The sequence below is a fragment of the Aotus nancymaae genome, unplaced genomic scaffold, assembly GCF_030222135.1.
Source record: "Aotus nancymaae isolate 86718 unplaced genomic scaffold, 86718_ANA_hifiasm-v0.15.2.pri h1tg000003l, whole genome shotgun sequence".
Lineage (NCBI taxonomy): Eukaryota > Metazoa > Chordata > Mammalia > Primates > Aotidae > Aotus > Aotus nancymaae.
In genome coordinates, this window is record NW_026988414.1 from 47,308,323 (window position 1) to 47,380,411 (window position 72,089).

The window sequence follows — 72,089 nt, forward strand, 5'->3', positions numbered from 1 at the left end:
GGGTTCAAGCAATTTTCATGCCTCAGTCTCCCAAGTAGCTGGGATTACAGGCATGCACCACCATGCCCAGCTAATTTTATATTTTTAGTAGAGATGGGGTTTCACCATGTTGACCAGGATGGTCTCGATCTCTTGAACTCATGATCCACCCACCTTGGCCTCCCAAAGTGCTGGGATTATAGGCGTGAGCCACTGCGCCTGGCCTCTACAGTGTTTTAAGTATTATATTCTATAATGGCTAGAAGGAAAATCATGTTTGTTCTGGATACAAGGTTATAATAGTGAATTTCTGCAAACAGGTAGTTACGGTAAAAGAAAAACGTGATTTTTCCAACATTTTAAAACAGGATATTTTGAGATACTAGCACTATAATTTGAAGATTGAATGACACTATAATATTGAATGACTTTGTAAAAAAAATACAATGCTATATTTGTTTAAAACTGCATTGTTACACATCACACATTTTAATTTATTTTGTCCTAGAATCAAGATTATGAGGTTGAAAGAAAACACTTTATTTTTATTTTACCAAAAAGAAACCTATAGCATAGAAAGGTTAAAGGACTTAATCTTATATTAGCAACATTCATAAATAAAAAAAAATGAATATAAAAATTCTGGCTCACTTACAGGGATGAAAATGGTACAATTGAGAAAATACAGAGGTGAGGTGGTGTTGCTTAGCTTTGATAAGCAAAGTGGATCCTAATGTAATGAGCAGCAAGTTTTGACTGATATTCAGGAATGCTTAAACCACAAACATCTATGGAGATGTTAAGAGAACGTAGTGTTCTTAGCTGCAAGATAAATGGGCAGACAACAGGATGCTGCTCATTCTGTACAGGTAAGAGAAATCAAGGACCGACAATCAGAAGAATAAGGCAGTAATCCCAAAACAAATACAATCCTTCCCCAGTTTCTATACTGGAGCCAGAACCCACTGAATGAAGGAAAGGATAATCTCACAGGAGCAACCACACTGCAACACAGTAGGTGTTGTTGATAATGGCCCATCATTTATTTTCCAAAAGAATCTGTGGCCATTTACTTAGTTAATATGAACTGAGTAAAGGGGAATATACGAACACTTTGAGTGTGTGTCTGCGTACCTTAATTCAAGAAAACTCAGAAAGACCAGGCTAGCTCCTAAGCACTCTGCAGACCTATGTTATAAGTGCATTTGTCAACTGCATCATGTTTCTACAACCTCTACCCAGATCAACCCAGTCTCTTACAGTTGTTGCTGCAGGCACTTCCCAATTAACTTCCTGCACTCAAATCTGCATTTCAGGATCTGTTTCCCAAGAAACCCAACCTAAGACAGATGTTAAATTTGGATATTATTTGAATAATTTCACTAAAATACAGAGTGGCTATCATTTGCATTTACCCTATTCGTGAGGTTAAAAGAATAAGATCTAGTATTGTTAAGGATGAGAAAACACAGCCATTCAGAAACTGTTCAGTGTTATTTTAACTGGTAATAAAATTTTAGGGGAGGCAATTAGAAAAAGAATATCTAAATATATTGGATATATGATGGATATATATCCAAAACTACTATTTGGAATCCTAGTATTGGATATATATATCCAATATATCCATTGATTCCAGCAATTCTTCATTTAGGAATATGTATAGAAAATTATGAATAATAGTGCAGATATATGCATAAGTTTTCATTTCATCATTGTTCATAACAGACTACAACTCAAAATGAAGTTTTATCTACATAGTTAATTAGGCAGCAAGTATTATACAGCTACATTTTGTATGTGCATATACAATATTTAAATGTTTAAATAACATAGACATCTTAAATGACTGATTATATATATTTGGATAATTTACATACCCATTGTAATACATAAAAACATTTTTATGCATTTCATTTATAGTATGATTTCAGGAGATTTACTTTTTTTTATAGTTTACACATTTCCTGTTTAGTAAAAAATTAAAATAAAGTCATTTTATTTAAAAAAGAAAATGACAAGTTTTGTTTAAAAAAGTAAATGACAGTATTTGGTTCTAGGCTTCTTAATATATGTGGTCAATTTAGAAGTTCATTCCCCAAAATTTTTATGTGATATTTCTTGGCCTTGATGGAGCATGTGAGAAAACCAAGGCATATACAAGTGGATTATCCTGACAGAGAACAAGAAATTGAAATCATTTTTTCTATTATCTTCTTATCCAGAATTTTATCTCCAGATTAAGTTTTATAAATCACAAATAACACACCAGTACCTAAAGGGAATTATTTCTGTCTTTCACAGTTTTTCTCTTTTTCCTATCCTCTCTTCTCCTCCTCATTTCTTTTCTTCAACTGGGCCTTTTACATATCACTATCAGATCAAGGTTTTAAACTGTTAAAATGAAAAATTAGCATAGCACAGTAGTTGGTGCATCATAAAGTTGTAATGCGTAGTATTTATGTGAATTATCAGCAATCATTGGCATTATTTAACCTGCCTGTTGGAAAACAGGGTGGGTTTTTTTCTTTAACATTTCCATGAACTGTCCAATAATTCCCCCTGAAATAGAAGGGCAATACAGGGCTTGGTGTTCTCAGGATAATGCTGTCTTAAATCTTCCTGGTACTAACACTGTAAGAACTTACTATAAAAGTCCCAGTCACTGCCCACAGCAGTTCAGCAAGAAAATTCCTTATTGCAAAGATACTTTGTGTATGTTGCTTGCCATGACAGATGGGAAAAAGAAAGAAAGGGAGTTTCAAGTACATCAAATTATGGCAGATACTGATGGAGTGGAATATACACACATAGTTGGGGTGATGAAGAAAAAAAATGCCTTAGAAGTTTTGAAAGAAATCTACCCTAAGTCTGAGAAGTAATGAGGGAACGGGAGCTCCCAGAGGTTACAAGGCACGAGAAGAGATGGATAGCCTGAAGAGAAAAGTACAGTGACATAAGAAATCAAAGAATATTTTACCCCCAGAAAGGAAATCAATGAAAATGATGAACAGCTATTCAAAGCAAATACATGGATTATTCCAGTTTCCACAAGAAGACAGGTGCTGCATATAACCCAACAGGATGGACAGAATGTTAGAAGGTGAGGGAGGAAGCCCAGAAGTGATCATCTAAGTATCATTCTAATTCTAGTCCAAAAAAATTTTGAATTATTATTTCAATGTTTGTCACATAATTTAAAATGATTTCCTGCAGTAAAACTCATTAGCATATTTATATATTCCAGTGCATTCATTTGTACTGTACAAATGATATATTCCAAAAATATTACAGACCAAATAATGTATTTGCACATTTTAAAGAATAACAAAACATGCCACCCATATACCTACCAAACAACTTCAGAATTAGAACACTAACCACATCTTCGAAGCCCCTGGGTCCCTGTCCTGATGTTAGTCTCCATTTATCCCAACAAGATCTTACAAATCTCCTGATTTCTCATTTAATAATGCAATTATTTAAACCTCTGTCAACTTAGAATATGTAAATAAACTGTGTGTCATTCCTATTTGCTCTATTTTTAATGTTTTTATACATGTATCAAACTGGGATCATTGAGACGTGTCAATTCATCTGTTGTGCACTGATCTGGGATGTGGTAGGAGACGAAAGTTTAAACTCAGACATGTCTTACTCCAAAGACTGTGCTGTGTCCCTTTGCCACACTGGTATTTTAGAAAGATCTGCAAAAGTAAGGAGAGTAATTGGCATTTTTGAAAGTGCTTTTGAATACTCACAACCACTCTAGCAGGAAGCTGCTGTGAGTTAAAGTGATGACGAAAAAGAGTCTGTAAGTTTTCCAAGTGTATGTCAATGCCAGGATTTTAATCACTAATTGTCTGGCTTTATATTCTGTGTATGCACTCCCTATATACCTGCAAAAAATTGGGCCAGGTAATGTATTGAGATATTCACCTTTCTTTTTTTTCGTTTCATAGAGCATTCACCTCACCACACACCCTCTTTATAGTTGAGTCCTTTTACTTTCCTTCTCTTATGGTGGCAGTTCTCAAAGTGAGGACACCACACCAGTTGCATCAGCTACAACTGACCACTTGTTAGAAATGTAAATTTTCCAACCCACATGCCCTGCACTTACAGAATCAAACTCTAGTGGTTGAGCCCAGCAATATGTGCTTTATCCAGCTCTCAGGTGATTCTGATACACACTAAAAATTATGAACCAGTAATTTAGAAAGGGGTTCATTACACGCTGGACCAAAGAGAAGTTGCCTGTGGACAAACTGCCTTCCTGGTTTTTCAATTCCAGAAGTCTGGACTCTGTTAGAATAGAAATGTAAAAGTTTAACTTTGCTTCCCAGGCTGCACAAAGATTACCAAATGTGGAAGAAAATTAGAAGAGCTTCTAGGCTTTAGAGCCATACAGGCTTGGCCAAGGATAGCTGTTATCCTGAAGTATCTCTCCAAATATAAAGATGACAATGTTGCAAGCAGAGGGTGGAGGAAGATTTTTAAAGACTGAAATTCAATGAAATTGAATGTGAAGGTGGAATTCAACTGGAATTAAATAAAGTAATATTGTGTGGGGAAAAGTTTGTATCCATTGTGAAATGAATTCTTAAAAGTACCCTGAAAGAAATAAAAGCTCAACTCATAATAATGAGAGCATTTTGAAATACCCTCTGCATCTTTCCTCTCACACTCAAATGCACTTTTGCAGTGGTAAGAAGGAACACAATGCTTCCTCCTTTCTTTGCTAAAAATACAAAAAAAAATCAAGTTACTTCTATTTGAGTTATGAATATGGACAACAACAGCTACAGAGAGCAAAGCAGAGGTTTAATCTTTTAGTTGCAAACATAATTTAGGAGGCATAAAATTCTTTAAAATATATTTCAAATTAAAAAGCTATATATTCATTACTGCTTTTTCAAACAATGTACAAAGATTTAGATTACATCTAACATATATTTGAGATTGGAAGGTACCCTGCAAGTGCAGAATTAAAGAACCTAATTCATCCATAATATTACCACCTATAAGATACACTTTGAACAAATATTTTCAAGGGCAAGTATCTTGGGTAAAGACTGTCTCTGAGGTTTGTCAATTATAATTTTGGTAAAAATAAGGCTTGCTGTTCATTCCGTTTAATTCCCCAAGTAATAATGATGATAGTAACAACAGCAATAATTATAATAGCTAACAATTTTTGAGTACTTTCTATGTGTTTCTAGGTGTTGCTTAAAATACTTCACATTTATTAGTTTGCTTAATCCTTACAACTAAATTAAAGGCTATTATATAGCAAAGTATGTTCTTTCTTACTGAAATCAAACACAAATGTTTCTGAGTTAAAACTATACCTAAATGATATTTAAGAATAATTGTTTTCATGTTTCTGAGTCAATTACTTACTTATTTCCTCAGCCTATAACCCATATAGATAAATGGAAACTAAAAATTCAAAAATAAATATGAAAATAAACCTCTCTGTGTATGTGTGTGTATATATATATGTAATATATGTATAATTACATATATATACACACACATATACATATATATGTAATATATGTATAATTACATATACACACACGTATATATACATATATATGTATATATGTATAATTACATATATATATACACACACACAGAGGTTTATTTTCTAAATAAAAATATATATATACACAAATTACATATATATACACACAGAGAGGTTTATTTTCTAATGATAATAAATATATATATATACACACAAATTATATATATACACACACAGGGAGGTTTAGTTTAGAAAGTTGTATATGTACACAATAATTTTCATATTTATATAGTATATATATGTGTGTATATATATATACACAAATATATGGAAAATAACTTCCATATTCATATGTGTGTGTGTATGTGTGTGTGTGTGTGTGTATATATATACACACACAACTTTAGAAATTACTATTATACTACTTTGAGTAAAGCTTAAAATATCCATAAAAGTATTCACACAGTAAGCCAAGATTAGAGTCAGGATAGAGCTGGCAGACAGGTAAAAATTCAGGCCCCACAAGTTGCAGTTATCAAATGACTTATCTGTAGCAAAGATCCTAACCCACTGATCCTGTCTATTTATAAACATAATAACTCTGTTTTCTTAAATATTGAGGAAACCAGTAAGATAAGTAATTTCCATTTGCATTTAATGAATGAACTTTACTTAAAAAGAATAAAATCTTTTACAATAGAAATACTTTTAGAAAATGAAGTGGATAGTAAATGAGATTGTAACTCATGATAATGAAGGATACTGATTTGGAATCAATCTTTATTTTTTACTAAGTTTGCTGTGATCATAATAACTGTTTATAAAACCAGAAGTCTGGGGGAGAAAGGGTGACTAGTGAGTTGCTATTTTATGGATATAGAATCATAGTTTGTTGAATGAAAAGAGTTCGGGAGATTGGTAAAACAACAATGTGGATCGATTTGACTCTATTGCACTATACATTGAAAAATGGTTAAAATGATATGTGTATTTTGTCACTATTTTAAAAACATTAGTAAAAGTCTGCCTTTTCCCTGTATAGCTCCTAGTAGTTACCTTTTCCTAATGTGCAATATAAGAAAAGTAAAAAAGAAGAGAAGTGGGAAAATTAACAATATATTTGTTGACTAGTTATTCACAACCAGCTATGGCAGGTGTTATTAGCCTCTCATGTTTGATACAAATTTAAAATCAATAAAATACAATATTCAATTTGGCCAACCTAATGTAACTAATAAGTATGAGAACTGATACACAAATACAGGTTTAGGGGAATCCAGGCACTTTTTCTTATGCTAGAGTACTCACCAAAGTATCACACTGAATGCAGTTTTGTCAGACCAAAAAAGGCTTATATTGAGTGAGTGCTCCAAAAGAAAAAATAAGTATCACCTAGTTGAAAATTCAATGAACTTCAAATATCATTGATCTTACTGACACTAATTATAAATATCATAAAGTTAAAATCTATCAAGAGCTTAGGTAATAAGCATCTTTCCTTAATTCTCAAGGTTAGCAATTTAATTCAGGTAATCCTAGAAAGAATATATTCCACAACAAGAGATAGGAGACACATGATCACAAATTCAAACCATCACTTTAGTGTTTGACAGTAACTGAGTTGATAGGTTCAAAAACAAAACTAAGTCTTCTCAGGGAAAACTGGTTTCATCTTAATATAAGTATATACAGCATTGTAAATAGTGCAGAAAACTGTGATAAATTTTACAATGAAATATAAATGGATGAAAAATATCTTGGAAAAGTTACATATATCCTAACACCAAGTTCCTTTTATAGCTGTGTCAAAGACCAGAAAGATCAATGATTAGAATGACTGCCATTGCTTAATGTTTTCTAAAAGTGAAAAACAAACGAACAAGCAAACAAAAATGAAATCCTAAACCACAAGGAACAGAATGACAACTTTGGGTTGAGGTAAAACTGCATTCAACAAGAAGCCAGTTTTTATCCTGTCTCAGAATGGAACTAAAGAGGTAGACATATGAATAACTTACTCCTGGAACTCTAGGGAGCTGTGACAAATGTTCCTAAAACAGAGACTCCCACCTGTGCTGTGCTTGAAGGACTATAGGCTGAGCTTTGAAAGCAGTAGTATTCAGCTGGGTGACATTGTCTCTGTAATGAGTGCCACTAGTCACTGGTTACCAATAACACTGTTTGCAAATTATTTTATCATTAAAAAGTGGTTAAAGCAGATGGAAAATTATTTGAATAATAATCCATGAGCATCTTACTTAAAGAGCAAAGGTGGATTTTCAGCTGGTGAGCTGAGTGTGGGATGTAGGCATGGTACATCGATAAGAGAGGAAAATGAATATGAACCTCAAAGATGAATATCCTCAAACTCTTATAGCCAAGATTTTCTAGGAAGACTAAACTAAAAATTGCCATACCTTACATTTTCTCACATTTGAGTGCAAAAAACTTGATAACAATAAAGTATTGCTCTATAAAAAAGCTTTTTGGATTAGGAATGTAGCTACTCTAGCCATGAAGTTATGAGTGATTTCTATTTGAAATGCAATGTGTGTGTGTATTTACATATTCTTTTTTCTATTGTTCTAGAGTTTTAATTTTAAGTACTATTAGAGTAGCTTCAAGCTCATCAGATTAATATATAAGCATCTGCATCAACAGTTTTTGTTTTTTATATACACTCTAAGTTCTGAGATACATGTGCAGAACACGCAGGTTTGTTATATAGGTATACATACACATGCCATGGTGGTTTGCTACACCCATCAACTAGTCATCTACATTAGGTAATTATTCTAATGCTATCCTTCCCCTAGCTCCCTACTGCCTGACAGGCCCCAATGTGTGATATTCCCCTCCCTGTGTCCATGTGTTCTCATTGTTCAGCTCCCACTTATGGGTGAGAACATGCGGTGTTTGGTTTTCTGTTCCTGTGTTAGTTTGCTGAGAATGATGGTTTCCAGCTTCATCAATGTCCCTGCAAAGGACATGAACTCATCCTTTTTATGGCTGCATGCAGGGTCTCATTTTGTCAACTAGCCTGGAATGCAGCGATATGATCATAACTCACTGCTCACTGCAGCCTCGACCTCCTGGGCTCAAACAATTCTCCCACTTCATTCTCCCAAGTAGCTAGGTCTACCGGTGTGAGTCACCATACCTGGCTAATTTTTAAAATTGTTCATTGAGATGGGATCTTACTATGTTTTCCAAGACAGTTTCAAACTCCTGACTTTAAACAAGCCTCCTGCCTTGGCCTCCCAAAATTCTGAAATTACAGGTGTGATCTACCATGCCCAGCCTGCACCAACAGTATTTTGACATACAGTTTTAATAATTATTTTTTAGATATATACATGTATACTTATCTGTTCTAAAGAAAAACAACTATACATTTAGGAATGGGATAGTATGTCTGCATGTATGTGTGTATGTAGAAAATTTAGATAAAATATAAATCTCCATATGTGGATATATAAAGTTTCTCATTATTAACTCTCTATATCTATATAGATATATCTCAAAAGTAATTACTAAAACTGTACATCAAAATACGATTTGTGCTGAATGGGCATGGTAGATCACACCTGTAATCTTACAGATTTGGGGGTCCAAGGCAGAAGAATTGCTTAAACCCAGGAGTCTGAGATCGACCTAGGCAACATAGCAAGACTCAGTATCAACAAAACATTTAAAACATTACCCAGGTGTGGTAGCTCACACCTGTAGTCCTAGTTACTTGGAATACCAAAGTGGGAGGATCACTTGAGCCCAGGAGGTGAAAGTTACAGTGAGCAGTGAGCTATGATTGTGCCTCTGCCCTCCAGCCTAGGTGACAAAGTGAGAATCTGTCTCTCTAAAAAACAAAGCAGAGAACTGTTGATACAGATAGTTACACATTAATATGATAAGATTGAAGCTACTTTAATAGTACTTAAAATTAAAACTCTAGACCAGTAGAAAAAATTCACCAACAATTGTAAATAAAATTGAATACCAATTCACAAAATGGCTTATAAATTTAACCTCACCCTCAAAGCCACAGTTCAAAATGTGTTACAGAGAAAAACCATCTATTTGGGAATGGGATAGTGTGTCTGCATATATGTATGTATGTATGTAAATTTAAAAAAAAAATCTCTACATGTGGATATATAGTTTCTCATTATTCATACATTAACAATAATAAATTAACAATAACAAATATTTGTCTCAGTTAAAGTTCTAGCAAAAAACATGACACTATCTACAAAGATATAGAATGGGATGTATTGAAAGGACTATTAATAAAGATGCTGGTTAAGGGGAAAAAAAACCAAAGTACTCCGAAGTGCCTAGTATTGAGCAACAGTGAGAAGTCACTGCTGCCCCTGGACCTGAAGGAGCTAGGAAGGAGCGGTGACCAAGACCCATCTGGAACTGTAGGTATAGGAGAGGGAACACCCTAAAACACTTGTAGATATTGGTAGAAAATATATTAATAGCAAAGACCATCAGTAGCAAACTGCAAGCTAGTAAAGAGGAAGCCAGTAGAAAACATGCCTTGAGTTTTCCTTCCTCCCTCCCTCCCTCCCTCCCACTTTCGGTTAGTGCTTCCTTCTGTCAATCTGAAAGCAGCTAGAGGACAGTGAAGTCTTCTTTAAGCCACCCATGGAGCTCAGTTCCTGGGGTACAGAGCAGGTTGGAGAAAGGCAGATTTTAAATCTTGAGCAGCAAAGGGCAAGTGTCCAGCACATTTGTATGGTGCTTTTAGATCCTCAATCCATTACACAAATCCATTTAACGCAAACAGCCTTGAAGGAAAAGTAGTAATAAAGAAATGTGAAGTTCAAGATTTTTAGTTTCTCAACATTGCCCATTTAACACTGTGATGGTTAATACTGAGTGTCCACTTGATTGAAGGATACATAGTATTAATCCTGGGTGTATCTGTGAGGGTGTTGACAAAGGAGATTAACATTTGAGTCAGTGAACTGGGGAAGGCAAACCCAACCTTACTCTGGTGGGCACCATCTAATCAGCTTTCAGCAAACATAAAGCAGGCAGAAAAACGTGAAAAGGTGAGACTGGCCTAGCCTCCCAGCCTACATCTTTCTCGATGCTGGATGCTTCCTGCCCTAGAACACTGGACTCCAGGTTATTCAGTTTTGGACTCGGACTGGCTTTCCTGATCCTCAGCTTGCAGAAAGCCTATTGTGGGACCTTGTGATTGTGTAAGTTAATACTTAATAAACTCCCCTTTATATACATGTTCTACTAGTTGTGTCCCTCTAGAGAACCCTGCCTAATACAAATGTGTAATAGAGTCAGGAATTAAATTGTTCTCTAATTCCAAACAACATTTTTCAGGCTATTTGGAGAAATCTGGGTATAATAAAGTCTAAGTAAATGGTATAGGAAGATGCTGCTTCAGAACTCTCTTTTCTTCCAAGCTGAGTCTTGAAAATACTAATGTAGAACTGGAGTGTGTAAATAAGACATGGGGTTTAAATAGAACTCATTTGGTTGTGGGTCCATCTTTCAAAGGCCTAGCAGAATCAAACAGATTCTAGGACTTCCTGTGTCACTCTTTTAAGAGAACTCTTAGTATAGAGCATGTTGGAGCACATAAAGAATATAGCAAGAAATCTAATAAAAGATCCTCCTAAAAGGAAATAACCAAAACTGTACTGGAAAAGTAAAACTCACATGTGGTTTAATGACAGGTCACAGAAGACACTTATAAAAGATTTCCAAATCAGAAAGCCTCTTTTTATGTACAATGAGAATTCTCGTTAGCCCCTGTTACAACCATGTGCCCTTACATGGTCGGAAAAGCTCTTTGATTCAAAAGAAATCCCACTGCCTAAGAAAGAAAATTATCCAGATAAATGTGACTCAAAATCATAGGTACCATTAAATTAGGCTACGTTGTATATGTTTTTACAATAGCATTAAGATAAAGGATAATCCCAGAAAGACAAGAGTTCAAATGAAAAACAAGCCCTTCAAAAACGTTGTGATTTGTTGTGATAGAGCAGGGTGTGTGTGATGAACAATGTTTCGAGGTATGTATTTGAAGCACAAAGTGTGAGGAGTTTGAGGCGTATTGACTGAGTTAGAGAGCTTGAATGATAAGCCAAGGATAGTTCATAAATAATAGGAAATGAGAATTATCCCTTCCTCATTTATTCTAGAACAGAATCCTAATAGTAAATCTCTTTGAGGACAGTTCTGCAGGCATTTTGCAACCTTAGAAACACTAAGTAGCATATACGTTGCATTAGCTGAGGTAGCGATTCGCTGTTTTTTAACTGTGCAAGCTGTATGACATGAAGGTGCTGTATCATTCATATGATTTGTAATAAATCTTTTGTATCTTTTTCTCACAATAATTTATCTGATATAGAAGCCAACACCTTCCATGTTACTATGCCTAGCTATTGAATTAATTCATGAGCTGGACTAAAATAATGGGCCATTTTTCACCACCAGGATTGTGAATATTTTAATGTCTGAATAAAGATAAGAATAAAGTTAAAGCAACTCAACTTTGTGGAGACGCCACCAGGAGGAAAACAGATGCTCACGTTAGCACTTTAATTCATTTTAATTTAACATCATTGAAATTACAGCGAAAAAATGAGTAGATTGTTGCAGGTACAAACAAATATTAATCTGAATACCCCATTATGGTTATTTCATGGAAAAATTGGAGAATTACCATCCTTTCACAATACTGGCCATCCTACAGAGAAAGTGATGTCTATTTAGTAAGATCTATGTGACTACATTATTGAAGCATGCCATCTGTACTGATAAACCAAGAATTCCATCAATTCAAGAATAAAAATACACCAGAGCAATTCCCTAGAATCGAGTTGATTTCTTTAGTGTATAAAACCAGGACTGGATACTTGAAGGAAAATGTAAATAATTCCAGATAAAACAGTGACTTTCTGAAGGTTCTGAGGCTCTGCCAACCAGAACAATTTGACAACCAAAAAGGGAAACTGGATAGTAGTTGACATAATTTTTCCCTATTTTCCAACAACTTTTTCAATTTTTTTTCCAAAATCAGAAAATGTAGTTTTCCCCTTGAAAAAAATATTCACAGAAGACTGAGAAAGATGTATGCATGAAAATGTGTGCAACATTTTAGTAAATGAATGCTTACCTCATTATGCCAATGAAATTAAAGGGAAATGGTATCCAACTCAGTTTAAACCCATTAGTAAACACTCCTCATTTCTGACAAACAGTATCAATAAATCTCCACCACCACTACCACTGGACACTTGATGATTAAGCTAATCTTCTAATTCAATGATTCTCAATGTTGGTTGCATATTAGAATTACCTGGGGGAAATTAAATCAGCTTTTATGTGGTTGAGAACTAATCATCAGCATTTTTTTAAAGCTTCCACATAACTCTAATATATAGTTAAGATTCAGACCAGTATTATCCTCGCAAAAGTTGAAGAAATATGAATGTGAAATCTTTATCTGGTATACCTTCATGACTTGAAAATCATTGCAGGTAACCAAATTTCTCCTACCACCTTTTATCATTAGAACAAATAATATTGTTCTTACACTTAAAGGTCTGTGGGGAGAATTCTTTAGCTAAAAGCAAACATTAAATGAAAAGTTTGCCATATTCAGATATCTTGGAGTTTTATTCCTGTGGGATCTTAAGCAAACTAATTTTTACAGCTTATTTACTCATTTGTAAAATGGGATGACTGTATCTACTTCTACGGTTATCATGAAACAAAATGAGTCAGCCCATGAGAAGGTACCTAGTAAAATGCTTGCATGTAATAGACATTCACAACATGGTAGCTATCAATAAATAATTGAAAACTGTAATTACAAATATCCTTTTGTAGTCATAATTGCAAAAAGTTAAGAGGCTTAATTGTTCATAATTTTAACTTAAGATGTATGAAACAAATATTTATTAAACACTTATCATGGTGAGACACTGTTCTGTAGGCTGAAAATATAGGAGCAAAAAGCAAACTAAAACTCCTGGCTCATTAAATTTTAACTTTCAAGAGACACTGACAACATATTATGTAAGATGGTGGTAAGGAACAATGAGGAAAAAAAAAACCTTGGAGGTGGGAAGACAACCACTTTTTTTCAGTGCCCATAAAGCTTTACTGGGATACAATCATGATCATTTGTTTACACATCGGCAGAGACATTCGTTTTGGATTAAGTAACAGGGGAATTTCCATTGAAATAGTCACTTTTGAGTAAAGATCAGAGAGCAGGGAGGGAGCTAACCATGGAGATATCTAAGATAAGGCATTTTAGGCCATAGTAAGAACGTGCCTGGGGTTTTCCTGTAGCAGCAAGGAAGCTATTGCGGCAGAATTAAATTCAAGTAAGGGCGAGAGTAATAGTAGATGAGATCTCAGAGGTAACATGGGCAGAAGCTAATGTGATCACATAGGGCCCTATGGGTACATTTTCAAGTACCATTTCAGATATATTTCTATTTCCTGCCCTCATGTTTCAATGCAGTAAACATAACATGTAATTCTTGTAGGCCAGATTCCAGAGTATATACTTGCCTCAGCCTGGTGTCAAGTACATTTGAGATGTTGCCTGCTCTATCAGTCTTTGTCCCTGGATGCCTACCAAGGACAGGACTCACAGCCTTCACAATGAAAACACAGCAGAAGGCAGAAATAAAGTTGGGTTGTTTTCTAAACCACCAAGATTCTGGGGCTACTTGTTACTGCTTAGAAAATATTCCGACTCATACATAGTTTGTAATAAGTAATTTTGTTTTCATTCTAAGCCAAATGGGAAACCAGCAGAGATTTTTAAGACAGGTTTGAGATGATTTGACTTAACTTTAGGCAATATCACTCTGTCTACTTTGTTCAGAATAGGCTGCAGGGATTGAGGCGAGGCTCTTGATGGAAAGATACTACTGAGAATGTGCATGCTTGGGCAAGGTCGGGTAGCTCAGACATCTCTTTAATCAAAAGGGAGGTGAAGGGAACCAATGTGTGTAGCCTCTGTACCTGCCTCGTTTCACCAGTTTACCATCTATTCTCTCTTTTGTCTATCACCCTTAACTAAGACACTTTCTTTACCCATTTTCCTTTTCCTCAACTGCTTCTGGTTTATTTCTTACACACACACAAACATTAATCATAAAAACCAAATATAAGTAATTGATTTAAAAACAAAATCACACATATTCAAGTACTACTATGTAATAGGTAATAGAGATTTGAACAAATACTAATCCTTTTTTTTTTTTTATCTTTCAAGTCTTTCAGTCTAGCTGTAGTCTCAGGACAAATACAACCAGAGAGCATATAATAGCAAAAGTGCCCATGGTATGTTTGTTAGAGCAGCTTAGGAAAGAGGTAAGTCAGATAATTAATATCAACTTCATGGAGTAGGTAATGTGTGAGCTTTGGGGATAATATGGAACTGTTATGGGTGAAGACTTAGCAAGGCATTTCAATAAAACTAAATGCATGGTATCAGTGAGGAAGTAATATTACATGGCAGTCATCTTCAGACAAAGTAGTTAGACTTACTCTGAAAAAACATAATATTTACTAAAAAGAAAGTAAAGAAAAGAAGTAATTTGGAGCAGTACTGAAGCAATAAACTATAAAGGTCCTTGGATCACAGAGTGGAAAATAAAGAACAGCTAAAGAGAACGTTTTAGTATTATTGTAGCTTCAACATAATCAAAGAGGGTTTAAAATTTATTATGCAAAGATGAAATAGGTGATTTAAAACATGGTTTTGATAACACACCTGATGTAAAAATATATACAATTTTGTCCTGACTTTAATAAACAAAACTAGTTTGACTTTTGTATTATACACTATTTTATCCTAAATCTAAATTCAGGAATTACAGTGAATGCCTAAGATAATAAGAGAAGATTAAGTTATTATATATTGTCTAGTTAGTGAGAAAAAATTAAAGTAAAAATGAACAATTGCATCAAGGGTTAATGAAAAAATTTACTTTAAAAAAATCTCAGAAAAAATGCTTAATAATATCGCATTATTCATTTTGCTAAAAATATTTCTGTGTAAGAAAAGAGCTTTTTGAGTATTTACTAACACTATTATCTTCAAGCAAATTTCTAAAGTATTAGAACAAATCTTATCATTTCCATTGGCATAATGTTCAGTTACAAGTCCAGTCTTCTGTCAAGGTCAAAGGGATTTCTAGAGAAAAAAATAGATTTTATCTAGTAAACAATTATTCAAAGGAAAATTAAGTTAGAGGATATTCTAGAAATGAACTTATATGACCTAGCAATGCACAAAAGGTTGTTGATAAAAAGGTTTCATGTGTCCTTTGGGATAAGTTACATTGCCATTCTGAAATATAAAATGTTATAATTGTGTTAGCATAATCAGCAATGATAAACAATATGGAACACTGTGATTCTTAGGCATTTGTATTTCAGCCTGGTAAAAGATACTGTCTGAATTTTTAAATTGTTTATGTTTGAGGGTATTTCATTCTTATGAAAAAGAATGAATTTCTTTTAAGCATAAAAAATCAAGTTACTAATAAAATTGCTAGTTGAAATACAAATAGTTTTGCACTAACTAAAGTGTTTTTTAAAGATAGGTGGTGATTTTAAGTTCACATGCAAATTTTTTATGATTGTTTTACAATATAAAGTAAATAATGTTGCTCCAAGAATGCCTAATTTGTATTTTTGAATGTTTTAGTTGGCAGTTATTTAGAAAAATGCTGGCATTTAATAACAGGAGAGAAAAATTTTAAAAATATTGCATGTACAAGCCTCTGTTTATTATTGAGTGATTGACAAGGGAACTGTGTAGATTGTTTTCGGTTTCTTTAAGGATGGATGATGGAGATAGACAGGAAGGGCACGTAAGATGGAGAGTATAAAACGTGGCCAATGTCAGAAGTTTAGGTCTCCATGACAATTCATTTGGCTCTCTGGATGGTATAGAGGTGACATGAAATAGCCCAAATCAAAGCTAATTGAGTACCTAGATTTGTGAGTGTTACTTTATCAATATTAAGACTTAGCACTTGGTCTACAATGTCAGAGTGTGTGTTACCATTGTATAGTTCATCCAACTCTCATATTCCACTCATATAATTTATTCCTCCAGATTGGTGATTTTATTTTCTAATATAAACCCTTAATTTAAATTAACCTGTCTTCTAGCATCATAGGCAATCAAGAGACTTTGTTATCCTTCTGAGTCAATGTATGCAACCCATAACAATCAAGACCCCTTAGATACTATGAAAGAGTAAGGGCATGTACTAATCCCCAACTTTCCATGGCACTTATTTAGGTTTTGTCCAGATGCAGTCAATTTTCTCTTTCCTCATGTATGATGAAGGGATCATTGCTCAAATTTCTCTCAATCTCCTATGGCAAACCATAGGTTTTATGCACAGAATATGCACATAACACTCAACACGCTTTGTCTTTTTAAATACACATAGTCTTGTTTTCTCCTGCTCTTTTACTAGATCAGATAAATTGAAGGATATATGTCTACTAAAATATTGTCAGTTGTAAAGCTTACATTGGATGAAGCTGGTTTTTAACCACGTTTGTGACGTAAGTTGTAAGTCAGCAGAGATTTTTCATAAAGAGCCATATGTGGCCCTTTAAATAAAGCTTAAATATTTTAAGCTTTCCAGGCTACGTAGGTCTCTTGAACATATTCTTTATTATCTTTAGTAACACTGTAGTATTTAAAAATATTCTTAGTATGCAAGCATTGTGAACACAGACCATGAGATGGATTTTGCCTCTGGGCAGTAGTTTGACAACTCCTATTATAAGTTATTGAAACTCATTTTCCGTAATTTTCTTCATCTATGAGAGTATGTGAGGATTGAATACAACATGAAAAAATACTAGATCTCATCAAGTGCTTAAAATGTTGGCTGTTATTGATGGCAACTTATTTATTAGGTTTCCCAGAAGTAATAAGAGCAGTCAGCAAACAATAATTGATTTGTTGCTATTTGATGCATTTAAATGCTGATAGACACATTAAAAACAGATATTATGAGAAGGGATAAGAGACACTATAAAAGTATCTTTTTCCATTAGTGAAATGCAAATCAAAACCACAATGAGATATCACTTTACATCCACTAGGCTTGCTTTAATCAAAAAGAGTAATGATTATAAGTGTTGACAAAGATGTGGATCAACTGCAATCCTCATAAACTGCTTATGGGAATGAAAAATTAAAAAACAGTTTGGTACTTTCTCAAAAGGTGAAACATTTAGTTACCATTTTATCCGGCACTTTCAATTCTAGTCACATACCCAAGAGACCTGAAAACTTATTTTCATACAATAACATGTACACATATGTTCATAGCAGCATTATTCATAATAACTAATATGTGGAAACAACCCAAATGTCCACTAAATAATGAAAGGGTATCTATAGAGTAGAATATTATCCAGCAATAAAGAGAAATAAAGTGCTGATACATACTGCAACACAAATGAAGCTTGAATACAAGAGTGGCTAAGTATAATAAACCAATCACAAAAAAACACGCGTTTTAGGATTCTATTTATAGTAAGTGTCCAAAATAGGCACATCTATAGAGACAGAAAATAGATGCTTAGAGCTAAAGGGATTGGGAAAAAACAGCACACTGACTGCTAAAAAGGCATAGGGTTTATTTTTCAGTTGATGAAAAGTTTCTAAAATTAATCACAGTGATTGTTGCACAACTTTTTAAGTATATTCAAACCACTGAATTCTATACTTTAAATGGATAAACAGCATGGTACGTGAATTATATCTCAATATACTTGTTATGAAAATAAATCAAAAAAATTATTAAACAGTCTATCTCCTTAATTCACTAAAATTTTTATGTAATCTCAACCTAAAATAGCTGAAATATTTTCCAAATAGACTTTTTAGTATTCAACTAATACTTATTTTTAGAAAAAAAAATTTAAATAGTTTAAGAAACATCTGTATCTAACCAAGATAAAGTAACAAAGACCCAAAATACTGTTTCATATCAAACAACTAAAAACTGAACAAATTATGAGTCAACACTTTTCAAGACATTGAATATTAGGAAATACAACACAATGATCTAGTCATCACTATGAGATGAGATAACAGACCAGGGGACCCCTCAGATTACCTCCGCTCACTGCCTAGTCAGAGTTTCCAGGCTGTGGCACTGGGAAAGTAAGCCAACTGCCCCCAGATAGTCTCCCTGAGTTGAACTGTTAGAATTGGAAGCCCAGAAAGACCAAAGTAAGAGTTCACAGGGCAGACTGTCAGAGAGGGAAAAGTTGCATAATGAGAGAGCTCCAAACATATGTAGAGGATCCTCTTGTGTCTTAAACTGGAATATTGTCCAGAATATGTATGTGATAATGGCATTAAAATGGCAAAAAGTAACCACCCAAATGCATTAGAGGGAATAGTATCTGGAGTCCACTAGCCAAAGTATGAAGTTTTAAAATACAGTCGTCACTTTATAGAGTACTTCTATGTTTTTCTTTCAGTGTTGTGGGACTAAATTTAAAAAAAAAAAAAAAAAAAAAAAAAAAACCTTAGAAAAACAATGTTCAGTTCAAGCCAAAGAAACCTAAAAAAACCACGCTCTTTCCAAGGAAGTAAACTGCATTTCACAAGAAAGCTCAGGAATATATGCAGGAACACAAAAATAAGGACCTAAATAAGTAAAATCACAATATCGGGCAACCAGTCACAAATTATGACACATGCAAAGTAGGAGGATAATAAGCTGCAGAATGAAGACAAAAATAAATCAATTTTAACCCAATATAGACTTGATACAGATAACATTAATAAACAGAATACTAAATGCATTTCACAATAATTTAATATGTTAAAGAAACTAGTGAAAAAGATCAGGAACAATAGGAAAAAATAAATTATAGAACTTAAAAATAGCAAATTTGCCAAGATGAAAAAAATACAATGCCTGAAATGAAAATTATACTAAATGGAATTAAAAGCAGATCAGATATTGCTAAAAAAAAAAAAAAAAAAAAGAAGAAGAAGAAGAAGAAGAAGTAATGGACTTCAAGACTTAACAATAAAAACCATTCAAAATGAAACCAAGAGAAAAAAAAATGGAATAACTGTGGAGCAAATTCAAGAGGTCTAAGACATATGTAAGAGCAATCTAAAAGGAGAAGAGAGAGAGCAGAAAACAAAAAAAGTTTGAAGAAATGATGACTGAATAGTGTAAAAATATGATGAAAATAGTAATCCACAGATACAAGAAGTTCAATGAACTCCAACATAAAAATGCATTTAATAAATGAAGAAGGCATATTATGAGTAATAGTAAGTGTTAAAAAGAAAATATATCCTAAAAATATCCAGATTAAGAACACACATTACATACATAGAAACAAAGAAAACATATTTCTCATTAGAGACAATGCAAGCTAGAAGACAGTGGTGAAAGTGTTTAAAGTACAGAAATGAAAATTCTCTGAACTGGAATTCTATATCTCAAAAAATGTATTTCAAATATGAAGGTGACATAAGGATGTCTGGGGGCACACAAAGGTGAAATAATTTATCAGTAGCTGAACTAACAACAGGAAATGCTAAAGTGATTATTTCAGGTAGAAGTTAATGATATCAGAAGAAAATCCAGTTCTAAACAAAATAATGAAGAGCTCTATAGAATATTTCTTTCATTGTTATTTAAATATCTTTGTTAAGGCAACTGACACTGAAGACAAAATAAGAATATTAATAAAAATGTATTATGAGATTCATAATGCAAATAAACGTGAAATTTTAAAAAGAACAGAGCCTCTCAAGGGATAAATGCAGTATACTACTATAAAGTTACTTTAACATATAAAAAGTGGCATAATATCATTTCAAGTTCGATTGATATATTAGATATGCATACTACAAAACCAACAACTGAATTAACAAAAGTCAGATATATAAATATTAAGGCAAAAAGAAAATAAAATGCAATGAGGGGAAGAAATACTCAACTCAGCAAAATAAGGCAGAACAAGAGAAAAAAATAACAGAAAAAGCATAAAATAAAAAAGAAGCACTAGATATAACCCAATCATATTAACAAATAAATAACAAGTGTAGATTGTTGGACTGGAAACACAAACCAAGACTCAACTATATGCCTTCTATTACAAGCTCACTTTAAAGGTATGAATAATCAAGAGAAAAAGAATGGGAACGATAAACTATGTTAACAATAATTTTTTTTGTTTAGAAATCTGGAGAGGCTACTAATATCAGACAAAGTAGATTTTAAAGCAAAAACACTTATTGTACAATTGAAGGTCATTTAACTATTGCTATGATTTAAATGTTTGTCTCTTCTAAAACTCACGTTGAAATTTAGTTGCCACTCTGACAGTGTTGGGAGGTGGGACCTTTAAGAAATGGCTTGGCCATGAGGGGTCTTCCCTCCTAGGCAGGATTACTATCATTATAAAAAGGGGCATTCAGCTCCCTTTTGTCTCTTGATCCTTCTGTCTTTTACCATGGGATGACAGAGCAATAAGGCCTTTACCAGTTGTTAGCATCTTAATGTGGGGCTATCTGATATCTGTAATTCTGAGATTAAATACATTTCTGCTCATTATAAATTACCCACTTTTTGGTATTAGAGTAGCACAAATGAACTAAGACAATCATGAAACGACAATTCCTTTGAAGAGCATAATCATCATGTTTATGCACATGATAACAGTTTAAAGATACATGAAACAAATGTTATAGAGCTATAAGAAAAAATAGATACAGTCTTGCATTTGGAAATTTCTTCATCTGCCATGGTCTGAATGTCTAGTGTCCTCCAAGTTTGTATGTGGAAATCTTGCCCAATAAGGTGACAGTATTAGGAGGTGGGGAATTTGGGAGCTGATTAGACCACAGGGATGGAGTCCTCAGAAATGAATGTCTGTGCTTTGATAAAAGAGACCTGAGAGAAACCCTTCATCTCTTCTACTGAGTGAGGACACAGTAAAAAAATGTCATCTATGAATTAGAAAATACACCCTTACCAGACTGAAATCTGCCATGATCTTGGACTTTCTAGTCACCAGAATTATGAAAAAATAAATTTCTGCTACTTATAAACTACTTAGGTAAGGGTTTTTTGGTATAGCAATCCAAACAGACTAAGACAGGATCCCTCTCTTAATAATCAAGAGAACAAATAAACAAAGTATTTTAAGTATATAGAAATCTCAAACATTATTATCAACTAAATTGGCCTGGTTCTTACTCATACGACACTCTACCCAGCAAAGTTGAGCACATTTTTTTCTAGGTACACAGTCAACATTTTCCAAGATACAAAACATTATGAACCACAAAACAAATCTCAGTAAGTTTTAATATGTTCAAGTTATATGATGTCTTATCAATTCTATTGTATCACTTTTCCTCACAAAAGTCATACATTGACTCTCTAAGCCCCATTGTGACTGTATTTGGAAATAAAGCATCTAAGGAAGTGGTAAAGATTGAATAAGGCCAAAAAAGTTAAGCCCTAATTTGGTAAGACTGGTATTTTTACAAGAAGAAGAGATATCAGAGAGCTCTACTCTCTCTCTTCACATACACAGAGAAAAGGTCGTGTTAGGATGCAGTAAGAAGATGGCCACAAATAAGCTAGGAAAGGAGCCTTCACCAGAAATCAATAAGACCAGCACCTTAATCTTGAACTTCGGGTTTCTATAACATAAGCAAGAAAGTTTTTGTTGTATAGCCACCCAGTCTCTGGTATTCTGCTATAGCGACACAAAGTATCCACTATAGAAAGGAATTAAATTAGAGGTCAATAACAAAAAGATCTCTGGGGGAAAAAACCCCCAAATACTTGGAAACTAAATAACACACTTCTCTGTAACCTATTGGTCAAAGAAAAAAATCAAAAGAGAAGGCATAAAAATATTTTGAACTAAATGAAAATAAAATTGAAGCACAACATATCATAATTTGTGAAATGCAACTGAAAAAACATAGACTAAAACGTATAAAACTTATAATAGAACATATAGATATATGATAGAAACATAAAATTCTAATAATGATCTATTAGAAAAAATAAAGGCCTGAAATCAATAAACACAGCCTACATAATAATAAAAAAAAAACTAAAAATGAAGAGCAAAGTAAATTTAAAGTAACTAGAAGAAAAATGATAAAGATCAGAATGTAAAACTCAATGAAATAGGTAACAAAAAAAGAAAGAAATCAAAAGTTGATTGTCAATATTAACGAATCAGTAAGACTCTAGCCAGAACTATAAAGAAATAAAGAGAAGGCAAAAATTATGAATACTATTAAAGAAAGCAGTGATATCACTTGAGTAACATATGTATTATAAGGATAATAAGGGAATCCTGTAAGCAACCTTATGCCAATAATTTTAACATAATAGGTAAAATTAACAAATTCACCAAAACACTAAAATAACCATCACTCAAGAAGAAATAGAATAATTGATTTTCCCTCTATTTAAAAATTTTGAATTTGTACTTAAAAATCTTCTCACAAAGAATATGCCTCTCACACATAAATTCATGAGATTCTACAAAACAGTTAAAGAAAATTCGTATCAATGTTTTACAGATTGATTCATAAAACTGAAGGAGATGGAATAATCCTAACTCATTCTATGAGACAAAACTTATCCTGATACCAAAATCAGAACAAGCCATTAAAAGTAAAGAAAATTACACAGTATTATTCATGAACTAAGATGCAAATATTCTAAATAAAATTCTAGCAAATAGAAACAATATGTAACTTACAAACTGTCACATTAAAATTAAAAAAATTATATTATAATCGCAATAGATGGAGCAAAATAAAATGACATTCAACAGTCATTTCAGAACAAATATTAAAATCACTCAGGAAATAAGAAATAAAAAAGAACTGCATCAACCTGATTTTTTTTTAAGGTATGAAAAATACTGATCTAATATTGTATTGAATATAGAACACTGAATTGCTTTCTCTTTAATATCAGGAATAATACAAAAATGCCTGCTCTCATCAATCCTATGCAAAATCATACTGAACATCATAATCAGTGAAATAAGGCAAAAAAGATAAATTTTAAAACATACAGATTGTAAAGGAATAATTGAAGTTATCATTATTTACAAAAAACATGATTGTCTATGCAGACAATTCTGTAGAATCTATTTAAAAAGCTACTGGAACTATTCAGAAAATGTTATAAAGTCAACTGTATTCCTGTACAATAGCAATGAACAAATAAAACTGATATTTTAAGAAATGCAATTGATGAGAATATACAAATATGTAATATTTAGAAACAAATTTACCAGATCTGAAAATTACAGAGCATTTATTAGAGAAATTCTAGAAGATCCAAATAAAAATAGAATATTATGCATCCATGGATTGGAAAATTTAGTGTTATTTAGATGTCAATTCTTCCTACACTGACCTATATAGTTTTAATATAATTTCAACTTACATACTGATAGTTTTTGTAGAAATCAACTAGTATTTTATAAAATTTATATGAAAATACAATCAATCTAAAATAGCCAAAACTACTTTTAAAACAGAATTAAGGTAGAGAACTAAATGTCCTGATTTCAAGATTTATTTTAAAGCTATAGGGGTCAAGATAATGTGGTCAGCATTAAGACAGACAAATAGATCAACAGAACATAATAGACTCTAGAAATAAGCCTACATGTATATAGTCAATTGATTTTTGCCAAAGTGCAAGGTGTACAGTGTTGAAATATTTGTCTTTTCAAAAAAATGCCACTTGAACAGCTGGTTATCAAGCTATAAAAGAATAACTTTGATCTATTATTCATAACATATGCAAAAATTACCTCAAAATGAGTAACAGTGTAAAATGTAAAATCTCAATTTTAAACAGTTCTAGAGAAAGAAAACAGAAGAAAATCTTTGTGATCTTGAGTTCGTCAAGGATTTCTTAATTATAACAATACCCAAAAAATAATCCATTCAAAATGACAAACTGAACCTCAGAAAATGCAGTAAGTTTGGCTCTTGAAAATACGTGATGTAACGAATGAAAAGACAAGACACTAACAGGGTGAAATATTTGTAAATCATGTACCTGACACAGGCCTATATCCAGAATACATACATAAATGTGTACCAGGATATAAACACATATCAAAAAATAATAATAAGAAGAAAACAAACTACTCAATTTTTTAAATTATCCACAGATATTTCTGTCCAGGAATCTTAATTTTGGAGCTAAATTTGGATATAAAACTTGTGAGTGTTAGAGCTATTTTTTACACTTGCCTTAAACATGCTACTATTCTTTTTCCCTGCCCACTCCACTACAAACCTTATGCCAGAATAAATGGAAATTAAAGCCAAATAGTAAAATATTATGACAAATTTCTTAATTTTATTGTGTATGTACATGTACTCACTGCTTATGATTTCCTTTTTACTGTATTATACTTGGATTTACTAGAATAAAACAAAATATTTTTGTGCCTGTTATTTGGAATATGAAAATCAGAAGTTTATAATTCTTAATGAATTTAAGAGTTCAGTAAATTTCAAGCGGAAAATTGACAGATTTTTAAAGAACATGCAAGGAATAATAACAGCTACAAGATTATTATCTTGCATAAGGTTAAAATTTTTTCCAGATTTTACTGAGTGTATACTGAAAAGTATAGGTTATTCACTGAAAAAAAGTATGTGCATGTATGGGTGTGTATAAATACACTTAGCCCATTACTTCTTTCTGATTTCTTGGATATTTTTTTTCTTTAGCAAAGTAGAAGAAAGAACATATTTAGAACAATTATATCTGGGTTTATTACTGAGATTTAAATGTTTTCACTCATGAATAAGTTTTTGGGTTTTTTGTTTTGTTTTTGTTTGTTTTGTTTGTTTTTGAGAGAGTCTCACTCTGTCACCCAGGCTGGAGTGGCAAGGCTCTATCTTGGCTCAATGCAAACTCTGCCACCTGGGTTCAAGGGATTCTTCTGCCTCAGATTCCTGAGTAGCTGGGATTACAGGTGCCCACCACCACAGCCACCTAATGTTTGTGCTTTTAGTAGAGGTGTGTTTCACCATGTTGGCCAGGCTGTTCTTGAACTCCTGACCTGAGGTGATCCACCCACCTCGGCCTCCCAAAGTGCCAAGATTACAGTCATGAGACACCATGACTGTACCGTTTCTTCAGCTGTAAAAGTCCAATCCATTTCTTCAGCTGTAAAAGTTTTATTCAAATGTAGCATGGGACAATTAATTCCTAAGGTGTTTAAAAATTAAATTAGGACATGTAAAGCCTCTAACGCAGGCCTGAGGCTCAATAAATGTCAATCATATATCTTTTTTGACTCCTTACTTTAAGTGGTTGAGGTCTATGCTGTATGTGTTTAGAAACAAATATAAAGTAAGTGAATGCACGTGATATTTATGAAATAAAGTGCTCTGTGAAAATGATCTTTTTGTTCCTTGTCAATTACTCTAAAATTATTAGTTGGCATAAAGACACTTAATATTCTTTCCACAGTATTTATCTCTTAAGATCATATATTAAAATGTAGACAAAGGGACCATTCTAAAAGATTTTCTGGTAGAAGTAAAAAAGAAAACAGTTTCTTTTACATCAACTATTTGGAAAAAATAGAAAATTTTATGTTCAAGGTAATTAACAAAGATCCAACTTGTTTCTAAGACAATGAATGGGGGCATTATTAATTAAAAATTACTTTCTAGTCTGCCAACAGACTTTTGTCCATGTCATTTTACTCATCCCATTGATCTCTCACCTCTATGCTGATTCAAGCAAATTAAAATAAAGTAACCAGGTTTTAGAGCAAGAGGGTAAATTAGGAGATTCTCTGTTCATATGCTTTCACAGTAACAATAGTTTGGCAGTCATCCATGGGAAAAAGTGCCTTTGTGGGAGCTTTGAAATTTAGATCAGAAGTTATGAACCCCTAGTACAGCCCAATACTAAGGAGGGCTGTTTTGAAAAAACAAGTCCACACCCAGTTGACAGGTTCACCACCTGTGGTCATGGTTACAAACCCGAAAACAGCCTCATCTCCTTGTAGATTTGGCTACAGCTTCAATTGTCCTCAGTTCCGCCACCAGAACCATCAGTCAAGGGACTAGGGAAGAGTCATGCCCACTCATGCCTTCAGCAACAGGCCCATTAACCTCAGTCCCAGAGATGGTCCTGCAAAGGCACCAGCCCTTCTCAGCTACAGTCTGATAGCAGTCCTATCTGCCCAGAAACCCACAGGAAAACACACAGATTCATGCCCCCAAGGCAAGGCTGCTGAGCTTTGGTCCCACAGCAGATCCTGAAACAGCTTGGTAACTCAGTTCTAGCCCGTTAGCTCTAGTCATAGATTAGCGCTGCTTTCACATGGACCTGCCAAGAGATACACTATTTCATGCTCCTCTTAGAGACAATGGCCTGGCTCTATTTCCTGTCAGCCACACTTTAGGGGCAATTCTGTCCCCCAGGACCTATGTGAGTATGTAAGCCTGTGCCCCTAGAGAGAAGCTTGCAGACCTCAGTCTCAATTGTGAATCCTGAAACACCCCTATGACTACTTTTACTCCCTCTCAGCTATGGTTTAAGGCCGGTCCTTCCTGTCCAGGAAGGCATTCAGTGACCCAGTAGGAGCTCACTCAGGGATCCAGAAGGAAGGACATCGGCCCATGCACCTATTGCAGAAAAACTGTGGATCCTAAAAAGGACCCATTTCCTAGTGCCAGCCTACTGACCAAAGACCTAGAGTCAGTCTAGTTTTCCCAGGAACCAGAGAGGATTCATGTCTGTTTCAGACTCTGGTAACAGTTTCACCAACTACAGCCCCCACTGTAGATTCTGCAGCACCCATATAACCCAGCATGAACCCTACTCAACCATGATTTTGGGGACAATCTCATTAGGCCAGAAACTCAAAGGAAAAAGTCTTTACTTGCCTAAATCAGTCTGTAAAAACAGGAATAAGTGTTTGCTTCTTCAAATGCACAAATACAAAATGCAAAGCTGTACTGATAATGAACAAGTAGGCAAATATGACAGCATCAAAGGAGACTAATCAAGTTCCTATAACCCTCCCCAGAGAAATGGAGATCTAGAAATTGTGTGACAAATAATTCACACTAATTACCTTAAGGAAGCTCAATACGATGCAGGAGAACCGAAATAAACAACAGTATCAGAGGAAAAAAACTGTATGAATAAAAAGTTTAATAAAGAAATATAAATCATAAAAAATAGAAACAAACACAAATCTTGGAGATGAAGAATACAATGATAGACTGGAAAATCTAATAGAGATTTTCAACAGTAGACTCAAAAAGGCAAAAAAAAAAAAAAAAAAAAAGAATCAAGGAACTTGCATAAAGTTTAGTTGAAATTAGGCTATTAGAAGAGCCAAACAAAGAGAATGTAAAATGCTGAAGAAAGCAAAAGGACTTATGGGCCATGATCAAGGAAATAAATATATCAATTATGACAGTCCAAAAGATGAAGAGACAGGAGCAGAAAAATGTATTTAAATAAATGATGGCTGAAAACCTGCGTAATCATAGGGAAAGAAAAATCACATTCAAATTCATAAAACTCAAATACCACCAAGAAAGATTAACCCAAAGAGGGATAGTCAGAGATACATTATAATCAAACTATAAAATTCAAATATAAGAGAGGATCAGGAAAGTAGCAAAAGAGACTCATCACGTACAAGCAAAAAGTCCTGAGGCTGTCAGTGGATTTCTCTACAGAAACTTTGAAGGTCACAAGTGAGTTATATGCTATGTTCCAAGTGTTGGTAGAAAAAAAAAAGTCAACCAATAATATTAAACATGTCAAAGTTGTCCTTCAGAAATAAAGGAGAGATACAAACATTCTCAGAAAAGTAAAAGCTGAAGTACTATTTTAAATATAGGATGTCCTATAAAAAATGCTGAAAATGAGTTTTTCACATTCAAATAAAGGGAATTAAGTAATAATACAAAAACATATGAAAGTATAAAACTCACTGGTAAGGTTAAACACATAGTAAATTTCAGAATATTGTAAGACTGTAATGGTGGTGTGTAAAGTAATCCCTTCTTATCTGTAGTTTTGCTATCCCTAGTTTTAATTACCCATGGTACAGTAAAAAAAAATATATATTTTAAGAGACATAGAGAGAAGCCATATTTATAGAGATTTTCTTCATGTAAATTGTTTTAACTGTCCTTTTCTATTATTATTTTTGTTAATCTTTTATTATACCTTATTTATAAATTAAACTTTATCATAGGTATGCATGTTTAATTTTAAAAGGTATCATCACAGTCACAGTGTCCTTGGGATGTCACTTGGGTTTTGCTCACGCCTGCTGGGCTTGTTCCACCTACTTGGCCTGGCAGGCTGCACTCCACTCTTGCTACTGGCCTGAATCCCACACCTGCCAAGAGTGAAATAGGCACAAATCAATGAGGGGTGTGTGAGCAATTGAGCATGAGGTCCAGACACTGCACACAGCCAGGCACGCAGCTGTGGCAGAGTAGGCAGCTCTAGGCATCAGCATTGGTGCCAGCTCCATGTTAGGCTGTGGCTGGACCAGGTGTACTGCAAGTCCCTTCTGCTGTGGCCACTGGGGAATGTGGTGGTGCCCAAAAGCTTGGAGATACCAGGATCCACAGAGCCCCAAAGAGGGTGTCACAGCCTTGGCTCAGGGATCCCATAGGTCTGGGCTCTCTGAAGGGCCACAGCTCTTTTCTCCTTCTTGTCACCCACAAGTTGGTGAGCAATGGGGCATGTTTCAGCACTGTTTGTATTTCAGCTCTTTCAGTCTTGCCATTTGGCAAGTTCCAACTTCTTGTCTCATGTCCAGGAAGAATGAAGTATGCGGACAACTGAAGGACGGGCAAGGTGGAAAGGAGCTTCACCGAGAGGCAGAACAGTTTTCAGGAGACTCAATGGGGGTAGTTCCTTTCCTCAGGCAGGTCATCCCTTTGAGTGTCCACCTCTCAGCAGAGAGGAGACAAACAGTGGGTAGTATCTTTCTACACACCGGTCTTCCTGATGAGTTGAGGAGATCCAAAGTGGGTAGCTCCTTCCTGTAGCTGGTAGTCCTGATATCTGTGAGAATCTGGCTGAGGCCAGAGTTTTACAGGCTCAAGAGGGAGGAGGTGTGTGCTCATTGGTCAATGAGCAGCCATGGTCACACCTAGGAGAAGCACCGTAAGTGCTAGCTCCTGGTCAGCAACTCCACCCGGAACTGGCAGCCTGGCCCCCAGGCTTCAGGCCATCCCTGACTTGAAGGTGGGGTTTTACTGGGGACCTGCCTCCTTCAGTGCAGGAATCTGTCTGTCTCCCGCCATCAACACGCTGTCCACAAGTCCAGGCCGTTGTGCTGAGGGACACCTGCAGGCCTGTGCTGAGCTTCCCTCAGCCCCACCCCAGCCTCCCTCCTGTGCTCTGGGCACCGAAACTCCAGAGGAAGCTAAGGTGGCAGGAGGAAGCATGTCAGTGTTGTCTCCAGCACTCACACACCTGGCTGGGTCACCATAGTGCCCAGGCTCAACCACGACTTTGCTCCAACCAGAGTAGGTGCCAGGAGTGGGGAGAGTGAGACAGTGGAAGCAGGCACTTCCAAGCCTGCAGGAGCAGGCCTTCCTGGGCTCCCAAGAGCAGAGGGATGCCCAGATCCAGAGTCGTGGCTGGGTGGCTACATCTGTACCTGGAGAGAGTGGGAGGGCTCCTGACCTTCCAACTCCATAGTGGGTGGGGCTCTCCCCAGTTCCTGGTTGTCGCTGGCTCTGTGGAACACGCAAACCCAGCCACGCCTACCCTGCTGCAGCCAGTGTCTTCACAGCAGCTGTTCCAGACAGGCCACATACTAAACACATTAAATAATCCTGTTTACCTCTCTTTTGGATGCTCCAGGGGCTCTCAGTAGCATCCCAAAGTTAGGGATCAGAAAAGACATTTTTGAAGCTGAAATCTGATTTACAGAAGCCTATCAAATATGTTAAAGGTTTAAAACAATTGATATTATGAAACACAATTCTAGCTTATCATAAGTCATTCACTTAACCAAAATGATGACTCAAAAATTTTTCAAAAAGCAAGAAACCTTTACCTATTAAGTGGGAAGACAACCTTCCCAACAATCTGTCTCTATATATATAGAGTTTGGTACTCTCTACAGCTTTAGGCATTGAATGGGGATGTTGAAATATGTCTCCCACAGGAAAGAAAAACTACTGGATGGTACTTTTTAACTGTGGTACAAAAGCAAAAATATTAAAAATAACTATAATAACATGAATTTTTAATGGACACACAATATAAAAAGATGTAAAAAGTGACATTAATAGCATATAATTTGTACAGGGGAGAAGTAAAATTATAGAGTTTAAATGGATAACTTGTTATCAGCTTAAAACAGAATATTATAACCATAACATGTTTTATTTATGCGTCATGGTAACTATACACACACACAAGAAACCTTCAGTAGATTAAAAAAAAAAGAGAAGCCTGTAATCCCAGCACTTTGGGAGGCCGAGGCGGGTGGATCACGAGGTCAAGAGATCGAGACCATCCTGGTCAACAAGGTGAAACCCCGTCTCTACTAAAAATACAAAAAATTAGCTGGGCATGGTGGCACGTGCCTGTAATCCCAGCTACTCAGGAGGCTGAGGCAGGAGAATTGCTTGAACCCGAGAGACGGAGGTTGCGGTGAGCCGAGATCGCGCCATTGCACTCCAGCCTGGGTAACGAGCGAAACTCCGTCTCAAAAAAAAAAAAAAAAAAAAAAAAAAGAGAAAAAGGTATTAAAGCATAACACTAGAATAAATACAACAAATTACAAAGGAATACAGCAAAGGATAAAGAATCAAAGGAACTACAAAGTAATCAGAAAAAATTAACAAAATAATAAAAAGTCTCTACCTATCAATAATTACTTTAAATGTAAATAAATTATCTAATCAAAAGACACAGAGTAACCATATAGATTAATAAACAAGATTCAAAATGGTGCTGCTACAAGAAACTTGGGTTCACCTTTAAGAGCATGTATACACTGTTAGTGAAGGGATGAGAAATATCCTCCATGTAAATATTAACCAAAAGAGAGTAAGAGTAGCAATATTTATATCAGCCAAAAAAGATTTTCTGGAAAATTCGTGAAAAAAAGAAACATAAGGTCAATCTATACAAAAATGTGTTCAGAGATTACAATTATATGTGTGTGTGTATGTATGTGTATGCACCCAATATCAGAGAGCATAAATATATAAGGCAAATATTAACTGAGGTGAAGAGATACATGGCAATAAAATATAGTAAGGGACCTCACTATTCTACTTTCAACAATGGATAGGTCACAAAGATAGAAAAAAATGCAAAAACAGCTGACTTAAATACCGCTATGGACCTAACAGGCATACAGAGAACATTTCATTCAAAAGCAGCAGAGGACATATTCTTCTCAAGCACGTACCAACATTTCTCCAGGAGAAATCATATGTTGGGCCAGGAAAGAAGTTTTATAAATTTAAGAAAACTGAAATCATATCAAGTATCTTTTCTGAGCACAATGGTATGAAATTATAAATCAGTAACAGAGAGTGCAGTGGGTCCAAGGTGGCCAACTAGAAGCAGTGGCCATCGGAGGCTCCCATCAAAAAGACCCAAAACAGCATGTGAATCCTGCACCAGCAACTGAGGTATCCAGGTTCTGTCATCAGGACTGACTAGGCAGCTGGTGTGACCTACAGAGACGAAGGAAGAGCAGTGTGGTGTGGCGGCCAACCTGAGAGCCACACAGGGCAGCCAAGTGAGAGGGGGCGTGAGCGTGCTACTCAGCCTGGGAAACCCTGCTTTTTCCATAAACCTGTGGAAGATCACACTCATGATCCCATGCCACCATAACCTTTGGTTCAAACCATGGAGCTGCACAGATTCTCAACAGCCACTCAGCTAGAACCAGCCTAACCCTGCAAAGTACTTGGGAGGAGGGGTGGCCATCACAACTACCACAGGTGCTTGCTGTCTAAGCCATCTGAGATCCTTGGGGAAGGGGCAGCAGCCAACACCGTGGCTGCAGGGTCTCTCTGCAGGAACTCCAACTCTAGCCAGGGAATGAACTCTGATCTCCCTGGGCCTGAGCCTCTAGGGGCAGGGTTGGGCATAGTTTCTATGGACCAGCAGACTTAGTCTTTTCTCCTGCTAGCTCTGAGGAATCCCAGCAGCTCAGACAAGTGGGTTTCCCCTCAGTGCAGGACACACCCTCCACCAAGGAACAGCCAAAGTGCCTCATTAAATGGGTTGTGCTTTTTGTGCCACCCAGCTGGGTGAGATGTCCCAAACAGGGGTTGTCAGACATCCTATACAGAAGTGTTCCTACTGGCATCAGGTCACTGTCCCTCAAGGTCAGAGACCCCAGAGGAAGGAAGAGGAACCCATCTTTGCTGTTCTCCAGCCTCCTTAAGTGATATCTCTAGGTGCAGGAGCAAATCAAGATGAATAGGGCCTGAAAACCACAGCAGTCCTACAGAAGAGGGACCTGACGATTGAAAGAATAACAAAAAAACAAGAAAGCAAAAACAACAGCACTAAAAACAAAGTCCCCACAAAACCTTATCCAAGGGTCAGCAGTCTCAAAGATAAAAACTAGACAAACTCATGAAGATGAGAAAGAATCAACAACAACAACAAAAACAAAAACAAAACACACACACACACACACAAAAACACTGAAAACCCCAAATGCCAGAATGCCTCTTCTCCAAATGATTTTAACGCCTCTCCAGCAATGGCACAGAACAGGATGGAGGATGAGATGGACAAATTGACAGAAGTAGGCTTCAGAAAGTGGGTAATATCAAACTTTACTGAGGTAAAGGAGCATGTTCTAATCCAATTCAAAAAAGCCAAGAATATTGATGAAAAATTAGAGGAGCTGCTAACTAGAATAACCAGTTTAAAGAGGAACATACATGACCTAATGGAGCTGAAAAATGCAGCACGAGAACTTCGTGAAGCATACACAAGTATCAATAGCAGAATCAAAAGATGAAAAAAGAGTATTAGAGATGCAAGACTATCTTGCTGAAATAAGGCCGGCGGGCAAGATTAGAGAAAAAAGAATGGAAAGGAATGTACGAAACCTCTGAGAATATAGGACTATGTCAAAGTCCAAACTACAACTGATTGGAGTACCTGAAAAAGATATGGATAATGGAACCAAGTTGGAAAACACACTTCAGGATAATATCCAGGAGAATGTCCACAACCTAGCAAAACAGGTCAAAATGCAAATTTAGGAGATACAGAAAATACCACAAAGATACTTCATGAGAAGATCAACACCAAGACACATAATCATCAAATTCTACAAGATCAACACGAACGAAAAATATTAAGCACAGCCAGAAAGAAAGGTCAGGTTACCTACAAAGGGAAGCTTATCATACTAACAGTGGATCTTTCTTCAAAACCCTACAAGCCAGAAGAGAATGGGGGCCAATATTTAACATCTTAAAGAAAAGAATTTTCAACCCAGAATTTCTATCTGGCCAAACTAAGCTTTGTAAGTGAAGGAGAAATTAAATCAATTTCAGACATGCAAATGCTGAGGGAATTTGTCACTACCAGGCATGCCTTGCAAAAGCTTCTAAAGGAAACATTAAATATTGAAAGAAAAACCAGTACAAGTCACTGCAAAACAAATGAAACTGTAAAGGTCAATGACACTATGAAGAAATGGTATCAACTAGTGTGCAAAATAACCAGCTAGCATCATGATGACACATCTTATTCACCCATTAAGATATTAAAAATGGGCTAAATACCCCAATTAAAATACACAGACTGGCAAAATGAATGAAGAGTCAAGACTTAACACTGTGGTCTATTCAAGAGACCCATCTCATGTACAAAGATACACACAGGCTCAAAATAAAGGGATGGAGGAAAATTTACCAAGCAAATGAAGGCAGAAGACTCCCACACAATAGTAGCAGGAGACTTTAATACCCCACTGTCAATATTAGATACATCAATAAGATGGAAAATTAACAAGTTAATTCAGGACTTCAACTCAGCCTGGATCATGTGGACCTAATAGATATCTACAGAACTCTTTACCCCAAAACAACAGAATATACATTATTCTCAATGTCATGTGACATTTACTCTAAAATTGACCACATAACTGGAAGTAAAACACTTCTCAGCAAATGCAAAGTAACTGAAATCACAACCCACAACCATCTCCTAGACCACACTGCAATCAAATTAGAACTCAAGATTAAGAAACTCATTCAAAACCACACAACCACATGGAAATTGAACAACCTGCTCCTGAATGACTCCTGGGTAATAATGAAGTTATGGAAGAAATCAAGAAGTTATTTGAAACCAATTAGAAGAAAGAGACAATGTATCAGGATTTCTGGGACATAGCTAAAGCAGTGTTAAGAGGGAAATTTATACCACTAAATGCCCACATCAGAAAACTAGAAAGATCTCAAATTGACACCTTAACGTCGTAATTAGAAGAACTACAGAAGCAAGAACAAATAAATACAAAAGCTAGCAGAAGACAAGAAATAACTAAGATCAGAGCAGAATTGAAGAAGACAGACATAAAAATCCCTTCCAAAAATTAATAAATCCAGGAGCTATCTTTAAAAAATAGTAATAATAAAATAGATCACTATCTAGACTAATAAAGAAGAAAAGAGAGAAGAATTGGCCAGGCACCATGGCTCACGCCTGTAATCCCAGCACTTAGGGAGTCAGACGTGGGTGGATCACAAAGTCAGGAGTTCAAGTCCAGCCTGGCCAAGATGGCAAAACCCCATCTCTACTAAAAATACAAAAACTAGCTGGGTGAAGGAGCAGGTGTCTGTAATCTCAGCTACTTGAGAGGCTGAGGCAGGAGAATGGCTTGAACCTGGGGGGCAGAGGTTGCAGTGAGCTGAGATTACACCACTGCACTCCAGCCTGGGTGACAGAGTGAGACTCAGTATCAGAAATGGATAAATTCCTGGACACATGCCCCCTGCCAAAATTAAACCAGAAAGAAGCGGAATCCCTGAATAGACTAACAACAAGTTCTGAAATTGAGGCAGTAATAAGTAGCCTACCAAACAACAACAACAAAAAGCCCAAGACCACATGGATTGATGGCCAAATTATACCAGAGCTACAAACAGTAACTGGTACCATTCCTGCTGAAACTATTCCAAACAATTGAAAAGTAGGGACTCCTCTCTAACTCATTTTATGGGGTAGCATCAACCTGATACCAAAACCTGGCAGAGATACACCAGAAAAAGAAAACTTCAGGCCAATATCACTGATTAATTTTGATGCAAAAATCCTTAATACTGGCAAACCAAATCCAGCAGCATATCAAAAAGCTACATATTACAATCAAGTCGGCTTCATCCCTGGGATACAAGGCTAGTTCAACATATGCAAATCAGTAACTGTAATTCATTACATAATCAGAACCAAGGACAAAAACCACATGATTATCTCAACAGATGCATAAAAGGTCTTCAATAAAATTCAATATCCCTTCATGTTAAAAATTCTCAATTAACTAGGTGTTGATGGAACATAGCTAAAAATAATGAGTTATTTATTACAAACACAAAGCCAATATTATGCTGAATGGGAAAAAGCTGGAAGCATTCCCCTTGAAAACTGGCACAAGATAAGGATGTCCTCTGTCATCACGCCTATTCAACACAGTGTTGGAAGTTCTGAACAGGGCAATTAGGCAAGAGAAAGAAATAAGAGATATCCAAATAAGTAGAAAGAAAGTCAAATTATCTCTACTTGCAGATAACATGATTGTGTATTAGAAAACCCATTGTCTCAGCCCAAAAACTCCTTAAGCTGATAAGCAACTTCAGCACTCTCAATATAAAACCAATGCGCAAAAATCTCAAGCATTCCTTTACACCCACAATAGACAAGCAGACAGCTAAATCATGAATGAACTTGCATTCTCAATTTCTACAAAGAATAAAATGCCTAGGAGTACAGATAACAAGAGATGTGAAGGACGTCTTGAAAGAGAACTACAAACCACTGCTCAGGGAAATAAGAGGACACAAACAAATGGAAAAAACATTTAAGGCTCAAAAAGAGGAAGAATAAATGTCATGAAAATGGCTATACTGTCTAAAGTAATTTACAGATTCAATACTATTTCCATCAAACTATCATTTACATTCTTAACGTAATTAGAAAAAACTATTTGAAAATTCACATGGAAAGCAAAGAGAGCCTGCATAGCCAAGCTAATCATAAGCAAAAAGAACAAAGCTGGAGGCATCACAGTACCTGACTTCTAACTATACTACAAAGCTACAGTAACCAAAACAGCATAGTATTTGTTTGAAAACAGACATATAGACCAGTGGAACATAATACAGACTTCAGAAATAACACCACACACCTGCAACTATCTGATCTTCAAGAAACCTGACAAAACCAATGGAGAAAGAATTTTCTATTTAATAAACGGCAATAGGAAAACTGGCTAGCCATATGCAGAAGACTGAAACTGGACCCCTTCCTTACACCTTATACAAAAATTAACTCAAAAGGGATTAAAGATGTAAATGTAAAACCCCAAACCATAAAAACCCTAGAAAAAAACCTAGGCAATGTCATTCAGAACATAGGTATGGACAAAGATTTTATGATGAAATCACCAAAAACAATTGCAACAAAAACTGAAATTGACAACTGGCATCTAATTAAACTAAAGAGCTTCCACACAGCAAAACAAACTATCATCAGAGCGAACCAGCAACCTACAGAATGGGAGAAAAAATTTGTAATCTATCCATCTGACAAAGGCCTAATATCCAGAATTTACAAGCAACTTAAATTTATTTATTTATTTTTTTTGAGGTGTAATGCAACTTCATCACTTTATTCAAATCTTCAAAATAGTCTTTAGTCTACATTTTTAGTATAAAAATTCCACAAGTTAAGTGCACCACAGTGTAGAGAGAGACATACAATGTTGAACTTCCATAACAGTCAATGGTACAGTCAAACATCACATGTAAAAAACACACAATTTAGATGAACTGAAATTGTAAGATAAAGTAAAATAGAATCCAATTTCAGAAAATAAAAATCAAAATATTAAAGGATCCTGAAATATTCTTAACCCTAATGAGATTTCACTGGACTCAAGTCATTCTGTAGTGAGGCATTCACAATATGACCCTATTAACCCAGTCTAGGAATTTTGGGGAGCCAAATCAGTGGCTGCATCAGACACTCTGACAAAAAATGGTAACCAATTTTTGATCTGAAAACTCCTCTTAATTTGGCTCTAAACACATCAATCAGGCTTTTGAAATGCATCCTCCTCCTTGTCCCTCGTATTTTAAACCAACTGTTGTTCACAGTAGAGTTTGCACGATAACTTTATTCAAATATAGCTCAGTTTTTCTGGCACCAAAACAAATTTGGGTTAGGTTCGTGTATGCAGAGACAACCTATGAGGAGGGCCCAATAGGCACCCTCCACTTTTGCCTTAGGAGATATGAAAGCAGAAGTAATGGGATCTGTGCTTGGGGCACAGAGGGGGTTTCAGAAGATCCTTGTGAAAGACTAGTTAAAAAGATGACAAGGGGGGAGAAGTGCAAGGAAAGAAGGAAATTAGTCTGACTGGCTTTCTGTCCTGCACCATTGATTCAATGGAGACCGGCGGGAGGAAATGGAAGACTAAGGTTGGAGATGGGATGGGTGGGGCACGGGATGGAAAAGAAAAGGCAGACAACTAATGTGTTCCATTTAATAACGAGTAATATAAATCAAAGACTTAAAGGATATTAAAGACCAATCAGAATAATTTGGCAACTTTAATTCTTAGGAAGATCAAAGTTCCCTCCAAACCTAATTTGATGTTTTATTACTAAAAGCAAAGACAAGTATGGTATAGTATTACTCCAGAGAAATTAAAGGAAGATCCTTAGTCTAGTTAAAGGTTTGCCAGTTTTGTTCATCTTTTTGAAAAAAAAAAAATTCTTAGTTTTCTCGCCCTTTTCTATTGTACTTCTCATCTCTGTTTCACTTATTTCTGAAATTTATTTTTTTAAAACCCACAAACAACTCTACCAGAAAGGGGGTAAAGGATACGAAAAGACACTTCTCAAAAGCAGACATTTATGCAGCTAAAAACATATGAAAAAAGCTCAACATCACTGATCATTAGAGAACTGAAAATCAAAACCACAATGAGATACCATCTCATGTCAGTCAGAATGGCGTTCATTAAAAAGTCAAGAAACAACAGGTGCTGGTGAGGCTGTGGAGAAATGGGAACACTTTTGTATGGCTGGTGGAAGTGTAAATTAGTTCAACCATTGTTGAAGACAATGTGGTGATCCTTAAGGATCTGGAACCAGAAATACCATTTGACCCAGCAATCCCATTACTGGGTATGTACCCAAAGGAATGTAAATTATTCTATTATAAAGATACATGCACACATATGTTTATGCAGCACTATTCACAATAGCAAAGACATGGAAGCAACCCAAATGCCCATCAGTGATAGACTGGATAAAGAAAATGTGGTTCATATGCACCATGGAATACTATGCAGGCACAAAAAGAAATGAGACCTTGTTCTTTGCAGTGACATGGATGAAGCTGGAAGCCATCATCTTCAGCAAACTAACACAGGAACAGAAAACCAAACACAACATGTTCACACTCATAAATGGGAGTTTAACAATGAGAACACATGGACACAGGGAGGGGAACAGTACATACTGGGGCCAGATGGGCTGTGGGGCTAGGGGAGGGAGAGCATGATGAGGACAAATAGCTAATGCAGGGCTTAATACCTAGGTGATGGGTTGATAGGTGCAGCAAACCACTCTGGGCATGTATCCAAGAACTTACAGTTAATAAAAAAGTCAATAACAAGAAGAAAACTGAAGGATTTAAAAATATGTGGAAATAAAACATTAAAGCTTCTGAACAACTAATGGGTTAAAGAAAAAGTCAACAGGGAAATAAAAAAGCATCTTAAACAAAAATGGAAAAGCAATGTATCAAAACTTATGGGATGCATTAAAAACAGTGTTAAGAGAGAAGCTTATAATAATAAAAGCATACATTAAAAAAAGAAAGATCTCAAACAAACCAAATTGACACCTCAAGGAACTAGAAAAAAAAATAACTAAGACTAAAGTCAGTACAAGGAAGAAAATAACAATCAGAGCAGAAATAAGTGAAACAGAGGTGAGAAGTACAATAGAAAAGGGCAAGAAAACTAAGAATTGTTTTTTTCAAAAAGATGAATGAAACTGGCAAACCTTTAGCTAGACAAGAAATGAAATAAATAAAATCATAAGTAGAAAGAGAAACATTACAACTGATACTATAGAAATACAGAATCATGAGATTACTATGAACAATTATATGCTAATAAATAGAGTAACTTAGAAAAAAATGTATAACTTCATAGAAACTTAGTTTACCAAGATTAAATCATGAAAAAATAGAAAACCTCAACAGGCCAAAAACAAGTAAGGAGATTGGCTCAGTAACTTACAATCCTCAGACACAGAAAAGTTCAAGATTCACAAGCCATCAGGCTTCACAAGTAAACTCTACCAAGCATTTAAAAAAGAAATAATGCCAATCCTTCTAAAGCTTTTCCAAAAATATTAAAGAGGAGGGAAATCTTCCAAACTACAAGGCCAGTGTTATGCTGATATCAAAGCTGGATTAAAATGATATAGAAAAGAAAATTACAGGCTACATTCCTGATGAATATAGATACAAATATGTTTAACAAAACACTGTCAAACAAAATTCAACAGCATGTTAAAGGGATCATACACCATGATCAACTGAGGTTTTTTGTTTGTTTTACTGGAAGACAGGATTAGTTCCTCTAAGATAAGGAACAAGACAAAGATACCTACCCTTGCCACTTCCACCCAACATATGGCTAGAAGTCTTATTCAGAAATTGAGTAAGAGAAGAAATAAAGGACATTCAAATCAGAAAGTTGTTAAATTGTCTCTGTTGGTAGATGACATGATCTTATATACAGAAAATCCTAGTCTCTGCCAGAAAACCGTTAGAATAAATATATTCAGTAAATTTTCAAAATGCAAAATATACACAAAACTCAGTAGCACTTCTAACACTAATAAATGTTTCAAAAATAAGAGAACAATCTCATTTGCAATAGCATAAAAATATTTAGGAATAAATTTAACTAATGTGGTAAAAAATCTGTATAATGAAAAATTGGAAACAATGATAAAAAAAATAAAGAAGAAACAAGTAAATGCAAAGATATTCCACGCTTATGGGTAGGAAGAATTGATATTATAAAATGGCCACACTATCTAAAGTAATCTGTAATTCCAAAAAATTATTATCAAATTTTCAATGGCAATTTTCGCAGAAACAGAAAAGAAGATCCTAAAATGTACATGGAACCACAAAAGACATTGAATAGCTAAAGCAATTTTGAGAAAAAGAGGAAAGCTGAAGGCATCACTCTTCCTGATTTCAAACTATAGTACAGAGTTACTGTAAACATATAAGCATGATACTGGCATAACAGACCAATAGACCAGTGGAAGAAAGTAGAGAGCCAAGAAATAAACCCAACTATATTCAGTCAACACATCTTTGATGAGAGCGCCAAGAATAAATAAAGAGAAGAGGACAGTCTCTTCCATCAATGATATTGGGACAAATGAATATTCACAGGCAAAGGAATAAAATTTGACCTTTATTGTATACAATATATTTTTAAATAAGCTCAAAATGGACTAAAGACTTAAATGTAAGATCTGAAACTATAAAACTCCTAGAAGAAAAGATAGGGCAAATAATCTAATTGACATGTCTTAGGAATATTTATTTGGATATGATATAACACAAGCAGCAAACGCAAAAATAGGCAAGTGGCATTACCTTAAACTAAAACGCTTCTACACAGCTAAGGGAAAAATTAACAGAGGTAACAGGCTATATAATGGGATAACATATTTGTACACCATATATCTGATAAAAGAGTAATATCCAAAGTACACACAAAACCCATACAACTTGAAGGCAAAAAAGCTAATAAACTAATTTTTCAAAAATGAGCAAGACTTGAATAGACATTTTTCCAGAGAAGATGCAAAAATGGCCGACAGGTTTATGAATATGTGCTCAACATCACTAATAAGACAAAAACACATCAAAATCATAATGAGATATCACCTCATATTTGTTGGCATGGCTATTATCAAAAAGATAAGAGATATACGTCGATGGGTATGTGGAGAAGAGGGAATCCCTGCACACTCTTGGTGGGTGTGAGAGGTATGAATTATAAAGAGCATAAAGTATGAAGGTTCCTCAAAAAATTAAAAATAGAACACCATATGATCCAGCATTTCCACTTCTATATGCATATACAAAGGAAATAATATCAGTATTTTGAAGCAGTATTGGCATTCCCCTATTCACTGCAGCATTATGTACAATAATCAATATATAGAAATAATCTAAGTCCATCAACAGCCAAATTAATAAAATGTGATGTGTGTATATATGTGAATACACAATTGAATGTTATTAAGCCATAAAAAGAAGAAAGTCCTGCCATCTGTGACAACATAGATGAACCTAGAAGACATTATGTTTCGTGAAGTAAGCCAGACACAGAAAGACGAATAGTATAAAATCTCACTAATACATGGAATCTAAAAAAGTAAAAATCATAGAAGCAGAAAGTAGAACAGTGGCTTCCAGAGGCCTGAAGTAGGAGAAATGAAGAGATATCGGTCAAAGGTACACAAAAACTTTCACTTATAAGATGACTACATTCTGAGAATCTAATATATGATGACTATAGCTAAGAATACTGTTATGAATACTTCTAGGAAGACTACAAGTTTCCTTCTTAGACTTACAGACATACACAAAATGGGCAACTATGTGAGGTGATGAATATGTCAATTAATTTGATTATAATTTACAATGTATACATATATGAAGTCACATTGCACACGTCTAATATATTCTATTTGTCAATTAAACCTCAATAAAGCTGGAGATTTTAAAAAAAGGGATAAGTTTTTGAGTAGAAAGTTTTGAGAAGAAAGGTCAAGGTAATAAAGATAAAGAAATTTAATGAGAAATCAGTGTTTCTCAGTTCTCAGGGCCATATCTGAGATGTATAACAAATTCCTAAATAATATTTATATAAGATAACCCTACACCTCATATTGTGAAACTTAAGCATTTGTATTTTTTTGAGTAATTATAAAAATCATTCAAAACTGTGTAAAACCAGGTAACATTTTAGATGTGCATCCAGGGTAAAGGTGCTTTTTTAAAACACCTCTGGAAGGTGGTAATATCACCCTTTCTCCTCTGTTTAGTAGTAAGTATGGATTAGTAGGCTACAGAGTACAACCTAATTCCAGCTAACACTGAAGCATTGTAAGCAAGTTACAGTTACCGACAGGATAGCAATTACAGCCCACACAATTCATTATCCCTTTAACAGAGTTCTTTTGTTTTGTTGCATATAAGGAAAAAGAAACCATGAATTGATATCCAATCTTGTATTACTAAAGTTGTAAATTCAATAGAGTTTTGTACCAAACTACCATTTGGTGCTACTAGTGTTTATTTGTTTGCTGCTCTTGTTTTGACTAAGGGAATAAGGAGTCTTCCAGAGAAACAGCTTGCCTGCTTCCTTCTAAAGCTTACATTATTCTTTGAAACTACAGACTTATTTTTGTTTGGTCATGTTTTTAAAACCATGTCAATTCTGACTTTAAATTTGTAACTAAACATGAATTTCAGGTTTTTTTCTTTCTTTTTATTCTTGGTGAAATAAAATATTCCCTCTCCAAGAAAATATAAGACGCTTTCCCAATATCTAATTTTTAAATCATTTAAATAAATCAATACCATATGGATTTTCTTTCCCTTACAATATATGTTTTAAGAAATCTCCAAAAGAAAATGTCTCACGTTTTTACCTAAAACAAAATCTGTCAAGAAATGTTCTCATCTGCTCAATACACTGCACTTAACTTCACTCTCCAGGTGTCCAATAGCACTTTTTGCCTGGCTATAAATCATCTGTTAAGGATGGTTGCCGATCTACTACAGATTAGAGAAGTTTGGCAGCTGTGAGAATAAAGAGGCTGTAACTACCAATTACTTTTTTTGAATAAAGTTTCTGAAATACTAAAGAGAGGATACTGGGATAAAAATCAATGGTCCAAACATTATGTTTTGATGTTTTAAAAGAATAGAGAAAGTGCTTTAATATATCATGCTTCTCTTAGGTGTTCATCATAAAATTAAACACAATGCAAACCCAGAGAGATAGGACTGTAACTGGCCTTTTAGGCTGAGTTTTTAGATAGAGTAGCAATAGTGAATCTTGATAAAATTCACCTAACTTATATTACTTTCGTAGATTTATAGAAAAAGATAAAATGGATTGTGTTGATGGCAACTTTCTGGTTGTGCAAGAAGAAAAGTCATCTTACCTCACTGCTTCAATTTATGAATATGCATTTAAAAATCACAGACTGTAATTATGTACTGCAGTTACATTTCTTCCTTATTTCTGTTTTATTCACTACATTTTCCATTATAAGACGGATAGGAAAGCATCTCTCCATAGCAGAAAAAGCCAGTGTTTGCAATCAGTTAGGGGAATGATAAAAATTTTGAAGGGAATCAGCAGCTCTGGGTTCGCATTCTAACCCTCCCAGTCATGATCTTTAAGACCATGTTATTCTACAATTTATTAAGAGCATTAAATGGAGCCTAACAATATTTAAGATTTAAATCAAACAATTCATAATAACCTTTTGTAACTTTTATTTTAGGCTTGGGGGTATATGTGAAGGTTTATTACATAGGTAAACATATGTCATGGATGTTTGCTGTACAGATTTAATCAACAGGTACTAAGCCCAGTACCCAATAGGTATCTTTTCTGCTCCACTCTCTCCTCCCACCCTCCCCCTTCAAGTAGACCCCAGTGTCATTGTTTCCTTGTGTTCATAAGTTCTTATCATTTAGCTCCTACTTATAAGTGAGTACATGTAGTATTTGGTTTTCTGTTCCTGCATTAGTTTGCAAAAGATAATAGCCTCTAGCTCCATCCATGTTCCCACAGCATACAGGATCTCATCCTTTTTTATGGCTGCAGAGTTTTCCATGGTGTATATGTACCACATTTTCTTTATCCAATCTGTCATTGATGGGCATTTAGGTTAATTCCATGTCTACTTTTGTGAATAATTCTGCAATTAACATTCACAGGCATACGTCTTTATGGTAGAATGATTTCTATTCCTCTGGCTATAGACCCAGTAATGGGATTGCTGGGTTGAATGTAGTTCTTTTAGCTCTTTGAGGAATCACCATTCCACAATAGTTGAACTAATTTATGCTCCCACCAACAGGGTATAAGCATTCCAACTTTTCTACAACCTCACCAACATCTGTTATTTTTGGACTTTTTAATAACAGCCATTCTAACTGGTGTGAGATGGTATCTCATGGCAGTTTTGATTTGAATTTCTCTAATAATCAGTGACATTGAGTTTTTTTTGTCAGCTGCACGTATGTCTTCTTTTGAGAAGTATGTCTGTTCATGTCCTTTGCCCACTTTTTAATAGAGTTGTTCTTCTCTTGTAAATTTAAGTTTCATATAGATGCTGGACCTTTGTCAGATGCATAGTTTGCAAAAGTTTTCTCTCATTCTGTAGGTTGTCTGTTCACTTCTTTTGCTGTCCAGAAGCTCCTAAGTTTAATTTGATCTCACTTGTCAATTTTTGCTGTTGCTGTGATTGCTTTTGTTGTCTTAGCCATGAAATCTTTGCCCATTTCTATTAATATGTCCAGGATGGTATTGGCTTGGTTGTCTTCCAGGGGCTTTATAGTTTGGAGTTTTACATTTAAGTCTTTAATCCATCTTTAATTGTTTTTGTGTACGGTATAAGGAAGGAGTCCAGCTTCAATATCCTGCATGTGGCTAGTTAGTAGTCCCAGAACCATTTATTGAATAGGGAATCTTTTCTCCATTGCTTGTTTTCGTCAGCTTTATTGAAGATCAGATGGTCACAGATATGTGGCCTTATTTCTGGGTAATTCTGTTCCATTGATCTATGTGCCTGTTTTTGTATCAGGGCCATGATGTTTTTAGTTATTGTAGCCTTGTAGTATAGTTTGAAGTCAGGTAATGCGATGCCTCAAGCATTGTTATTTTTGCTTAGGATCGCTTTGGCTTTTCAGGCTCTTTTTTGGTTCTAAGTGAATTTTAAAATAGTTTTTTCTAGTTCTGTGAAGAATGTCAATGGTGGTTTTATAGGAACAGCACTAAATCTGTAAATTGCTTTGAGCAGCATACCCATTTTAATAATACTAATTCTGCCTACTTATGAGCATGAGATGTTTTTCCATTTGTGTCTTCTCTGATTTCTTCAAACACTGCTCAAAGAAATCACAGAAGATACATGATAATCCTTAGCATGACTGCTGGCATATAGTAACCATTCGTTATTAAATAGTCACTATTTCTTATTGTTATTAGTAATTTGTAGCTGTTGAAATTTTTATTATTTCACTTACAAAACTACTCTCTAGTGAAGAAAAGTATGTAGAGGACATGTAATATTGCACTAAAAATATCTGTATAGTGTGACAGAATATTACGGTAGGAAAAATTGCAATTGAGAGCATCTGGTGCAATTCTATTATTTTATAGGTTAGGCAGCTGAGAATCAGAATGATACAGTGTGTTGCCTAATATCCTCATACATGGTACAAAACAGGGACAATCTAAATGCAATGCTGGTGTGCATATTTGCATGCATTTCTCTTGCACATTATTCCACCTAAGGCTGCAGAATGCTAGGAGTCAGAAAACTTTTCTGGCTCACCTGATAGAAAACACATGGTTTTATAAACGTGCTAGATCAAAAGTGTTCCAACAGTGTATTTTCTTAAATACTCCCATATATGTCCATAATAACATCAACAACAACATTATTATGCTTCCACCTTAATTCTGAAATTTCTATAGTTCAGAATTAAGCTGTACTTTGCCTGAGCATATCATCCGCTGCCATAGATACATTTTACAGGAGACAGGCAGGAGAAGCAGAGCAATTACAGTCTTAGGTCAAATCACAGAATTTCTGAAGTCTTTCAGGCCCTATTTCTGCCTTGTATAACTATATTTTCAACCTTACAACAGCCTGGGGCAAAATATAAACATGAAAATAAGAATTATCAATAGTATTATAAATAGACCCCAAATATCATCAATGCTTAAACTTACTTTAAATAATTAAGGAATCCTTAAATATTAAATCCTTAATAGTTAAATACTTTAAGGAATCCTTAAGTCTTTTCATCTACAAATTAGTCTTCTAGGGCACTTTTTTTCTTTTTAAGAGATGGTGTCTTACTTTGTCACCCAGACTGGAGTGCAATGACACCATCATAGCTCACTGATGCCTGGAATTCCTGGGCTCAAGTGATCCTCCTGCCTCAGCCTCCCCAGTAGCTGGAATTACAGGAATAAGCCACTACACCTCACCTTAGGGCACTTCTTGAAATTTATTTTCCTTCTGTCTTCGTCCAGCTGCTAACTCTTCCTAGAAGTTTCAGTGCTGAGCAGAAATGAGCATTGCATTTGCTGCTCACCAGTAGTTCCTGATGTCTGAACTGAAGTTGCCAGGGTCTCTTGTGAGTAGAAGTAACTACCTGGAGAAGCAGGGTAGCTATTACCTTGTAACTTCCAAGTTCTTATGCCAAACAGCACATTAGTTCAGCCATAAGAAATTACCAATATCTGACCATTTATGGCCGATTGTATATGATTCAACCTAACAGATTTAATGAGTACTGTGAAAATTTTACACTGGGATTCAGAAATGAATCAATGGAGGCTGGGGCAGATTATAACCTGAAAGATGTCTTGAGATCAGAACCATCTCTCATCTCAACGTTGATCCATTGTCTACATGCTGCCCGAGAAAAGTCCCATCCCATAGGAAGAATTTGCTTCATTTGCTTCCTCATGTGAACCACTGCTATCTAACATCACTGGACATATGTAAATGTAGATTTAATTATAGTTTAGAAATAAAATTTGTCCCTTACTACACAGTGTCCAACATGATGGGTTCTTGCATAAAATGACAGCAGTTGAGCCACTCTTGACACATATTAATCAGAAATCAAAGTAAAATATCTTTATCAATATTATCAAGGCTATCATCATCAAATGAATATTAACATCATTTGACATTTTTGAAGAACTGTTTAAATACGTCTTAGATAATTTAATCTGAATGCTTTTTCTTATAGATGGAACTCTAACTCATTTCTCTCTACTTTGACTCCTCTATGTCCTTCTGCATTTTTTTTCTTTCCTTCCTTAGTATCACTGACACTTCTTAATTTAGTAAACCAGTGAATTTAATTAATAAGATTCTCACTCCTTCTTCCAGGCCATTAGCAAAGGCATTAAATAAAAACAGTCCCAACACTTATCCCGGTATTTTCCCACTGGCTACCCTTTTCCAACTGTACACACTGCTGTACCTTATCACCATTAATTTAAAATTCTTTAGTCAAAATCCAGTCACAGCTGAGACCATTTGTGGGCATTTATTTTAAGGAGACAGTACACACATTAGCAAACTCATCATTTTGATCTCTCATCTCTAGGATAGAATATAAAACTGGAGGAAATGTATCTTATATATAGCATCTATATGTAGTCTAATTTAATTTTCTTATTAATAAAAATCTAAAGAAATTGTGATGGAGAAAAAGTCTGACTTCTGGCTGTCCTCTTCTTGTTGATAAATTTTAGTCCTAAACCCTTCTTACTTGCTTTTTCGTCTCCTCAATACTTTCATACTGGCATGCCCTTATACCCTTATGCCTTCCCTTAAAAATTCAACTCTAAGAAAAGATTTTCAAAACTCATTCATATTTATAAATTCAACAAATATTTGACTACTATTATATGCCTAGCACTGTTCTAGGCATTGGACATACAAAAGTGAACAAGAGAGTCAAACAAAAGGGAACAAAAGTGTCAAAATACCTCTGCCAAAAGAAATTGTCTTCTAGAAACAAAATAAGCTAGTAAGTAACCAAATATGTAGTATTTCAGAAAGTAATATGTCACACACTGGAAACTCAAGCAAGTTAAGAAGTACATGGAGTGCCAGGTTGGGAAGGAGACTGTTATCAAATATTTTGGGGAAAAAAGGTCTTCACTGCTAAGATGACTCTTGAACAGTGCCAATGGAGGTGAGGGGATAAACCCTGTGGCTTTTGGTGAAAGAGCACTTTAGATTGAGGAAAAAAGTCAGTGCCAATGCCTTGAGTCAGAACATGGTTGAGTTCAAGGAAGAGCAAACTGACCGATGGAGTAGGGGAACAGAGAATCAGCAGATGAATGGCAAGAGGAGAAATCAGACGGTTTTACAGGAAACCTAGGTTATGCAAGACATTCTAAGCCACCATAAGGATTGAGGGTTTTACCCAGATTGAGAAGGAAATCTATTTTGAGTAAAGGAAAAACACAATGTGACTTGAAATGTAAATGAAGGATATATTTCTCTTAACTGTAAAGAATATGCTTCTTTATCTGTGTTTCTGAGACTGTAATGTATAGAAGAATCACCTGGAAATCATATTAATATTCAGATTCTGATTTAGTGGGTCTGAAGTGGAGCCTAAAATTCTACATTTCTGAAAAGCTCAAGTCATGCTGATATGTTTGGTCGGTGGACCATACCATGAGTAGTGAAGCCCTGCATGAATGGTTCTCAATGGGTGTCCCCCAGAGCATTGACATTTAAATCACCCAATAACTTTTTAAGTGCCAACTCTGTGGCCCACTTACTGAGTCACAAGCTCCATGGTTAGAGCCCAACAATCTGTTTTAACGAACTTCTGGGTAATTCAGATTCATGCTGAAGTTTGAGAACCAGAAATCTATGTACTGAGAATACTCTCTATAATGGCAAGGGTGGAAGTAAGAAGAACGGTCTGGAACTGCTGGGATGGGATGAAACAAATAATGGTTTTAGCCAGGATGTTCTTGGTGGATGTAATGAGAGGTGGTTGAACTGTGGATATATTTTGAAGACAGAGATAAAGGAGATGCAGAGTGTATGTGACTGAGAGAAATCAAGAGAGATTCTGGGGCCTTTGTTTCAGTAACTTGAAGAGTGGAGTTGCCATTTGCTAACTGCAAAGAGGAATATTGTAGGACGAATGGAGTGAACACAGGAGAGAGTGAGCATTATTATTCAATCCTCTTAAGTTTGAGAAGAATATGAGATGCATCCAAGATGAAATGATGAATAAATATTAGAAACATGATTCTGGAGATCTTGGGAGAAGTGTATACAAGAGATATAAAATTGATTATTGTATTTTAGAGTTTACGGCTTTGCAGTCATGGCAATGAATAAGAGCACCAAGGCTGCCAATGCAGACATAAAAAGGGCCCCAGTACTATGAGTGCTGGATCGTCTCCCTTTTAGAGGTCTAACGGACATGGAATAACCAGTAAAAGAGCCTTAGAAGGAGCAACCCACAAGGAAGAAGGAGAAACCAAGAAAGACAAATGAAGATGAAAATGCCTAAGCTAGAAGCCATTCTATTCTAAGAAGGACAAAATATTTTTAACTAAGGCAATATCTCTCAAAAGGTGCATTTCAAGTGGAAATGGAATGGGCTCATGCCAGTGGACAGAGGTCCTGAAGTGATACCACATATAGCACTGTACAACACTATACTCTGGAATCTCCTTTGATGACTTTTAACTTGTTACAGTTAAACATAATAAAAATTATGAGACCCATATATTTCTCCCCATTAATAAATAAGATCATCCATTCAGAGGAAGTATCAGTCCCATGTTTTCTTCTCTGAATATAAAAATTAAGAAAAATTCGAGGATGTGCCAGCCACAATGGACTTATAATCAATATCTACATCTTATCTAGTTTCACCATATACAAGCTACTCACTCCATACATGCTCTTCATATGTCAACTGTGTATGCTCTCTGCAGTACTAGACACTCAATAAATACATTTGCAAAATGCTGAATCAATGAACTAAAATGCAAGCTCCTAAAATTTCTATTTCTTTCCACAGGAATATATTTTATGTTAGTTGTCTTTCATTTTATAAAAATGTATCAATTATATTGAAAAATGCTGAAGATGGCTGATGATTAGCAGCTCGGGCACGTACCTCCCAGTGAAAGCGCAAAGAACGAGAGGACGCCACACTTTCAGACGAATATTAGTTGCTCACGGACCACGAGATTCCCAGTGGAGGAGCTCCACGGGTCGCCAGGGCGACTCTTGTGGCCGGCGTGGCGGTTTTGCTGGTGCCTTAGCACGCCAGTTCTTGGTGCAGAGTCCGGATATTCCCGGGCAGAAAAGCACCATCAATCTTAACACCGCTCTTTTGGCCGGCTCAGTGGATTGCTCAGATTTCGGCGCAGGGAATCAACAAGTTGGACGTCAGAGACCCAGTTAGAAAGTCGGTAATTATAAAGACGACAGACGGACAAATATATAATGAAGGGAAGAAACCAGCGTAAAAAGGTAGAGAATACTCAAAATCAGAATGCCTCTCCCTCTACAGGGGATTGCAATTCCTCATCAGTAACGGAACAAGGCTTAATAGATTACACCGGTATTCCAATAACAGAAGCAGGTTTCCAAACGTGGGTGATAAGAAACTTCTGTGAATTAAAAGAACTTATTCTAACCCAATGCAAAGAAACTAAGAACCTTGAAAAAAGGTTTAACGAAATGTTAATGAGAATGGACAATTTAGAGAAGAATATAAGTGAATTGATGGAGCTGAAAAACACAACACGAGAACTTCGCGAAGCATGCACAAGTTTAAACAGTCGAATTGATCAAGCGGAAGGAAGGATATCAGAAGTCGAGGACCAGCTCAGTGAAATGAAACGAGAAGACAAGAATGCAGAAAAAAGGATGAAAAGGAATGAGCAAAGTCTCCAGGAAATATGGGACTATGTGAAAAGACCTAATTTACGTTTGATAGGTGTACCTGAATGTGATGAAGAGAATGAATCCAAGTTGGAAAATACTCTTCAGGATATCATTCAGGAAAATTTTCCCAACCTGGCAAGGCAGGGTAATATTCAACTCCAGGTAATACAGAGAACACCACAAAGATATTCTTCAAGAAGACCAACCCCAAGGCACATAATCGCCAGATTTATTAGGGTTGAAATGAAGGAGAAAATACTAAGGGCAGCTAGAGAGAAAGTTCAGGTTACCCATAAAGGGAAACCTATCAGACTTACAGCAGATCTCTCAGCAGAAACCCTACAAGCCAGAAAAGAGTGGGGACCAATATTTAACATCCTTAAAGAAAAGAACTTTCAACCCAGAATTTCCTATCCAGCCAAACTAAGCTTTATGTGCGAAGGAAAAATTAAATCTTTTGCGAACAAACAAGTACTTAGAGAGTTCACCACCACCAGGCCTGCTTTACAAGAGCTTCTGAAAGAAGCACTATACATATAAAGGAACAACCAATATCAGCCTTTCCAAAAATATATCAAAAAACAAAGAACTTTAACACAATAAAAAATTCACATCAACTAATGGGCAAAACAGCCAGCTAGCATCAAATGCTGGTATTAAACTTACATATATTTTAATTGGATAAAAAGCCAAAACCCATCGGTATGCTGCATCCGGGCCCATCTTACATGAAACAATACACAAAGACTCAGAGAGAAGGAGGAAGATTTACCAATTGAACAGAGAGTAAAAATAAACTAATAAACAAAAAGCAGCAGATGCAATTCTCACTCTGATAAAGTAGACTTTAAAGCAACAAAGATCAAAAGAGGCGAGGAATGACATTACATAATGGCAAAAGGATCAATGCAACAAGAAGAGCTAACGATTCTATAGATCAACGAGATAGAAAATTAACAAGGATATTCAGAACTTGAACTCAGACCCGGAACAAGTAAACTTAATAAATATTTATAGTACTCTCCACTTCAAATACACAAAACATACATTACCACCTCACACCTATTCCAAAGGTGACTATATAATTGGAAGTAAATCACTCCTCAGTAATCGCATAGCATTTCATAGGTTTAAATTAAATATTGGTTGGCTGTTTGTTTGTTATCTTCTTCCCTTACTCCTTCCTGATTACATCATTAAGTATAATTATCAGTATAAAAGAGGTTTTCAATACCCATTACTAAATTGCATTCTAGCCTGGGCAAGAAAGCAATACTCCCATTCTCTCTCCCTCTTTCTTTTCCTTCTCCCTCCTCCCCATTCTCTCTCTCTCTTTCTCTTCCTTTTTTCTCCTTCCTATTCTCTCTCTCTCTTTCTCTAAAAAAAAAAAAAAAAAAAAAGAATCGAAAAAAAAAAAAAAAAAAGAAAAATGCTTTAAAGTAATAAAGTGTTTTCACACATATTGTCACACTGAACCCTCAAACATCCCGGTGATAAATGCCAGGCAGGTAACATTATCACTACCTTGTAGCTGAGAAAAATAAGTTTCAAGGTCAGACAGGTAGTTAATGAAAAAACTAAGGCTGAAATCTAGGGTCCCTGGGATCTTGGACCCATCACACTCCATAGTTTCAAATATGCTCCCCTCCCCACCAAAGGGAAAATCCAAAGCTCGACTCTGTATGAATTTCTCCTCACCAATTACCAAACATTATTTGTAATCTGTTTTCATTTTATAACATGATTTTATTTTACCAAATGAATGTGAGATTATTTATATTATTTGAAGCTACAAACCAATTTACTTTAAAAAGTAAAATACTGTGCTTTTAATATACATGGACATCATAATAATTATATCAGTATGGGGAAACAGTTCTAGACAATTTGCCACCTCTCATGGGTGTTGTAAAAATTAATTAGAATTAATTAAGTGAATTATTTGAAGACAAAAAACATTATAAAAGTGCTAAGTATTATTATTTTCCTTCAAAATGAGTTTTGAGTTAAAATAGCAATCATTTTATAGTAATATATTCCTGGAAACAATTTACTCTATAGACGCTTACATTTCTGGTTTGTACTCAGAAGACTGTAAACAGTGATATCTGGTTATAACCAACTGCAATGAATGGAAACAAACTTGGTAGGACATTAATAAAAGTATTAAAGATGACAGTTTTATTTAATTGAAAGATAGATTTACATACTATGATTTCCATTATTCTTTTCCTCTACCTTTAACATGAAAAATTTAATTCATATAATTCTTAGTATTAATTTTTTCATAACATAGTAAAAATGTCATTTCATAAAATATCTGTAAGAGAAACAAAAAATATATTTACCACATTAGGCATCATTTAAAATGTTGAAAAGTCTCTTGAATGTGGATTTATTAAAGTAACTTTCATTTCAAAATGTCAAAACTAATAAAAAAACATGTAGAATGACTGAATATTCCACCTAGAGGTCAGGAAAGTTTCTTTTATATAACATATTTCTTAATGTGTGTCAGTACCATTTTAGGCAACTTCATGTAAATATTTTCACACATCTTCCTTCCTTTGGCTAAATTTGTTTTCAATTCTACTTATCTTACTTATCTGTGAGAATTCATTTTAAACATGTATTTGAAGAAAAATACATCAATGTTAGTGACTATAAGATACTAACAACAAATTTTGAGATAAATTTTTATGAATATCGTGCTCTAAGAGAATATTCAATTACTTTAAATATAAATTCAAAAAGTTAATCCCATACATTACTGACACGGAAGGCATAATAAATTTTATGGGGTATAGCAAATTAAAATAACAAGAATCAAGCACTTTTCACGGGTTAAGAATTGCACACTTCTCTGATATCCAGATCCTCTCTTTAATTCAACAACTCATCATGTATAAAAAATTAATCAATGCTAACTTAATTTTTTAAAAATATTTTGAATAAATGATCTAATAACTGATGCCTGCCTTCTCTGATTATTTCTAAAATCAAAGCAGAGCAGTTTTACTGAATATTAAATGTTTTCTCAACTTTCCTTATTTAAAAAAAATTCACCTGGGTGCAGTGGCCCATGCCTGTAATCCCAACACTTTGGGAGGCCAAGGCAGGCAGATCACGAGGTCAAGACATAGAGATCATCTTGGTCAACATGGTGAAAACTCATCTCTACTAAAAATACAAACATTAGCCAGGCATGGTGGCATATGCCTGTAGTCCTAGCTACTTGGGAGGCTGAAGCAGGAGAATCGCTTGAACCCAGGAGGCAGAGGTTGCAGTGAGCTGAGATGGTGCCACTGCACTCCAGGCTGGCAACAGAGCAAGACTCTGTCACACACAAAAAAATGCTATAATAAGATATTTCGGGAAAAGGCAGCATCTGTGTTTTTCTATAGAGATCAAAATCATTTCCTAACTTGAAACAATTATCTGGTATTCCTCATGCATTTTTTGTTATCAATTCATTCCTCACCTTTCATAGTATTTGTCAAAGTCCACCATTACTCAAGTGTTTTTTCTGGAACAAAGCAAAGCTCAAAAACAACAATCTTACTCACATGTATTAGTTTCTGTTGATTGGCATTACAAAAAGTGGTTAGGAAAATAGAACATGAAGGTTTACATGTAAATCTCTCTATGTGATGTAATTAGTTGATGTGGAAAGAGACCGTTCCTCTACCAATGTTTTGTTTTCTAATCTTCCATATGTAGGAAGGATGACGCAATGGAAATATTACCAGACTATAGAATCATTCAACCCCATAATCAAAATTGAGCTCTGACTCTTATTGCTTTTGTAACTTTAAAGATTAACTCCCACAGCTTCAATTTCTAGGTCTCTAAAGGACAAAAAGAAAACTTACAAGGATGATTTGACAGATTCTATGTGCTTAGTTTCTACTGAAGTATAGTACAGAGTAGGGGCTTAGCACACATTAGCTAGTACTGTTATTTATCCTCTTGAAATGAAAAAGGAAACTAACTCAAGGTTCAGTTCGCTTGACAGCACACAAACCTTCGGAAGCATGCCATTTATCAGTAGGTATCACTGATTATTAAGTTCAATATAAACACACAGGTTTGAGACGAAACTGAATTGTTAAGAAGGATCAGGGAATTACTGTAAATGAACTGAGCAAATGTTTAACAGGAAACACATTTACCATTTCCTATAATGGTGTCAGGTTACTTCAAACAGATCACAGGATTATTTAAGTTCTGAGTGAATCATTACTCAACACCTCTTTTCTTGATTAATGTATTCATATGCTAAATATAGTATTTGTTGGCATGAACCCATAGAGATGATTAAAAACATCTTCAGCAGCTAACTTTCTTAAATTCTTCTATTTCTCTGTGAGAGACTGTAGTTTCAGCACCACGGACCTCTTGCCACAGGTAATATTGGAAACATATAATATATAGGTAATATTATTTTACTTCTTTTAGCTTTCTCAAAAACGGGATTTAAAGTAGCAAAATGTAGTGTACATTTTCAACATCCTGCACCACTTAGTACAGTTAATGAAGTAATTGGATCCTTACCAGTTAAACATTAAGTCATCTACAGTCTCATCCATTTTCTGGGAGCTTCATATCACACAGTGACTTCAATATTTATGTCTTTTCTGAGGCTTTTATTCTTTATTTCTTATGCTCTAAACCTCTATTTCTAGCTCCTATTGGAAAAACTGACCTGGATGAATCCCAAATATTTTGAAGCCAACAGTTCAAAAGTGAACTCATATTCTTACTGTAACAATTTTTCTTCCAGACTTCCATTTGGCAAGTTATAATACCACCATTTAACCAATCACTCAAGCCAGGCCTGATATATGTGACTCCTTCTTTTTCAACTAATAGTCACTAAATCAGATCAATTCTAAGCCCTAACCCAGGCATCTCCTGAATCTATCCCATTTTGTGGCCTTAATTCTGACCCTCATCATTGCTTGCCTACACTATTTCAAGTTCCTCTAACCTAATCTATCTTTATTCTCATTGTTCTTCCAAATTGGGTATGGTAAATCTCTTTCTTGTGGCTTTGAATATGTGTTTAGAATAGTTTCCCGATGTGAATTTTGAGTTCTATTTCTAGATGTTATTAGTAGGTTTAACATGAAAGGCAGGATTTTTGGCCAGATAAATTTGGGGAAACCCCCAGTAGTAAAAAAGGAGATTATTTGCTTTTACGCTTGACATGGCATTTAACAGGTTATGTGAAATTCTAGAATTCAAATACAGGAGTTTACAAGATAATTTTTAAGCAAACAGGTTGTGTGCAAATTTGAAGATGTCAGGACAGCTCAAAGAATATTACATAAAACGTACCTTTAAAAATTTGAAAAATACAGCCTTAGACGAGACTAATTACATGTAATAGCACTAGCATGATGTTTTTATTTCTTACTTTCCTCTCTTCACCATACCGTTATTTCTAAATTGGTTTCTATATTCTTAGGCTGAAAGTAAGTAAATACATAAGAGTTTTTCTGCATAGGTTCTAAGAAAAATATCTTCCATAGAAGAGTATAACTGTGTTCACAGAAATCTTAGAAATACCTAAATGGCTGGGGAAAAAGAGGTAAAGTAAGAATACTGGCATTAAAAAGAATTTACACCAGTTTTTTACAAAAAAAAAAATTTTGTAAAATTAAAAAACAAACAACTTTTACACTGATATAGACAGGAGACAGGGAAATACTGGGTACAAGAGGGCCATTCCCCAGCAAAGGGCCCAACCTCAAGTCTGGAAACCCATGGCTCTAAATGGGGACAGGCATTCCTGTTTTCATGCCCAAATGTTGCCTTTTGGCCCACCACATCCCCCATCCTGTACCCATATAAACCCCAAACCCTAGCCTCCATAAGCAGAAGAGCAGAGGAACAGAAGATCAGCATGGCAGAGGAGAGAAGAGGAGCACCTGAACATTGAGAGGAGTCTGGCTGGGGATGGTCAGAGAGAAGATTGGCTGCAGGACAGGTGAACTCCCTACTCTAGGGAGTAAGAGTAGGAAGGTCATCTTCCTACTCTATCCCCTTTCAAGCTCCCCATCCATCCTGTTGAGAACCACTTCCATCTGGCAACAAATTCCCTCCTGTTTACCACCCTTCGGTTTGTCCATGTGACCTGATTCTTCCTAGATGCTAGACAAGAACTCAAGTACCAAAAGGGCACTGATCTGGTTAACACTTAAGCTGTCTGCAGATGGTAGAGCCAAAGGGGCTTCAGGAATCACAGACATCCATCCCTAGACACTACTGTGAGGCTGGAGCCCAAAAGCGGTAGCTCTGGCTCCTGCAGCTGCCCATGGGCATGCTGCCTCTCCCATAAGAAGTTTGAGGGCACAGCAGCTGAACAGAAGAACCACACCCCTATTGCATGTCCTGTGAGGGGGCTCAGTGAAGTCTCCCGTTTCAACGCTACTGATCTCAAAATGGAGTCAAGGTAAAAAATAAATTGAATTAAATGTACAAATACACAATCTTTGTATAGCATGTTAGCTATTGATTTTGTACATTAAGAAAGTCTAAAGTGTACACTATTAATATTTCTCCAGCTTTTAAGTTTCTCCTTTATATTACTGAAACATGTTTTATGAGCCCCAGAAAAGGAAAAGCGATGTAGTCCAGGATCCATTTTAAATCTCCACAAACATACCTGGAGTAATGAGAAAACGAAACTTCTAAAACCAGAAAGATGTAGGTTTAAATATCTGTTCTACCATCTCCCAAACTTAAGTCTTAGGTATGTCAGTGGATCTCTTCAGGTTGTTTCCTTAGTCCTAGAGAAAAAGTAACACTGATTTTGCTCCAGCTTAAATAAAGCAATAGATGAAAAACACCTGGTAGAGTCACTGGCACTTAATAAGTACTTAACAATGTTACTTCCCTTGTAAATATTCTCATATTTTCACTTTATAAAAAAAAAGAAAAATAAATGAAGAAGAGAAGAGAGCACAGGATAGCAGGAACCTTAACATATCTCTCATAACCCTTCCTAAACTCCATACCACCAAGAATCAAGTGAGCCTCTTCCTTGGTGTTGGACATTTTTAAAAAACCATTTTCATTTTTAAATAAATGTAATAACCAAAACCTCTTAATTATTAGGCTGTTTACAGGCAATATAATTATATTTATATTTTGTAAATAATATTAATCTAGCAAGTCTAATCTTGAAGGAAAATCTTAATTATCTTTGAACTTATTAACTTCATGACGAAATATTTATTCCAACAGAAACACTACATTTCTCTGATTTTGCAAAAACCAATTTTTTTTTCATTCTTGAAAAATTGTATCACAGTGTGGACTGGATTAAAGTCTCTTGGTTGTTTTGCTGATCAAAGAAAAAAATATAATTCTACATAATTAACTTTCAACCTATTAACAGTGAAAAACGTTCAAACATATTAATTAATTAAGTGTAAAGCAAAACAGAACAATGGCTTAAAATATATAAAACAATTAAGTTCATATTAGTTTGGTAGAAGAAGTGTGGACTTAAGTAGCAGAGAGAACTCTTAATTTCTGGCTATACCATATACTAGCTATGACAGCTAAACAAATTTCATCAGCCTTTGTGAGCCTCAGCTTTCTCTGTTGTAAATTATAGATGAGATTTACTTTATATTTTTTGTGAGAATTAAGTGTGATGATATACCTAAAGTTCCAACCACATTGCTACTTAATCACAAAGCCACTTACTATAACAAAAAAAAAAAAGGGAGGATCAAATATGAAATATACTTCTCAGTATTTTAGGTAAAATATATGAAAGTGATATTCTTTATCATTCACTGAAATTATTTCACACTTACTTCCAAGTCCATCTTACTGTTTAATACTTTAGTTTTGAAATACAGTATTTCAGTTCTGCTGTTCCAGTGTCCGAAATCCAAGACATGGCTGCCATTGAGATACAAAACTCTGGCCTCATGTCCTTAGGACAGATTTGACAAGTGGCTTGTTTTAACTCAGCTGGTTAAGTTCAACACTTGACCTTTCTAACCAGAAATATAAGTGATTCATGTTTTGATATTTTCTGTGCTTGTGGAATCTAACTGTGTCTACAGGCCTGTGGGAGGCACCTCTATATCACTTTACAGATTGAATAAGGGTAAGCGAGTACCCCTTTCCAGTAAGCACAATGGCTGTTAGTTCAGTTACATATTAATACCCTTTGCAAGCACAGCTGATGCCTGCTCTACCAATTAACATGACTGAATACAGCATTTTGTTTTGTAAATATATGGTGAAGTGTTTTCCCTTTTTTTCCTGGATTTTATCTTTCTCCTCTTCCATATTTCTCTTTCAAGGAGAGAAACAACCTTGTAAAATATGATTTAGTATTTGTTTTTGTAATACAGTATATGGCAGCTGCCTTATATAAATGATTTTTAAATTTTTGTTATATTCCTTTTTAATTTTAAAAGGCTGATAAGTGTTTTGGTATGTAAGTTGCATTTGTATTGCATGTGTCTTAACTAACTTTTGTAGGCAAATATTTACCCAAGAAATCCTGAGAATATATTAACTTCAGAATAAGTGATTCCTCCCTGAAAACATTGCATACTCTGAGTACTTGAATTTGTGATAAACCTTCTGTTGGTGAAATAATACGAGTGTGAACCTCCTACCATGGGACGACCAAAAAAAAAAAAAAAAAAAAAAAAAAAGACAATTACGTTTCTTTCTGAAAAAGCCTTGGTCAACTGAGGCAACAACCCCTGAAAATATAAACTTATGGATTTTTTTGGCTAAAATCTTGCTACTATTATTAAGAAATGCTTAAAATTGCTTCTAGTTTTCTTGTTTTGTTTTTTGTGTTTTGTCAAATGCCAGGTAGAAAGTATCTGATTGGAATAATCAGAGGTGAACTTCGTAGCATTTGTTTTGAAACTATGAGAAAAAATATTTATGTAAAAACTCATGTATGTGTAATGTTTGGTTGTGTGGAAGTTGCCCAATTTAATACAAAATATCTAACCTACTGAATGTTTTCAACAACCAACTTTCCAAATCAACTTTTTTTTTTTTTAATTTAGCTTGATCATCTGTCTCCCCTGCCTCGGAAGGCATCAGAGGCCATTTCTCATCCTGGTTTACACAAGTTAGCCCATTCTCAGGGAGGCATAAATCTTCTAGGAATCCCAATGCTTTTCATTCCCTCTGCCAAGGCCCTAATATGTCTCTATCTCTCTCTTTTTCGTGAAGGAAGGAGGGAGTTTGGATGCCAAAGGGAGCAGTAAATAGCCCCACAAACTGAATTTTATTGTAAGTCAATGGAGCTTACATCATTTACTAAAAGCACCAGGTCCCCCTCAGGGTTTTCTCAAGTTTTCATTATCAACTGCAGGATGACATTTACACAAGAGAAAGGGGGTTCTTTTAAATGAAGAGAGACAACTTGGATTTTCCACTTCCTTAGGCAACCACTCTCCCATTCCGCATGGAGGCAATTTTTGTTCACTCATTCAAAGAAGTCAGCTTTGTTTTGTAGAACCATCGGGTCTATGTTAGCAATGTTTAGAAAAGTATTCAACATGCTTCCAACTATATTAACACTTTTTTCATGTCAACTTGGTTGAAATAATATAATCTGAAGGCTCAAGTTTGTATTGTCTACTGCTTACAATATGAGTTACTATAGTTTACCTATATATTTCAAATGGGAGACAAAATGTTCAGAAAATAGGAAAAATATTAAATAGCTGTTTAAATGTTTTCCTTCATATATAATGATCTCTGTTAATAGATTTTGAAAATCTACTATGTCTCTTCTAAATATGAAATTTCCATTGTTTAATAATCCCCTTTCTAATTATCTTTCCTTTTACATGTTATCATAAAAGCTCATTTCCCCTGAAGCCTACCTTAAGAGTAATAAAATTTCTTTGATAAGTTTTTTATATTCCCTAAGTTTCAATACAATTTTCTTTATTTTCACACATTTATATTGAAATTAATACATTTATAATAGGTTTACTTCTACAAGTCAATTCAGGATCTACAATATGTTTAGATTTTAGATTTATAATGCATTCAATTTATTTAACCCATTAGAAATTGTTCAAATCTTGGTTTCTGCTCTGATCACAAGCACAGGAACACTTTACAGTCATCTCTTACTAAACAGAAGCATAGAGAAGAGCAGAGATGGGTTTTCAGCTCATGCTATTTTTAGGAAGAGGTCTTTTGTTGATTTTAAAACATACAGATGAATTAGGAATCTAGCAAGTAATACTTCATCCCCTCCTCGTTGCTAGTTCAATAGATTGATGACAGATAAATAACCAAGTGCTAGAATTTCCACTGGAATGTCGCCTTGCTATCCACTTGAATTCATATTTGTTATAATAAGAGATATGGTTACCAGCACATGACAGTACTTGGCTCAAAAACACTGCCACCACACTGATTCCCCAGTTCTAAACCTCATCAGAGGAAGGGGGAGACACTCAACTGACTAACAGATTGAAGAAATGTAAGGTCAAGAAATTGTCTAGCTTGTGGGTTTTGCAAGATTATTTACCCTATTGAAGCCACATAATATTTTTCTTGTGTATTTGTTCTCACAAAAATGAATTTTGCTTTTCCTTTTTTAAAAAAAATAAAAAGGCATGCAAATCAATGAATTATACTCAGGAATAGATAAGAACATATTTTTTACTGACTTCATGGAGTTATTTTTTTCCTAAATAAAAGCTGGATATATGAAAGCAACTTTTAAACAGATTCTACTAACTTCCCAAGGGTGATTGTTCAAGTTTACCTTCTCTATTTTCTGTTGTACTGTAGCTGGAGCTAGAATTCTTCTCTCTCTTGCCCTCTAGTGCAGCTTGTCAATATGACATTGCTAATGCCTCCTTCAGAGAGTTTGCCTGTTTGATCCCACTATTTTGTCTTTTGTTGAGGCTTATTATTTATACTTCACCCTTAGCAGATAAGGGCCCTAAAGGTAGTGAAATGAAATAGGGAAAGAAGGGGGATTGTACAGATTGTACTGAGAGATTGGGGGAAAGTGCTGATTGAAATGTGTGTACCATCCTTTGTTTCTAAAAATACTGCTACCTATTTTGGAAAAAAAAAAGTTGTAAATCAAAAACTTTCTGTTTGGCTCCACATGTAGGATTGTGGGGAATCAGAACCTTGTCTATTTTTGTTGGTATATATCCCACCACATCTACAACACACAAGTTCAATCACAAAACATTATGTTTTTTCTAAGAAAAGAAAGTATTTTTAATACATGAATATTTTGGTGAGTGTTGATTCTTGAATAAAGTTGAATAAGTAAATGATTGTCACAGATGTTCTGTTTTCTATTTATTTATTTACTATTTATTTTCATGTCTGTTATCTCTGTTTTCCTGTATTTAAAGTTTGCAATTGTTGGGGCATTGACAAAGTATAGAAACTCAATGACAACATAAAGGCAATTTTTATCAGTCTATTAAAAAAAAGAACAAAACCCTCTTGCCAATTAAGATGATATTCGATCTTTGTCTTATCTGTATGTCAACCTAAATTAATCACTTATATTACCCTTGACTGCATTCCAAGTTGCATTGGTATGAATAAAATCTTTGAGTTTATATAGTAAATAGCATAAACTTAAAACTAATGTTAGTAAAGAAAGTTGTGCTAAGCTAAAGTAATTATGCTTTTAGCCATCCACTACAGCATTGATTCTCCATAATCCCTCTCATTTCCTGAAAATAGCTAAGTCAAAAGGTAGTACAAAACACAGACCACAGAATAACTAATTCAGGTCAATGGGAGGTTCAGTTCTTAACTACTTAGCCAATTTGATCAGGAGGTAATTAAAATTCAGATATAATGTCTTAAATAACTGAAAATTTTCAGATATTTCTAAGTTATATTAAGGGCAGAACCCATTTCCTGTAGCCTAAGACCAAGTTAAACATAATGGATAGCATATTGCAGCCAATTGGTATAGATGCTTCCTACCTTCAATTATTGGTATCTGTAGCAGTTAATTTGAATTACAACTTAAAATATATATATTTTTTTTGTTTCAAGAGAGTGGTTTGATTTAAAATTATCTAAATCAGTGTTTCTCAATCTAAGCACTGCTGAAACATTAAGCCAAATGTTTCTTTGTTGTGGGAGACTCTGCGGTGTGTTACAGGTTGTTTAGCAGCATCTCTGGACTCTACACACTATATTCCTGTAGCAACCTCCCCCCAACTCATGACAACCAAAAATATCTCCAAATATTAACAAAAGTCTCAAGAACTAGAGATGGGCAAAATCTCTCTCCTCTGCTAGAGAACACTGATCTAAACCAGTATTTTTACTTTGTTAATAATAAGAAGTATAGTAATAGTACCAAAAGAGGCAGTTTTGAATTAATATAGTCAGGTATGGTATTACCCACTCTGTTTTTATTATGTCTAATCCTCTAAATGATCCAATGAGTTCACTGTGTTATCTTATAGATAAGCAATCTAGAGCATTATAAACTGTTTCAAAATCATGTAGTAAGTGGAGAATCCAAGAATTGAATCCAGTTCAGATAAATTTCAAAGCCAGTGTTTTCCCACTTACCAGTTTCCTTCTGTAAAACATTATGATAATTCCCAACTCTAAATGATAGGTTGGTCTTTGCTATTGTCACTGTCATTTTGAAAGAGAACAAGGATCTAAGCAATTCCAAATGACTTACCTGAAATCATATATAAATACAAAATGTGATACTCAATCCTGAATATATTTCAATATATCAGCAATTCCCCAGGGTTTGAAGTATAACATTAAACAGGAAAGATGGAATGTTTGCTATGTAATGATCCCATTCATTGCATTAATATCCAAATTCAGAAGCTAATGTAGGACATACACTGATAATAAAATGATCAGTGTAGGAGGCTTAAAATAAAACATGATCCCAACATCCCAACATTTTTATGTAAAAATATTCTATCACCTCTACTTCATGACCTAGAATTTGTGATGTAAATAATTTACAATAATATAAGTGAGATGCCACCTGGTATGTGTGGACTTGAGATAAATTTGGGTTCAAAATGAGTGGCAAAACTCACAGTTGCAGAGGAGAAAAGTTAATATAACCATAGAAAAGCACATTTGATTTCTGAGTCCTTTCCTCTCACTTTGTTTTCTGCCTGTCGGTATCCGATTAATATTTGTACACAGGAAAACAATCAGCCATGTTTGTAAGCATCAGCTTTGATGGAGTTTTTTTTTTCAGTTGTTACAATACCATAAAGGAATATATAGATAAGCAGTATATGCTGATTTTTTCATTGATTTTTATTATGTTATTAACAATTCAGAGAATAGAGACTCATCATTACACAGCATTTACCTTATCTTATTCACTGGCCCAAATACAGAATTACGTATATTATCATTTATTCATCAATTTACTTCTGTATTCATCAAATATTTACAGAACTTCGACTATAAATTAGAAAACATGTTAAATGATGAGGCTTCAAAGATGAATAAGACATGGTTCCCACCCATGAGGAGACTACTGCATTCATTCAAGGCTTTATATTTTTCAAATGCATTCACTATATAACTGTTCTAATCCTGACAGCAACCGAAAGTGTGAAAGTCAGAAATGGGGTAAGTTACTGTGCAGAAATACATGAAAATGAGTATATTTTCTATCACATCAGCCTTTTTTTTTCTTTCTCTATACAGGATAAATATCTTTATTTGACTACTGAACCAGAAATAAGGATCTGCTCCTTGAAAATGTCTGATTCTGGTAGAAACACAAATGAGATAAACACCAAATATCACTCTAATTAATATTTATATTATTTGTTCTAAAAATGGTAAAACTATCTTCATGCTTCCACCAAGCAACCTTCTGTCTGCATTTACCACAAGATAGTGAACTATAAATATAGGGGGATTATGGGACAGCCATGAAATAAAAAACAATAAAAATAGTAAGACCCATATTCACTCGGACTTTAGAGAGTCTACCTGCTGAAAAGTGTTATTTTTTAAAATCGAGAAACATAAAGCAATGTATATTTTAAATATTTAATCAGAAAATACATTTAATGCAAAGGAGTTTACTTGTGTTTATCCCTATATTGTACATTATGTAAATCAACAGCAAAACAAGTAGAAGGAGCAATGTTACTGGTTCTAAATGCCAGGTTTCATTCATTCAGAATATTAGAATTAGATCATATTAAATAGGAGGCATGCTGGTACATATAGCACAGAATTTCTAGCTGAAAGGAACCTTAGCAATTATGCAATCTAATTATTTTTTAATTTTACCCAAGAAGACATATATTCAAAAAGATTGCTCCAAGTAAATCCTATATGAAACATATAAACACAACAAATGATACCAAAATTGCTCTGGGAATAGTGGCCTGTAGCACTATATTCTCATCCTTGCATCTCTCTCCAATCTACAGTGGGAATCTGCAGAACCTCTAGACTTCAAGGCAGTACTGTTAGAATATTACGTATTCTAGTTTTGATTCCTCACTTTGTAAAGAAAGGTAATGATGCTCAGAAAAGTAGTAGCTCTTATCTAAGGTCACTCATTAGCTAAATGCAGATTGTAACTTAAGCACTTTTGAAATTCATACTGTTACTAATAATGATAACTTTCTTTCATCTGTCACAAACCTACTACTGGGGTCTATATACTTAACACACAACTTGCTAACAATGCTTCTTGTCTCACCAGAGCCCAAATAATCATGTTCAGAATCACAAGAATTTTTCACTTTCCTGTATACACAATGTCAGGTATGTCCCAGGTCCTGAGCTGGCCTAGTTGTTGCTCGAATAATGAGTAATCAGTAGGAGAGTAAGGAATATAATTGATACCATGAAGATCTCAAAATATGGCTGCTTTCCTTTACATTATATCATTTCTTGAGTGAGCTATTCTTTGTCTTATTATTTTAGCATTGGTTCATCTAACTAACATAAATATTAAAGTTACTCTCACCAATGAGGATACATCCCTGGAAAGAAATAGACATCTATATAGCTAAGGAAAGAACGTGTCAGTGTGCATACATGCACATGTGCACACCCACAAACATGCGTGCGCATCCATGCGCGCACGCACACACACACACACACACACACACGGCTACCCAGCCAAGACACAATTTCAAAACATACTTCGTGATTTTGATGTATTTGTTTTAACTACAAACGTAATTTAAATTACTTTTTGTTTGTTCATTTACAGGCAAACCTCCAAAACTGAAAATAGATGTGTAGGAACTTACTATGAAATTCATGCTACTCACTATAGCATTTTCTGGGAGGAAAGAAAACTGATAATTGCTAGGGGGTTACATTTCTGTCATACCACAAAACTTTTACTTTACGAATTGTTAATAACATCAAACCAAGTTATGAAATGGATGAAAATGCAATCCTTTTCACTGCTACAGAGTATGGTGAATCATTGCCATTATGTAAAAAAAGAAAAAGTCCTGTGCACATGTGTTGGTTTACATACGTATGTGTATTATTGTGTATGTATATTCAAAGCTCACATGAGTTTACACTTAATGAGAACCCCTATTTACAGATTTATTCAATTACATCAGCAGTTAGATATTTTCTGTCTCAACAAAAATGTTAAGGAAAGTGTTTTAAAGGCCTTTAAAAGAGACTGGGCGTGGTGGATCACACCTGTAGTCACTTTAGGAGGCCAAGCCGGGTGGATCATGAGGTCAAGATAGAGATTATCCTGGCCAACATGGTGAAACCCTGTCTCTACCCAAAATACAAAAATTAGCTGGGCATGGTGGCGCGCTCTTGTAATTCCAGCTATTCAGGAGGCTGAGGCAGGAGAATCGCTTGAACCCGGTAGTCAGAGGTTTCAGTGAGCCGAGATTGCGCCACTGCATTCGTCTGGCGACAGAGCGAGACTCAGTTAAAAAAAAAAAAAAAAAAAAAGCCCTTTAAAAGAATCATATCTCATTAGTGCTAGCAGATAAAATCCTGACCAAATTCTATACATGCTAGGAAATACAGCTGTATTAGACGCAGCACTAAACTCAGTACATAAACAAATGCCAAATTGTTTCCTTATGCCTAGTGGGAAAAAATATGAGAAAGCAAGAAAGTGACAGGCAGTGAGAGGATGAGAAAAAAAAAGGAGACAGAAGGATAGAAGGAGAGAGAGAGAAAGGGAGGGTAGAAGGGGGAGGGAGATGGAAAAAAGGCAATTAAGCTAATGCAAGTTGAGTGTCACAAGGTTATAGATATTTCAAGAGCTGAGCAATTTACCGTCTGGAAAAGGAGAAGAGCTCTTGCATAAAATGTCCCCCAGTTCAGATTTATTATGCTTTTAGTTGTGTTATATGTGATACAATTAGCAGGAGGTGCCAATAAGGCGTTCTCTCAAGGACATGGTCATCCCGTGCCATCTGTTATTAATTGCATTGTCCTTTCCACATCCAGCTAAAGGGGAAAAAGTTCTCTGAGAAACACCTGCAAATTCTCACTGCACAATGACTAGAATTTAAAAATACTTAAGCAAAGAAAGAAGAATGGGTCAGCTCTCTAAACTGCCCACTATACTCTCAAAAAGAAAAAAAAATAAACAATAGATTCCTGATGCAATACAATTCTCAGTTACTGGGATTGTTTCTTCTAACATTATATACTGCTAGATTAGAAAGGAGCTTTTCAAGCAACAAGGAATACTATTTAAATGAAATATATATTATTAGAACACTCACCTAGAAATAAAGCCATTCTCTACAGGGTTTAGTGAAGATTCAGATGTTTCAATAGTTTTTTTTTTTAATATATAAAATCAGAAAACAAATATAATGAATATTGGGAAACTTCTTGTTTTATTTTTCTTTTAGATTTTTGCATTTAGGATGATTATTATCAGTCTTAAGGACTGAGTTCTGTAAATTAATATTCCTATATATATATATATATATATATATATATATGCTTTCTCACTTTGGCACTTGTTTTCATAGATAAAATCTCAAAATATAAATTGTTAAATTATACTGATAAAATACAAATAGCTATTAAAACAATTTGAACGAATTTCATAGAAACTAACTTACTTCTAACCATCTGTTCTGCCTGTGCTTTTCTCTGATTTCCACTGCACTTGAATCTGTGAGGCTGGAAACTGCTATAGCCAGTTTTCTGTTCTCTTGTTCAAATAAGAATGAATACTCCTGATACTACTGGGTGAAGCTCTAAAGCACTTCACAGGAATGTTTTTAAACTCCTTTATGACCAGTAATTCAAAATATTTTCAAAAATAGCACTGAAATTCTTTTGAGGGGCTGAGGTGAGGGAGTATTTTGAAGGAAATGAATGCTATTTAACTGACACTTGCCTGGAAGAAAAACAAAAACCGTTGCGTATCTTAACTACCTACAGTTTGTCTGACAGTTAAATTACCTACCTCATCTTATGCATCTACTTGCATTAAATTTAGCTGAATCCTATTTACTGAAACTTGGCAAGGGAAAATAAAACCTTCCTCAAAAGAATGTTTTCATGACCAATATAAGAAAAAAACGAAAACAGAGAAACGTTTTTTTGCACAAGCTTTCAATTACTAAATTAGGAAAGAGCTCTGTGACTGTAATATATTGTTTTATTAAAATCTGCAGTAAAAATAATTTCATGTATCAAAAAATCAAACAGTAAGAGATTATTTTATAATTTGGTTACAATTGATTCATTTTATTGAAAGAGGTAATTCCCTTGCACCAGTAACCTCAGAAACTGCTCACTGCTGTGTACTAAACATACTTTTCTGTCTGAGTATATTGATTACCTTTATCTTCTCTCATTTGTTGGTTCTTTTGGGATATGCTTCACCTTGCCCTCAGTTTTAAATATATCCATTTGATGCCGTAATTCCCGTAATTTCATTTTTTAAAATTTAAAACATTGCAAAATTATCTTTACTAGATAGTTATATTACTAGATTAAATAAAAGATCTAGCATAACCTTTTGACAACGAATTTACCAGATGTGAAAGCTCCCATTCTCATTACATATTTTAGGTATATTTACTCAAACTGTATGTCAAAACTGCTTTATCTCATTATTTTCTTTCAGAGAAAGAGTACATTCATTGCTTATCATTATTTTAAAAATGGTCAAGAATACCAAAATAAAATATTGCATGCATTAACATATTGCTTGAGTCAATAACTACATTAATGCTATCTAAATAATAATTTTTATTGACACAGGCCACACAATGATCAATCAGTCTCAAACTGCTGGATTTCCTTCTTTCTCTTTATTTTGCTTTCTTGCTTGTATCATGTTGTTATTTGATACTGCTTTTATCTGACAGCAGAGCCAAGCAACTAACTCTAGGGTCCCAGAAGTGAATAACTACAGACTGAGTATGAATCTCTCTTAAGGGAAGATTTACACAAGAGCAATGATCTAATAAATTATTCTCCTAAGAATTTAGCATTTAAGTCCTTAATCACATAGGTACCAGATCTTAGAGCGTTCACTGAATAGCACATCTGAAAAAGATGTGTATTTATTAGCAACAGCTGAATTAGAGGTAATAATATGCTGTGACCTCAAAAATCCTAACATAATCTTAAATAGGATTCATAAAGTTGGAGTAGACCTTTGACAAATGCAAATTCAATTTCCATGAATTAACAAGTCAATTCATGTGTGACTAGGAAGGTATATGATATGTATTAATTTAAATGGCAATAATAACACCTACCTCATAATTGAGGATTAAATAAAATGTTATATTTAATGCTCCTACTCTGAATTGGAATTCCATTTAGTATACAGGAGCCTAATTAACCACAATAATTCTACTTCTTAACGAGTGATTTCTTTACACTTTTGGTGAATTTCTAAGGTCTCATCCTAGCTTTCAAGAATACAAATGTTTACACTATGGTGTCCAGAATAAGGCAGAAGATAATAGCAACAAAATGGAGATGTGAAAGCTCATTTTTTCAGAAATATCATAAAAAAAAAAAAACAAAGATTTGAGAGCTGACTGTTTTCGTGACTATATCTAAATCAAGTGATATAAGCAAGGTAGGTCCAAGTTTTTTTGATGAAGAAATGACAATAATGAAATCTGCCTTATAAGGGTTCTAGACAAAAGGAGAATTAAATTATCTACAACTTACCAGAGTGCCTGTAGTGGTTATTAACTTTCCCTCAGGAGTAAGTCAGACCTTCCTAGAGTCTCTATTATGTCTTGGCCATACGATATACAAGAAGAAATTTATGAATCAGAATGGATGAATCATTACTTCCCAGGAAAACCAAGTGAATGAGAACAAGTGTTTTACTCAGACAGTAGTCTATGTAAGAGGGTGACAATAGCTACAACCCAATGTTTAATGTTATTATATGAGAAAAGCATTGACCAATTCCATGGGAAAATACGAACCAACTCTATGACATTCCTGAGGTTGAAGTGAGCGCCAATGAGCAAATGCTAAACGCATTCAATTTCATTTTAAGAAAAGTATTTTGCAAGACAAAAATGTTAATCTCTTCTCTTCTCTTATAATAAGATATCCAGAAAAAAAGTTTTAATCCCTCTAATCCCTTGTCATAAATTAGGGTACTCTCATATTTGGTAAAAATGTGAACTAAATAAATTCTAAGTTTAAATGTCTATAATATCCCTGAATCTTATTCTTATGAAGACAATATATATATTTTCTTTTTTTATTCGTTGAGCAAAAACAGAGGTTCACTGCTAACTGGGTATTATGCTAGATAATATTAGCACTCTTGCTAATATTAAACAATATGTATTTTGTACTTACCATGTATCAGGTATGTCTAAATGTGTTACGTGCAATATTCCAATGTTTATCCCTATTTTGCTACACCCATTTTAAGGATGTGGAGTCTTAGGCACAAAAAATTTAAGCAGCACTTTGCTCAATCTAGAAGTTGGCAAACTGGGGTATCATTTTGAAATGAAAAAAAATCTGTCTAAAAATTAAAAGTAATAAAATAATAATAATATACCACCTTAGCCTCAACTTAAATATGGATACACATAGATAATTTCAATTTTCTTCTCATTTAGTTTTGCTTTCCCTCAGCAATGTGTACTGAAGAAAAGCTTTCTGATGTTGACTGAAACTTTTACATAACAAATTGTCTTGTTTTCTTAAAACAGTTTTTAACAAAAATCTTCCAAGAGTGTGTAAAAGTTTCATTTTTCATTTACTGAACAAAATATCTTAAAGCCATTGATATAATGCCTTAAAGAACTTCATTAAAAATATCAAACAAGCAATGTACATCAATATAGTAAGATCCTTGGATGTTCTTTAAAAGTTTTCTTAAATTTTCAAGGTCTTCATGATTTTCCACTTGACGTTTCAGTTAAAACAAAATGGAAATAAAAGGAAAACGGACTTTGTGCA